The sequence below is a fragment of the Poromitra crassiceps genome (genome assembly GCF_964638095.1).
Source record: "Poromitra crassiceps genome assembly, chromosome: 7".
NCBI lineage: Eukaryota > Metazoa > Chordata > Actinopteri > Beryciformes > Melamphaidae > Poromitra > Poromitra crassiceps.
In genome coordinates, this window is record NC_139628.1 from 30,444,017 (window position 1) to 30,516,105 (window position 72,089).

The window sequence follows — 72,089 nt, forward strand, 5'->3', positions numbered from 1 at the left end:
TCTCTGTCTCTGGGCTTGGCCCTGCCCCCTCCTCTAGTCGCGGTCTCTGTCTCTGGGCTTGACCCCACCCACTCCTCTAGTCCTCTCCTCTAGTTGTGGTCTCTGTCTCTGGGCTTGACCCCACCCACTCATCTAGTCCCCTCCTCTAGTCGTGGTCTCTGGGCTTGGCCCCGCCCCCTCATCTAGTCACGGTCTCTGTCGCTGGGCTTGGCCCCGCCCCCTCCTCTAATCATGGTCTGTCTCTGGGCTTGGCCCTGCCCCCTCCTCTAGTCGTGGTCTCTCTCTGGGCTTTGCCCTGCCCCTCCTCTAGTTGTGGTCTCTGTCTCTGGACTTGACCCCGCCCACTCCTCTAGTCCTCCCCTCTAGTCGTGGTCTCTGTCTCTGGGCTTGACCCCGCCCACTCCTCTAGTCCTCTCCTCTAGTCATGGTCTCTGTCTCTGGGCTTGACCCCGCCCACTCCTCTAGTCGTGGTCTCTGTCTCTGGGCTTGACCCCGCCCCCTCCTGTAGTTGTGTTCTCTCTCTGGGCTTGGCCCCGCCCCCTCCTCTAGTCGTGGTCTCTGTCTCTGGGCTTGAGGGCGGGGCACCCCGAGCAGCCGCTCAGTCTCTTCTCCTTCACGTTGTAGTCCAATTGCGGCAGCACCAGGATGCCCGAGTCTGCCACCTCGCTCCTCGCCGCTCGCTCCTCCTCCACCGCCATGATGTTCTGCACCAGGCACGTGATGGCCGCGTCGATGTTGGTGTTGTCCTGCAGAGAGAGAGAGAGGGAGAGGGAGAAGAGAGAGGGGGAGAAAGAGAGGGAGGGAGGGAGAGAGGGGGAGAAAGAGAGGGAGGGAGAGGGAGAAGAAGAGAGAGTGGGAGGGAGAGGGAGAAAGAGTGAGACACAAACAACGCAACAAAGTCCATCACTAAGAGCATTCCTCGCGTTCTTGTAGCAAACTGCAGTTCTGAATTTTGTGATGCAACACGAGCGCATTTTGCAGTGTCACGCATTGGAGGAAGAGTTGATGATATCCAACAACTGCTAAATGAACAACTGCCAATGATGAAGCAGCCGTTTCTGCAGTGAACACATACCAACAACCGTCACAGTGTCCAACTTGTAAGTAGTAAGCTAGCGCTCTGATCTGATCCCAGTCTGTAAGCAGCTCAGTGGGATCTGATCCCAGTCTGTAAGCAGCTCAGTGGGATCTGATCCCAGTCTGTAAGTAGCTCAGTGGGATCTGATCCTAGTCTTCACCCTAGGAATCGAGCGTGAGATTCCTAGTCAAATGAATTACAGCCATAGCTGTAAAACCCATAAAAACAGATTTGCTCAGCATGGTCACACTGTGGCACTGATGTCAGATGTCCTTGTGATAAGTAGTAATAATTTATGTTGATGCAGAATGAATAAGGTTGGGTTACTATTTAAAAATAAATGTCAAAACAAAACAAAAACAAAGTATTTGAATACTGATTTAGACATGGATTTATACAATGGCTACAAAGCTTCAACGCTTCCAATCATTCTGTCAGCCCTATTGAGAAAGTATAAAAGCAGACGTTCCTCTTCTGCAGCCATTTCTCCCATACAGCTTGAGATTAGACAAATTCAGTCAGACAGACAGACAGACAGACAGACAGACAGACTTCTATTTATTTATTTATTTGAACCGTTGAGAACAAATTCTCATTTACAATGGTGACCTGGCCAAGGGGCCGCAGCAAGGGTAAAAAACAATACGTCAGGTCAGCACAAGGCAACACATATAAAATACATACAGTAAATAACGACAAGACAGAAGTAAAATCAGGAAGCAAACAACAACATTCAATCAACAAAGATGCAGAAGGAGGGGGGTTGCTGGGAATGAATGATGGGACTGTAGGGGGAGAGAGGGAGGGAGAGGCCTAACGGCAGGTGCAGCGGTCGACCACGAGCTGTTTCAGGGTGTGTTTGAATTTGAATATGAGAGCTGTGAGTTTGAGTGGGTTTTGAAGTGTGTTCCAGTCATTTGCTGCGGCAAAGCGGAAGGAGTTTACGGCCAATGACAGTACGGGCTTTTGGGATGGTGAGCATGATGAAGTTGCTGGATCTTAGACGGTTAATTGCTGTTGGAAATATGCAGGAGGGATGAGAGGTACTGTGGACACATGCAGAGAACGGACTTGTACACTAGTTGAAGCCAGTGTTGAAGCCGCCTGGTGTGAAGGGAGGGCCAGTCCACGAGTTCATACAGGTCACAGTGGTGAGTGCAAAATGGGGCACTTGAGACACAGACAGACAGACAGACAGAGAGACAGGGTTGTGGCACGAGGCGAAGCCGAGTGCTATAAACCCTGTACCAGTGGTAAATGTGCCCACAAACCCCGACCTCGAGTGGTAAATTTGTTTTCTACAACAGCTACCAAATAATATAAAAAATACACAATTGTAACATCCAATTCATTTATTTATAATCATTACTGGTTGGTTTCAGAATACATTTATCCTTCCGCCACAGAATATAGTTCCATACACAAGATCAATGATTGCACTAAACATTTAGTTGCCTTTGAGCCAAAAAACAACTAACCTATTCCTTAACGGGATTCACAGTTATTGATACATTGCCTGTAAAAGTAGAGTTATTTAAACAGTTATCTAAAGCAGCCCGTTTTGGTGGTGGTGTGTTGATATCTGGTGACGGCAGAGGGCGTTTGTTTGTTTGACAGTCCCCGGTTCGGGGTCCGGGCGCTAGTCCGACCTCCCGCTAGTCCGAACTCGTGACAACTCAAGCTCAGCCAGTTCTCTCTCCCCAATTTCACCATGTCGTTCTTTGTTCACTTCACCCTCCATCTTCATCTAACCACTGCTCAAAACTCAATCCACCCAGTAAATCAAACGTTACTACGAAATCGGACATTTCCTTGTTTAGAGATCGGCCATTTCCTTGTTGAAGATTTGCAGACTGACAGGCTAACAGTGGGCGGAGTCAGCACAGGGACCGGAGTCAGCATCAGGGAGCGGAGTGATACTGCGGTTGGAGCCGAACTGTAGATTGTTGGCATATTTACCACTGTTGCTAGCCAATCAGAATCCAGTATTCACTCATGCTGTTGTAGAATACATGTTAATACATGTTAATAGATGGGCGATGCATGCGGTACAGAAGAAATACGCACCTGTTCTATTTTTGTCAGATCCGACAAGATCAGACATGCGTGTGTGACAGACATGGGTCTGTTCAGGCAGCTGCACTGAGCCGTACCGCAGCTGGTGGACATAGGCCTTTAGCCTGGTTAAAACCACGCCGATCATGTGACGTCACATTCTGTTTTGCTCCACATATCAGTCTGGACTTCCAGCTGCCCACATTGACTTCAGTGGGCGGGAGTCGGCCTACTTGCGTTGACGGACAACTCCTTCAGCCAATCGGCGTAACAACGACAAAAACGTCTTTCCCGTCGAGAAACTGCGCTGGTGCATACTCTTGATCTTGTTATTAATTGTTGTCATTAAGTCTATTTCTGCAATAACTGCACTTATGGCTGTGTTTACTCTATTAACGTAAAGGTTACTGCTCGTTGCTTTGAGCCGTGATTGACTACCATGCAGTCCCTGATTGGCCCTGATTGACTATTGGCTCATTTCCACCACATTTTACTGCCCTGCACAGCTCGTCACCACTCGGCTCTAATCGTATCAGCCCGATGGACGTTTTGCTTCCACCGCGGATCATCTGCCCCCACCCACCCCCGCCCACAGCTGGTCATCATAGCGACCGCATATCTGTCCTTTGCTTATAGCCGAAGTAGGCTATAACATAACGTTACAATTAAATCCATCCACAGAACTTTTAAACTGTTTATGAAATAGTGGTGCCTCTAAATGACCTACAGTGTACATGGGCAAATGTGACAATCGGCCAAGAGAATGGATATCACTTTGTAGTTAGTCAAACTCACAGGCATGCGCTGCGCTGTGCGGGGACGGGAGAGGCGCAACAGAGTGAAGCCTCTACCCCGCGGCCTCTCACCAGGCAAGACCGCGGCTTCACCAAACACCCGCTGCGGCCTAGCGGAGCGCTGCAGCCTGCACTCAGCTACAGAGCTCCCTGAGCTCCCCCGATTTTATTTCACCAGAGGCGAAGGCAGCAACACAAAAGACTGATGGAAATATACATAACAGAAGAGAAGGTAAGACCACTAAACTGGTATGCAGCCGCCAGCATTGCATTGACAGTCAGTAGACAGAGTAAACACGATTCTGCCTGACCAATCAGTCGTCAACAATGTTTTCACGTCACCGTATGAACCCGGGTTCACAGAATAGAACCACGACGAGGCAGGTACTAAAAGTAGCACGACTCGACCCCAATACAAACCGGGCTGGGATAGTTTTTAGTGGTGGAATGAGACCAAAATCGAGTCGAGCGGAGCGGGACCGCGCTACTAGCTGCGGTGGAATTGGGCCATATGACGCAGTCCCTGATTGGCCCTGATTGACTATGACGCAGTCCCTGATTGGCCTGGTTACATTGTAATTTCAGGAAGTTGATGTGGGCGGCTGGAAGGGCTGGAAGTCCACACTGATCCGTGGAGCCAAACAGAATGTGAGGCCACATGATCAGGCTACATTTACCAGACTAGCGCTTCGTCAGATGGCCTCCAGAGGGCGTCTTTGACTGCGAGATGCAGTGTTTCCCGTGCAGAGGCACAAAATCAAGTTGGTCAGTCAGTGTATTAGAAATGGATCTAAATCGATCCACTGGAACAACATCACGTCATGTGGAGATGTACGGACAGCCGACCAGCAGCACTGAACTCAATCCACAATCTGCTCCAAACCCGCCTGTGTAGTAACAGGATTTGTCGACTGTACCATCTGCTGCCCTACGAACTTTAACAGTGTTATTACCGTGTGGTATTTGAGTAACGTTAGGGGAATTAGATTACTTAATAATAGAATAGAATAGAATTGAACACATGCACCGTGGTCTGGTCTGTACAGGATCTGCGCTTACTGTAAATACATGCAGAGGGTTTCTGGCGTCCCCCTTGTGGATAAGCGTGTTACAACAAAGCCCATCGATCGTAACAATGTACAATGTAAGTATAGCTGTAATGCACAAACGTGTTGAAGAAGGCCTGCCTTGTGTTCACTTTGTACCAGGCCTTAGATTCAAAGGAACACAGAATGAGAGGGTGTACTTTAGTCTGAGAAATAAAACAAATTGAATAAGTCGATAAATAGATAGATCCAGTTAACCTAATGCAACACATCTACAACAATAAGACCCTTGTCGACAACTCTAAAGGGGGCAGAAGTCTATTGAGCCTTGCTCCTACTAATTAAAGCTGAAATGGGCCGCTTGGCACGCGCTGGCTGGCCCAAATAGCAGCGGGGGGAAAGCTTGAGTTTTGGCCATCTTTCTCTCGCAGGATTAGGGGCTAGTTTTCTGTTCCGATTCGACGCTTCCTGACTGTGCCACAAAGACAATTTCCCGCCAGTGATCAGATCTATCTATATATAAATAATATCTAATTATATATAGGACCAACTCGCTCGGGAGATTTCTACGTTATCGTTGTTGTTCTTGTAGAAGAATGAAAATATGATTGCTTTACTGTTTACCAATGCACAACTGTACCTTGATTTGCAATAAAAAAAAAAGATATATATATTTTTTTATAATAATAGAAATAATATCATATATTTGGGCAAATAGGGCAAAGCTACGCTGTTTCAATTAGTGGTGATGGGACGCTCTTCAATGTTTTTGTGATTTTATTTGATAAAGAAGCAGATCATATTTTCATTCTCTGTGAGTGAGCAGTACAGATGTGCACACGCACACACAAGCCATTTCAATATCAAGACTGTCATTACATTGAAGGCCACCAGAGGTCGCCGCTATTTCCTGGTTACAGCTCCCGAGTCCGACTCTACTCTGACGTATGCACGCACTGCACAGATGCACTCAAGGCAAAATTATGCTCAACGTTACATACGGATATGCATATGGGCGGAGCTTTCTGTCTGTACTCTGTGAGTCTGCGTTCATTTTGTGCGTAATTCTGCAAGTTTTCTGAAAGCTTACGGATACGGATGAAACAGAGCGGTACCACACACACAGTCACACATTTGACTCTATACTGCCCACTAGTGGTGGGCTTGCTTAACATGATACCAACGTGAAAGACTCATGGAAGTATGTGGGCAGTGACGGTTAAAATGAACTTATTTATTTTCATGTGAAAATGGAGCATAATTGGGCCATTACGCGACCGCATTTTAACACACATTTTTTTTTAAATCGACCAATGTTGTCATTTTCCTTGTGAGGACAGCCTGGTTTGAGGGGCTGGTGAGAACAAGGGACACACACGCATGCACACGCACACGCACACACACACACACACAACAGCATCTTACCTTGGCGGAGGTCTCGTACCAGCCGACGAAGCCGTGATCTCTAGAGAAGCTCTCCAGTTTGGGCACTTTGGAGCACAAACCCTGGCTCTGCTGGTCACACTTGTTAGCCAATAGAACGGCAGGAACCGGCCTCCCGTTGCCCAGGGCGACCTACCGCAACCAGGAAGTAGACAAGTTGAGGAAAACACCAATTCTCTCACTGATTCGCTCATCCATTCTTTGATTCTTTGCTCGGAAATCTGATTTTTATCCCCATATAATAACAATAATGTTTTGGAAATGAATTATTTTCAATGAAAATTAATTATATATCACTCTTCTGTGTTTCTTCCATCTAGCCGTCTTTCAATCAGTTCACAAAGGTAGCCAGCAGGTCCATGTTTTATCTGCTTTCAAAGAGCTGGAGACCTTGGCGAAGTCTCTGCGTACTCCCACACACACTCTGAAGAAAAGTATCCACCTTAACTCACTTTAACACGTTCACTGCCAATGACGAGTTGACTCGTCAAACACAATCCAACCGTTCACTGCCAATGACGAGTTGACTCGTCAAAAAAAAAAAAAAAAAAATTTGACGGTGCTACGTGGATCAATGTCCCCCACGTCTCCTATAAAAATATTGGAAGTATTGAATGTGTATAATCTATTTTACCGACCAACTAAGTGGCGACAGTGCTCTCCCGACAGAGAGAAAGCCAACCAAAAACAGCCGCGGGAGCAAGCCATTCTCAAGGAAATGGCTTGGCGATTTTACAGTCATCAGTCACCAGACTCGCCGAGAGCGGCCGCGCCAGCAGCAGCACACAGAGAGCGGAGAGCGGTGCTGGCGTGGGGGATTGCAAATTTGCATAATAGATTATGGGTGAAACACACTTTGAAACACCCGCAGAAAGGCCAGAATCGCACGCATTCCGAAAACCCAGAAACGAACGAGCCTCATTCTCATACTGTAGGCGAAAACGCTTTCACGCTGCTGCACACCGGCGCACAACGGTGGGGGGTTCCAAAAATAGACTGGGTGGGCAGCATAAAGCCTAGAATCGCACAAAGCTTCATCAAAGCTCTCAACCGAAAATCCAAGAAACGATTGAGTCCCATCCACAGTCCACACTCGCCACACTCGCCGACGAGGGGCCGCCAGAGAGGGAGGCTGCTCACTGCTCAGACAGGCAGGAGAAACTGGCTTGTGACAAACGCCACCAGACACGCCCACGGAGGGAGGAGTTTAAAGGAGAGGGTGTTCAGAACTATATTGTTCAGATGTCTGATCTCTCACTGATGCCAAAAATAAATGGTTAAAGTGACTGTTCTGCCTGTTTGATTGAATTTCACAAAACTGCGATTATCTCAGCTTCCTGTCTCACACGCTGAAACCATGCTGTACTCAACGGCTAATATCTACATAACTACTAACTCTACAAACTAACTCTTTTAGACAGAGAAAGCACACATTCTATTAGTACTTTTGTGAACTTCGTGTTCACAAAGTCCAAGCAGAAAATTATCCTCGGCTCTTGTAAAATGAGCCAGAATCCTCAAAAAACGGCTTGGCAGAAGCTACCTACAGTAAAAAAAAAATGGCTGGCAGTGAATGTGTTAACAGTGTTAACAAACAGCTGCTGGTGTGCATTCCTGGGCTCATGCAACAACAGTTATCACTGCCGTTATCGCTCTCTCTCCACCTTCACTAAGATATCCAATATCAAGACCCTCACTGACCTGTAAAGCAAACAAGTGAAGGCACACTACTCCGGTGATTCTCAAATGGGGGTCCGGGGACCCCCAGGGGTCCCTGGCACTTTGCCAGGGGGTCCTGAAGTTTTCAGGAAAATCAAAAGTAAAACTTTTTTTTTGCAAAAGTTTCCTAGTTCAACGAAAAAACATGTTATGCTTTCAATCTAAAACGGTTCATGGATTACATTCTAATCTAACAAACCTATCAATTTAAAACTCAAGCACGTTAACCGTGGAAACAATTAAGCTTAGCCCAAAATCACACATCAGAATGAGGGGGAGGGGGGGGGGTGTCCCCGGTATATTTTCTATCTTGTAAGGGCTCCCTCCTTCGCTGAAAAACATTTGAGAACCTCTGCACTCCTCCATTCCCTCTCTGCCAGTTTACCTTGGAGTCCAGGTCTCCTTTCCACTTGAGGATGGCCTGAAACGTGGAGAGCCGGGTCATGTCAAAGACGACCAGCGCCCCCACCGCCTCTCTGTAGTACACACGCGTCATGTTGCCGTAGCGCTCCTGACCTATAGGAGCAAGGAAACCAAAGTTTAAATAAAAACACGACAGAGTTAAATATTCATCAGAATGTTCATGTTGGGGGGGGGGGGGGTTTGTTCCTGCTATTAGTTGTTGATTTGCAAAGACAATCTCACACGTCACGTGTCGAGACTGAAAGATACTTGTAGCACCGAAAATGTGGCTTGAACAAAAGGGAAGTGAGTAAACAACAGTTGAACCACTCCGATGTTCTGGAAAGGATCTGAAAAGGTCAGTCACACTATGGTCACTTTCTGAGCGAGCCGCGAAGCAGGAACTCCTCATAAGTTTCACCTGACAAGTTGATTACATAGCTAAAGGTTCACTTTATTAGACACCTTATGCCTGAACTTCACTTAGAGTAGAGACCAAAACAGACTTGTTGTTTTGCCATCTTGAAGATGGAGAGAGTCTCAGTGTTTGTGGTTTGCCAGAAGGTGAAAACAGTTGAGAAGGAAAGGCAATCCTTTTATCAATATGACTTTATACTTTTCCTTCCTAGAAAATAGAATATGTTTATTGGTGACTTCATCATGTACCAGCAGGCACAAATATAAATTCTAGACACTAAAACATCACAGATTTCTTGAACAACTCCGCCCCCTCCCATCGACTAAAATGGCTTTTCTCCCCCTAACTGATCTACTGATCTACCTATCTGGTTTACACATTTGAATGATCTATCCCTGCGTTATGCCCCGCCCCCAGCCTCCTGTTTCAACAGCAAATACATCACGGTTGAGTTCAGCCGCGACAACACGTAGCAAAACGAAACGGCAGTGCTTCGAACACCCTGTTGCTGACGCAAGCGTCGCACCTATCTGTTGGTTCCACTGTGTGTACACTGTCTCTTTAAACGGCGGGGTTTATATATACATGTCACTGCTGATCGGGTAACACCTCTGACACACCCACTAAACAAGAGACAACATACCCCAAAAGCCTGTTGCGCACCATTGCAACCCGTTTCGAGGAAACATGACGGAAAACGGAAAACACACCGTTTAACAGATTGAACACACCCCACATTAACGAAGCAAGCATGCTCTCAAAATGCTGTTTCATTGTGGCTTTAAATTCAGGACATTTTAAGAATGTGACATTACTAAATATATAAAATATATAAATATACTAAATATATGATTGCTGGCATGAAAATAAAACACGTGATAGATTGTCATTGAAGTGATTTGCTATCTAAAGACCCTTTGCAACATTGAAAAACAAAAGCGAAAGCAACATTTCAGGTTTGAACACTTAATTATCCTGGGAAAGTTGACTAAGCACACTTCCTCTTTTTCAGCGACACGCTGCGTCACACTCGTACAGTACAACAACACAGAGACATGTCTCATCCCAAATCTAATTCAATCCCTCAAATGAGATTTTGCAAAATGCATCAAATTTAATAATGTCTTAAGTTGTTTTTCATACTGCTGACTTTCATTCTGACTCGAGTTAGAAATTATCTTCTGCAGTGACTCAAACTGTGGAAAAATCCCTTCACCCTGAATGGGCCCTTTTCACAGCAGCCATTTTGAGTGTCAAAGCATGTTAAACACAGGAGTGACCAGTGACATGAATGAACTGGAACACATGAATGGAATGGAACCATCATCAATGTTATTGATTACCCCCTGTGTTTGCCCTGCTTTCAGACATCAAAATGGCTGATGTGAAAAGGGCCGATTGCGTCAACTGCCACACTGCTTCTTGGAGGGGTGGAGCCTCAGATCCCCCTCCCACTCTGACCTTCCCAATTCTTACAAAAATGTATTCAGCCAAACATATATCTTTGCAAAAAGAATTTCCATAGAGGTGAGGTGTCGGTATTGCCTGCGGATTAAGAATGTATTGATGAATTCCATTCTACAACACCAATGGTTGATGCTAGAATGGATCAGTCGGAGGGACATAACCCCGCCTCTGAGCTGCCTCTGAGCCTAAGTCCAACCAATCACCACCCATCGTGTCCCTCCAGCTGATCCATTCTAGCATCAACCCTTCCCAATCCCAGAAGCTGGCTAGCCTCCTATGAATTCCTCGTCCCACCAGTTGTTTGCTGTGTGAATGATATCAAAATCCGCTTGAACAATTGTGGAGAAATAAAACAATGGAAGTGTAAACCTTGACAGTGCTCTGTCCAGTCGACAGTCCATTACGTTGGCTCAAGCCTGAACTAGGCCCCAGACTCTGTACCATTCTTCCCTCTCACAAACATATGACATAAACTGCAACCAAGTGTTGGGGAAACACGATACTGACATTCTGACTGAATATGCTTCTATGAAAATCAACTGTGTGTGTGTGCGTGCGTGTGTGTGTGTGTGCGTGCGTGCGTGTGCGTGTGTCTGAGCGTGCGCGTGAATGAATATATAAATAAGGTTCTATCCTGGAAACTAACTTCCCTCACATGATACTAATATACCAGTGAATCAGCAAGAGAACATCTAGTACATGCACACACACACACGCACGTGTGCACACACACACACACACACACACACACACACACACACACACACACGCACGCATGCACAGATTGCACACACACACACACACACACACACACACACACACACGCACACGCACACACACATACACAAACACTGTAGTGTACATGATCCTATAATTGCAAGATACAAACTCAGGCACACCCGCTTATATTCTAACCTGATACATACACATTCTGCACACACACACACACACACACACACACACACACACACACACACACACAAACACACAAGCAGTCTCAGCATTGTCTTCTGACATCAGAGCAGAGAGAGAGAGCGAGAGGGAGGGAGAGAGAGGGAGACGGAGCGAGAGACAGAGAGAGAGAGAGACTTGACACTTTCTGCTAATGCAACACATCAGATAGAGTTTGACGTTTTGACTGAAAACGATCACTTGACCTTACGTGTCGTGAACTGTTGCATATAGGGGGCAACTGATGGACGCAAACAAGGACTTAGATACACACACACACACACACACATCTGAGATACAATGAGCACTTAGTGAGTGTGTGAGTCAGGGGCGTGGCGTGGGTATAGACAGTGTGGTTGCACTGGGGCACTGTGGGGTAGAGGGGCCCGTGGAGAGAGCAGGCTCTCCATCAGCCCAGAAATACGCCTGTGTTCAAATAAGAACACACATTAGATCTGAAGTGGTGCCGTTTGCAATATTTGCCCTCAAAAGCCAAAGCCATCTCTGTCAGGGGTTTCTTTTTCTATTTGGTCAAATAGTCAGTAGGAATCGATAAGAAAGTGATTATGCTTATTCAACATAAAATCAACATTCATCAACATTAAACACGTTAAAGTCGGCGCCGGTCATGTCAGAACCACAGTGTAAGCGACAGCTCCTCCGCTCTCAGGTGCTGATGCTTGTTTTCAAGTTGAAATACTTTGACTGTCTGTTACCAGGTGTGCGCGCGGCGCGCGTGTGCATGACACAGACCTATTGAGCCAGTTTAAAAGCCTGTATGAAGTGTCTCGGACGGTGCATGCAGCGCCATCACTGGCCACCGGTCTAAAGTCTGACTTGTTCATGTAAATGACGAGCGGCTCTTATCAGCATGTGGCTCAACACCCATAGCTCAGCATGAGGAGACAGAAGATAAACTGCTCTGTGTGTGTGTGTGTGTGTGTGTGTGTGTGTGTGTGTGTGTGTGTGTGTGTGTGTGTGTGTGTGTGTGTGTGTGTGTGTGTGTGTGTGTGTGTGAGAGAGAGAGAGGGAGAGAGAGAGAAGGGTGAAGTGTTTCCCAAGGTGCACCTCAAATGATGTTCCATGAGGGAGACTCACAGTATACAGGTATAGCAAGGGATTATGAGCAAAATACATGGGTGTTTGTTTAATGTGGGATGTAGTGTCAGTCTGTTTGCTGCTGCATCTAATAGACTGTCAGTGATTCCCAAACTTTTCCATATCAAAGATGCCTAATTTACATAGCATAGGACCCCCCATTGATTGTGTCTCTTGGATGCAAATGATAAGATGATAAGATTAATCTTATCAATACTATAAAAAACATTTAAAATGCTAATTTTATTATTAGCCATGATTTCATCCAGAATCCAATGATCTGTAGAGAGATAACAGAAACTATGACCAAAACACTATAATTCTTCTAGACTACCGGTTGGAAATATAATGAAATAATCCAGGGACCACTGGTGGTCCAGCGGACCCCACATTGAGAACCACTGTATAGACTGTCTGTAAAACTATAGACTAATATTCTATACATCTGAAACTCTCGACACTCGCTAACATTTTATTTGGATAACCTACAGAGTAGCTTAGTAGCTAGTTGATATTAAATAAAAAATAGTTTGGCTTTTGTTTGTAGATAATTGTTTTAACAGCTGACTGTAGTTGTGATTCAACAAACAGTTTCTTCCCATTCCACACACCTGCGCACAGTAGCCTATAGGTAGGATATATGTTCATGAATTGTCACATAGGCTATAGCCTAGTACTCTATTATAGAGATCTCTATAGATCAGTGCAGCAAAAATATGACAGGGGACCTTGGGACTATTCAAATAAAGTGTTCCCATTTTAGTCAATAAACTATCGTAGGCTATTCACCACTCCAGCATCATCCCCATAAGCAGTCACACGCAGACAAAATGAGTTTTTACGCACCGGCGATGTCCCACAGCTGCAGCCGCAGCACCGTCTTGTGGTCCCAGTTGAGCACTTTGAGGGCGAAGTCCACTCCGATGGTGGCCCGGTAATGCTGCGAGAAGATCTGGTGCACGTAGCGCTTTATGATGGACGTCTTGCCGACCCCCAGGTCCCCGATCACCAGCACTTTGAGCAGTCGCTCCTGCTGCATCATGGCGAGGGTGTGAGTGTGGGACTGTGTGTTGTTGTTGCCAAATCAGACCGCTACGGGGGCTCCAATTACACCATCGGTTCCGCATGTGAAGAACACAAAGTCATTCAGCTTCTCGTTGCAAAATCTGGAGGGTTTGACCAGTCGCAGGCAGCAGTTCTGTGTGGTCTGCAGGGGGGGACAGAGAGCGATAATCCCCTTTGCTTTTGTTTTTAAATAAACAAACGAGATGCACTGCCCTAAGGACAAACAACAAGTCATGAGGGCGAATCAATTTGAGAAGGAAACTACCATGCAAATGTCACCGCGACATATCATGCAGCAGTAGCCTATTAGGCTAATAATAGCCTAAATTCACTGTTGAGTAGCCTACCACAGACACGAGCACAGACACACTATGCTTAAGGCATCCGAGATCAAACTACTATGAAGTTAGGCCTATAATAACCTCACTATTAGCTAAATACCACAGTGGCAGTCTATAAGCGCGCAGTAGGCTATAGGAATATTAGCCTACTGACTCTGTCAAATTACCGTCTCATGTCCATATGGTAATTCCCCGCGTGTCCAAAAGTTTGCGTCGCAGAGAAAAAAGGAGAACTTGTTGAATTGCTGTCGTGGCCATGTAAAAAAGAAGAAAAGAGCTGTCATCTGTTTAGCCTGCGGTTTGTGTGCACATCACCTCCCGTCCCGCTGCCATGTCCCCGAACAACAAACCAAACTGAACTGACTGTGACAGACACGCCTGTCAACTGTTGCTGCTGCTGGAAGACCACACCCCCATGCTCTCTCTCTCTCTCTCTTAACCTCGCGTCACCAGGCTCTTACTCTCTCTCTCTCTCTCTCTCTCTCTCTCTCTCTCTCTCTCTCTCTCTCTCTCTCTCTCTCTCTCTCTCTCTCTCTCTCTCTCTCTCTGTCTGTCTGTCTGTCTGTCTGTCTGTCTGTCTGTCTGTCTGTCTGTCTGTCTGTCTGTCTGTCTGTCTGTCTGCCTGTCTGTCTGCCTGTCTCTCTGTCTGCCTGCCTGCCTGTCTCTGTCTGTCTTTTGCCTACCCTTCTATTGTCTGTCTTTTTCAACTGAATTCTATTGGCATGAATCACTCTCTCTCACACATAACAGACACACACAGACACACACAGACACACACACACACACACACACACGCACACACGCGCACGCACACGCACACGCACGCACACTCGCGTCATGATACGGGGGAAAAAACTACATCTACCAGCGCGTCTTACATTTCCGTGGTTGCGCACTGGGCGTTTATGCGCAGTGTGTGCAGCATCCCTCATGTTGCTCTAACTGCGCAGCAGGATAAACGGTCTACCGTCTATTACGTCTCTAAATAAACGACCCCCCCCCATCCCCCAAAATAGGGTTATAGGGGCTAAATTATACATATTTTATACTCTGTCTCCTGTAATTTTATTACAACATTCATTGGGTTTAGTACAGTCCATGGGTTTAGTTCTACTGAAAGATAAATGTCCTATCATGTCCCAAACATTCCTGTAGGAGCGTAAATTGTGTCTTTTAGGCCACTTAATCGTGGATTTAGTGAGCATATTTTATTTCACTGTGTGTTTTATATCCTACTGCTTCACAATAATAATTATTATAGAGGTATTTTGCTGTTTGTATAATAGACCTAGCCTGGAGGGGAGGCTGGCCAGCGAGACTACTACTAGACTAGTGCTTTGGTGCGCATTTCCACTGTCCATTACGGTAATGGTACTGATGCGGGATGAGTCAGGCTATATGATGCTGGCTGCTATCTGCTGCCATTTCATCATCAGCTAAACCTACAAACACAGCAAACACAGGCTAGCACGGGGTTCCCCTCTGTCTGCCAGCATCCTGTCAGAGTAAACATCGACGATTTGGCGTTCGACGGAGAGACGCACAGACTGCGCCCGTGCTAAAAGCGAGAGATCGGCTGGTTTTTTTTGCACCTGCCCCGGGTGCGTTTTTCTACCCAACTCGGGGGCCTGACATAACGAGGAAATCAGCCGAGACCAGGCCTACACAGGGTGGGGAGAAAAGACACACACGTCGCTCTCTCTCGTCGTTTGGGCGATTTTCCTGCGTCCCGAGGATCCATCCAGACAGCCTGCTCGGTGCCATGGAGCCTGCAGCATCTTGGTCCTGAACGGCGCAAACAAACACAGTAAGATGAGCAGCCATTCTGGCCTAACGTTAAATTAGACTAGCCTACTACTCTCCTGTTAATCGACTATTTTAATCCTGTAGTTCTGTTATTTGTAGCCTAAAAATGGGAAAGGATGTGTGTTTGGTTAGGGCAGGACACGGGCCTGTCTTCCTGGCATGATGCTCGCAGGCCTGCTGTGATTAAAAAAAAACACATCTATTATAAGACTTGTTTTTAAGCGTAGGCCTACACACTCCGCCTTCAGATCATGCTGGAGTCCATCTTACTAGTAACTCTTAAGGAAATATAGCTTACAATACAAATATCACAGGAAAACTCGCTGCAATCACTACACACACACACACACACACACACACACACACACACACACACACACACACACACACACACACACACACACACACTGAATACCATACCACATCCTACACATAAGCTCCTAGTAGCCTTTTAGCATAGTGAAACCATACCTTAGGAGATAAATAATACTATGATCATTAGGCTATACACTATAAGCTCATATAGTGATACCACAGGAGATTAAAAAAAACAAAATATCAACTCACTATTGAGTCCCATAGACACACTGCAACTCCCTATAGGAATTAGGAATTCCCTATAGGAATAGTGATCCATCTCTCTTTTTTTAGACTGGCAATCTCCAAAGATCGTATATTTGACATGCTGTATAGGCTGTGGACCTAAATTGCCCGTCCGGTATGAGAGGCCTTAAGGCAGCTATTCACTGGGGATCCGGACACGAATGTTTGCATATCGACCCAGCTACGCAGTCCGGCCACAGACAGAGGGTGCTGCCTGGGAGGCTGGCTCTCTGCCCGCCCTGCTGGCTTTGGTGTGAAGGCTGGAGTGGAAAGAGATGTTTTTAGACAGGGGTGGACTTAGTTATTTGGGGGCCCTGGGCAAAGGCAAGCATGGGGTCCCCTGAATCAGCTCTACCCCTCTCGCACTTTTTAATCCATCCTTTCTGTCTATATATTTTGGGTACTTTGCTTTTTCATTTCTTTCGACTTCTCTCTCAGAAACTAATGGAGAGTGAGCTTAAAGTCAAGTTGTATAGCCTGACAGATTAGTTATGGTGGTCAGCATTCAAAACTGAAATAATTTATTGTAAAAAAAAGAGGGGTGTTCTTCAAGAGTAAATTTATAAATGTATAATTTACAAGTAAATAGTTATATTCTTGTTTTTGTGGGGCCCTCCCTTTGCTGAATGATAAGAGCGCCTCCTGTGTTTAGATCAGTGCAGAGCCTCTCAAACTGCCCCTGTTTAGATCAGTGCAGACTAGAGCCTCTCAAACTGCCCCTGTGTTTAGATCAGTACAGAGGCTCTCAAACTGCCTCTGTGTTTAGATCAGTACAGAGCCTCTCAAACTGCCTCTGTGTTTAGATCAGTACAGAGGCTCTCAAACTGCCTCTGTGTTTAGATCAGTACAGAGCCTCTCAAACTGCCTCTGTGTTTAGATCAGTACAGAGCCTCTCAAACTGCCTCTGTGTTTAGATCAGTACAGAGGCTCTCAAACTGCCTCTGTGTTTAGATCAGTACAGAGCCTCTCAAACTGCCTCTCTGTTTAGATCAGTACAGAGCCTCTCAAACTGCCCCTGTGTTTAGATCAGTGCAGAGCCTCTCAAACTGCCTCTGTGTTTAGATCAGTACAGAGCCTCTCAAACTGCCTCTGTTTAGATCAGTACAGAGGCTCTCAAACTGCCCCTGTGTTTAGATCAGTGCAGAGGCTCTCAAACTGCCCCTGTGTTTAGATCAGTGTGGAGCCTCTCAAACTGCCTCTGTGTTTAGATCAGTACAGAGCCTCTCAAACTGCCCCTGTGTTTAGATCAGTACAGAGCCTCTCAAACTGCCTCTGTGTTTAGATCAGTACAGAGCCTCTCAAACTGCCCCTGTGTTTAGATCAGTGCAGAGCCTCTCAAACTGCCCCTGTGTTTAGATCAGTGCAGAGCCTCTCAAACTGCCTCTCTGTTTAGATCAGTACAGAGCCTCTCAAACTGCCCCTGTGTTTAGATCAGTACAGAGGCTCTCAAACTGCCTCTGTGTTTAGATCAGTACAGAGCCTCTCAAACTGCCTCTGTGTTTAGATCAGTTCAGAGGCTCTCAAACTGCCCCTGTGTTTAGATCAGTACAGAGCCTCTCAAACTGCCTCTATGTTTAGATCAGTACAGAGGCTCTCAAACTGCCTCTGTGTTTAGATCAGTGCAGAGCCTCTCAAACTGCCCCTGTGTTTAGATCAGTGCAGAGCCTCTCAAACTGCCCCTGTGTTTAGATCAGTACAGATCCTCTCAAACTGCCCCTGTGTTTAGATCAGTACAGAGGCTCTCAAACTGCCTCTGTGTTTAGATCAGTGCAGAGCCTCTCAAACTGCCCCTGTGTTTAGATCAGTGCAGAGCCTCTCAAACTGCCCCTGTGTTTAGATCAGTGCAGAGCCTCTCAAACTGGGGTCCGAGGACCAGCCAGGGGTCGTAGAGGAGGTTCTGAACCAAACCAGAGGAGAAATAGTGTAATTTCCCTGTCGTTTCATTCATTTGAAGATGGTACAGTGAGAGGTTTTATATATGGAGATACATATAGTTTGATCCTATATCACTACAGAGACAGTAGGCTACTAAATCATGACTAACAAGTAACAACATAAATCTACTCAGCTAAAGGTCCCTATGACCAAATCTATCAGATGATGCATCTGTTCTGGGAAGCCTTGAAGTAAAAAAAAAAAAAAAAAGAAAGAAAAAAAGATTTATAATAGCAATAGCAAAAGCAAAAGCGGAGAAAGCAGAAGTGGAGATCCAGTAATGCAATGCTACATCATCAATAGACCATGTGACTTGGAAGGACATAAGCCTTGTTCCAAAGGGGACATCATGGCCATCATTCAAAAACAGGCTTATGGAAACATCAATTGACGCGATCAAGTAAGCTGATTTTCTTAATCACGTGCTTTTAATTGAATCATGCTGTGACTATAATGAAGCCACTATAGCCTGGTGGAGTGTATAAGGGAGGGGCGCCATGATTACATTACAGTAATTTAATCAAAGGGACAGTTACCTAGGATGCAAATATGTGTTTTTATAAGCTGTTATTCTCCCTTTTCACTGGGTTAGTTAATTAGCAATGAATGAGTCAGCAGGGTACTTTCTGCCTATTCAATTTGCATTTTACCACAGTAGCTCCTTGCTAAGCCCTATGAATATTAAACGCATAGGAATAATACAGTGATCGGCTACCATGCAAAATACCCCAAAACTATTGTTAGATAACTAAAGTTGCACATTGAATAGCAGCAGGCTACCACCATAGGCACGCTATACATTAGGAATGGCAGGCTATAGAAATAGCCCATATGATAACATGTAAAATAAAAAAATAAAAAATAATACCTTAAACTAGAATAAAGTCACTATACACTCATTAGTAAATGAGTACTGTGAGAGTAAAATTATTGATTGATTGCTTATTAATTGGTATCATGGAACAGAGTCGATAATGATCAACAACCAATTAATAAGCAATCAATCAATAATTTTACTCTCACAGTACTAGACACCTTATTGTCTATATGAATATTATGGGCTACCTTAGGAGATTACAAAACCATATACTATAAACTACCATAAAAAGGCTATAGGACTGAGGAGTGATACCATAGGAGAGGGGGGGGGACACATAAACGAGCATAAGGTCACTAGAAATCCACCATCTATAGTATGTATATACTATAGGAATATTATAGGGAGATAGATAGATATAATATATGTTTTAAGCAATATAGTGATATTATAGGAATATTTGCAATAGGACTGTTCTCATCTTGTTGCTCTCTCTCTCTCTTTATCTCTTTCTGTCTCTCCCTCTATCTCTCCCTCTCTCTCTCTCTCTCTGTCACACACACACACTCCTCTCCTCTCCACCCCCTGCAGACAGCGAGGCAGGCAGGCAGTCAGACAGACAGGCATGGAGGCGATATGGCTCTATCAGTTCCGGCTGATCGTCATCGGCGACTCGACGGTGGGCAAGTCGTGCCTGATCCGCCGCTTCACGGAGGGCCGCTTCGCCCAGGTGTCAGACCCCACCGTGGGCGTGGACTTCTTCTCCCGCCTGGTGGAGATCGAGCCCGGCAAGAGGATCAAGCTGCAGATCTGGGACACCGCGGGACAGGAGCGCTTCAGGTGAGGGCGTGTGCGTGCGTGCGCGTGCGTGTGAGAGAGAGAGAGAGAGAGAGAGAGTGAGGGTTGAATTAGACAGAACAGAACATTATTGTCCAGTGAGTTAGAATATAATATAATAAAATAGAATTAAATAGAATAGAATAGAATAGAATAGAATACAACATTGTTATCCCAGTGAGTTAGAATGGAAAATAAAACAATAGAATAGAACTTTATTGTCTATTCTATTCTATTCTATTCTATTCTATCTCACTATTGAGTCCCAGAAATATTTTATAGCAATCTCATGGTTGTTGATGTTTTAAAATCTCCTATTGTTTCATATCTTGTAATATTTCCTATAGGGACTGTGCACATGTAGCCTGTGTGTGGGCAGCACTGGCAGCAACCCATGTTAACGGCTTGCCCGGGGGTGGAACGGGATTCGATCCACCGACCTCCCGCTTCCAAAGCGCGCGCGCACTAAACCACTATGCCAAGAGAGCTAAGCTCCCTTGGCGGAGCTGGTTAACGGGCCTTTATTCACCTTATTCACCACGCCCACTTTTTCCTCTCTTCCGCGTTACACGCAATTGTATTTGTTCTTCCGGTTCAGCGCTAGTTGGCGGCCAATTTCAAAACAAAACCTCACTATAATAATGAATGAAGTTTGGCAACATTCAGAATTAAGCTACACTGCGGCCAACTTCGGTTACATGTTCATAGCGTTACTGCTGCGAGGAGCCGATGGCTGTACCCGGTCGGCATTTAACGTCAGTTACAAAAGCATGTCGACAGTGTTGTCTCACTGCCAGTAAGCCTACAGTAGGGTTTGACAGATAGCTAGTCCGACCGGTGTCGGCACAGCCAGCGCTCCCAGTCCTCGCTGCTCATTAAATATTTCCAAATAGGCGTTATTCTGATAACTGGTCACGTATATGTTACGTTCTCACCCGAAAAATTTAAAAACTTTAAAACGGTTTGGGTTCTTTTGCTTGAAAACAGCTTTTTGGCAAGTCTAAAAATGACTACGGTAGGCGTAATCTACTTCTACTTCTAATCTACTTCTTTGTCTAAAACCGGAAAGTCGATTACAAAATGACGTCATGCAGAAGCGTCCTTGTATGGGCAAAGAATAAGGTGAATACTGGGGAGTTGAACCAACCTACTCGGGACTCACGAGGCTCGAGCAGGAGCATGGCCGTTCACACTAGACGCGCTCTGTTTTGCTGCGCGCCGGTCACAACCTGTACTGACTTCCTGCCTGGCTGCTGCACACAATCGCTCGTGGCTCACGCAAAAAAAAAAAAGAAGAAAAAAATTAAAATAAAAGACCAGACAGCAAAACTGGTGCTGCGGCTGGTCTGAACGGTCTAATCTGTTAACAAGGACGCTGAAAGGAAACTAGGTTGCGCTTCCACGCGCTTCACGACTGTTCGCGGCGCTTCAGCGTCTGGTGTGTTTGCAGTGAGTTTACAGTGATCGTGTGGTAATTGATGGTATAGTATCACAATACTCTTTCCTATAGGGTCAGTAGGGTATGTGGAAGTCACAGTACTGGACACACAGTTTGATTGACAGGTCATCTCTGGGAAGCGCAGTGCAGAAACAGACATGTTTGGCACTTGGAGTGTGTATCAGCAGGGGACAAAATGTTTCTGGTGAATCTGTTTACCTAGAAAGAACACACCTAGCCCAGAGGTCTGGAAACCCGAAGTACTACTTAGGAATAACTTGTTTGCCTGTACAGAATAAATAGGCATTATTCAAAAGAGGATGGAGGTGATACAGGGAGAGAAGCAGACGAGGGTGGTGTTTCTAACAAGTGAATAACTGCAAATGTTATTTAAAAAACATATAAGAAAAAACAACCTGAAATTCACCAGTCCTGTTCTCAAAATAAACCGGTTTTGCTGGCGAAGGTTTTAATGTGAATGTGAAAGTAACTCAAAATGTGCTTTTACTTTCAGGCCACCAGTCATTTTGTAAGAGTAGGAGTTTATTTATAATGGTGGATATTTAATTTAAATCAGGAGAGACTAGAGACCAGTGAATGAATTAAATAATATTTATAATAGCAAATGAATGATGCATTACAGAAAATATGATGAGAATGAGGTATTGTTAATAGTCTTTGGTGCTTAGACATCACAAGGAGATATTGAGATAGGGCTGCATCAGCCATGAGCAGCAGCCAGATATATCCCCCTGTAGAGTCTAGATCAAGGATACTCAACTTGCTTTGCCCGGGGGCCACTTTTGTGAAATGATAGAAGGCCAGAGGCCAGTTAATAAACAAACAATATACATTTTTCTGTAGCGGATTGTAGGTTTTTGGGGTGTCAGCCGGAGTTTAGTCTGACAATGTTGTGCACACCGGATAGTTAGTTAGGTTAAGTACATACATAAGTGCCTGGGTAGCAAGCAGACGGCAGTATTTGACAATTTAGCAGTGAAATCATAGATTATTGAAAGATATTCCATATTCCAGACTGAAATGCTATAACAGAAGGGGAGTATTGGCCACAATGACATGGACATTTGGACACTTATTCAGCTCGTATCTTGCATGTTGCGTTCAGGTGCACTGTAAAAAAAAGAAAAAAAAAGGCCCCCGCCCCGCATGTGCCCCGCGGGCCGCAAGTTGAGTATCACTGGTCTACTGGTGGTGGTGATGGTGATGCCTCTCCTGAGACTGACGAGACTCTACAGACTGAAGAATCAGATGACTCTGATGGGTCTGCGAAGACTGGGTGGAGAGGGGGAGGGAGGTGGAGGGTGTGATACTGACAGCACAGGATTTGAGCAGGCTGAATGCGGTAAAAAGAAGCATATTTAAGAGGACAGTGGCCATGTGATTGGCTTACAATGGGGGTGAATAGCAATGTGATAGATAGGCTTACAATGGAGGTGTGTGGGGGTGCGAGGTGATGTGACGCTATCTATGCTATTGGTTGAATCCCGGAAGTTGACGGGCTTATTTTGAGCGTGTGAGCAGATTTGAAGGGGTGGAAAAATAAGAAGTGAACTGATTACAACTGATTACAACTGATTACAGTGCAGATTACAGTCTTCCTGATTGAACCGACCTATGTGTGTGTGTTCATTAAAGAAAAGATGTGCTGAAAACACAGGTGTTTTTCATATAAAGGAGCCCTCATCTATTACACATTACAGCCACAGACCTCCATTTGATGAGACATTTCTCTCGAACCCGAATCTGAGAATATTTTTCACTGTTAGATATGATTTTGTCCAGAACTCCATGACTATCTATCCACATTGTATTGTAGGTAGAGAGATAACAGTGAAACTATGATCAAAACAGTCATTCTATTCTCTAATTGTGTTATTCTAAATGGAATAAGGGTGAAGTTTAACAACTCAACAGTTTGCTGCGGAGCCCCTGGAACCTGGTTGCGACCAGGGTTGCGACCCAATATGTTAGATAACGGATAGACTGGGCGGGCTGCAGGTTCAATCCCACCCACAACTCTTCACTGACTATAAGTTCAGCTAAGGGCTATAAGTTCAGCTTAAGGGCTTAGAGTGCAAAAGTAACTGCAATATTTTTCCATATAAGAAACCAATTTTTAGTGGTACAATGCAAAAATGTATGGCTCACAGGCAAAAAACACATACAGTATTCACACATGTATGCATGGATGGACACCCTCACTCACTCACACACATTCTCACACACACACACACACACACACACACACACACACACACACACACACACACACACACACACACACACACACACGCATGTCGCACAGACAGCTTGACTCATCATCTTGACACAAGGAGACTGGTCTCACCTGTCTCCATAGCAACTGTGACACGCCCCCCCCACGAGACCGAACAGCGAATCAGAATTGCTTAAATAAAATCCACTGCTCAGGATAAACTTTGAAAAAATGGTACCTATTAAAATTAGATTGTGGTACTTTTAATTGTGGTGCTTTTTTTAAATGATTTTAGGTAACTTGAAAATGACAGCTCCTATACAGATTGGATCTTTTGTATTTTAGAGACGAACACTTCATTGCTGCCTGCCTCCCAGAGATTGAACCGATTGGTTTGAGGTTGCCATTTTGACTTTAACAGGCCATTTTGGAAAGGTATTTAACTCATTGAGTGCCAATGACGACTATAGTCGTCAATTCAAATAGTAACGTAGAGTGCCAATGACGACTAAAGTCGTCAATTGCGTTTTTTGACGGTGGGACGTGGATCAAAGCCTGATGCATCTCCTGTGAAAGTATGGGGGATGTTGAATGTGTAAAAGATATTTTACGGACCCATTAGGTGGCGACAGTGCTCTCCAGATTAGAGAAAGGTGAGGAAAAAAACAGAAGAAGCCGTGGGGACACGGAAACCGCATCGGTATGCATCGATATGCATGAAGCATAACGTTAGCTGTGCCTGCAGCAGCCAATCTGCTGCCACAATTGAGCCCCTCTGTCTCCGCTGCGATAGCTCCTCCACATGATTAGTTGTGGAGTTGTTATTATTCTCAGTTAGAAGCGCTGGGAGCGGGCGACAAAAACGGCGGAACGCTGTGAAAAAGCTGGGTTTTCAGTGCAGAGCAAACGCAGCAGAGAGCCACCAGAGACACACCCACGGAGGAGGGGTTTGCAGCCGAGGGGGGTGGGGCACGCAGGGCAGCATACAACACTGACCCAGACAGCAGGCTCGATGGACAGATTGGTTGGCAAACACAAGCTAGAATATCTGATGCCCACCAGCAGTAAATCAAGACCAGCAAGAAGGTGTAGGGTCTGCGCAGCAGGGGCCAGCGCTGCTGGTTGCAGCTAAAAAATATTATTTTGCCAAATAAAATTCCTTTGTTTTCGCTGTTTTATTGAAGGAAATTATTTTTGAGGTGTCACTACATCAGAAAATATTAGCTTCAGAGTCAGTGATGTGCTTGAAATGCTTCATTTCACAAAAGGCTGATTATCTCAGCTTCTAGTTTGAAATGTCTGTTTTTGCTAAAAACAACCTATCTTCTCCGGCTGATAACTAAAGAACGGAAAATGATATCAATAAACTCAATATTTTTTTTTTGCTGATGATACAATAGAGTCTCATCGTTCTTTGGGCGTGTTCGGTGTTTACATAGTAATATCACACAATATTCTGTGGGCCTCGAGAAATCACTGAAAACGCTCTGAAAGGGCTGGCACTGGGAGCATCCGTTTTCCAAAAGTGGCTGGCACTCAGAGAATAAAGTTTTCTGCCAAAAATATTTTTTTCTGGGAAAAAAAAGTAGAATCTTTTTTAGAACATGTATACTTCAAGAGTAGCTGTTCTCCCTTTCTATATTTTTATAGTTCAGGCATCATGGTTGTAAGGCGAGGTATAGTTTTTGCTTGCATTTTATAGAGACAGTCCGCATGTCAGGGAACGCCCATACAGGCTCTAAGAACGCCCACAATAGACACTGGCTCAGCCTTGCTGGGGGCGGGGTCAGGGTGGGGTACATTCCCCCGTTCTATCCATTCAGCAAAGTTAGAATTTAGCTGATAGCCCAGCCCAGGCAGACACGATCGGGGATTTAACCACCGCAGTAAACGCACATCTGAGCAGACGTCTTGTGTTCTGCTCTAGAACCCCCAAACATGTAGTTTAGAGCCGCAGCACCGTCTTTTGGTGAGTCAGTCCATGAGATATATCGGCGGTTTTACCCCACTCGCGCGCCAGCCGTTTAACATTTTGTGGGCGTTCCCAGACATGCGGACTGTCTCTATACATAATGAAACACTGGCTGATTTTTTTTTGCTGATGTCCTGTTCTTGCAAAGAGATTCAGGATGTGTGTAAAACCTAGCGGCAACGTGGAAGTGCCAAAACTGCAGTTCCTCAAATGGCCACTTGAGGCTGGCTGCAAAAGAGAGTCAATCCTCATAACCTTACAGCAGAAATAAACATGTTTATAGGCTGGTACCAAAAAAAACAGTTCTATAGCTAATTTACCCCGTTCAACTGTACAGGGGAGTATATTTTTATTAGGGCTGTCAATCGATTAAAATATTTAATCGCGATTAATCGCATGATTGTCCATAGTTAATCATGATTAATCGCAAATTAATCACACAATTTCTTATCTGTTCTAAATCTACCTTAAACCGAGGTACCTTAAACATGGGAGCTTTGTGCAAAGATCCACTGTTGTATTAATATGGGTAGTAGCTATTATCATTAGTATGGGTAAGTATTTGGCCATTGGTATATTGTTATTATTGCTACTAGTTACTGGGAATACACATCTCTCAGGATGCTCTGTGTGAAATTAACCTGCTATCCATGAGCAGCTGTGTGCCAGCTCTCTCTCCCCCTCTCGCTTTCTCTCTCGGTCTCTCTCTGACTCTGGTCTGGTCGCCCTCCCGTCTTTTTCACTGTCTGCCTCTCTCTCTAGTCTCTCCCTCTCTCCGCCCCCCGCTCTCCGTCTGTCTGTGTGTGTGTGTGTGTGTGTGTGTGTGTGTGTCTGTGTGTCTGTGTCATGTGTGTGTGTGTCTCTCTCTCTCCCTGCAACGGTCTGATTGCGCTGACGCGCTCTCCCTCACCCAAAATGCGGGACATCTTCTCAATTTTAAGCTGAACTTGCCATTATAACAATTTTCTTCCTCCTTTTCTGCTCACGGAGGTTTCTTTCTGCTTGCTATCAACGTTACTGCTTCCTGATTTCCAAAACTCCGGCGCGGACCAAGGCTCAAACATCACAGAACGTGCATGCGTTAATCGCGCGTTAAAAAAATTTGTGCCGTTAATAGGAATTTGAGTTAACGCGCGATTAACGCGTTAACGCTGACAGCCCTAATTTTTCTATAACACCAATTTAAATAAAAAAATAAGATTTTCATGTAAATAAATGTTAGTGCCACCCCTGGCCACTCCCTAGAAACGCCCCTGAAAGAATGTCTCTTAAGTCACTATCGGCCGGCACGGTAGCTCAGTGGTTAACACTGTTGCCTCACAGCAAGAAGGTCCCGGGTTCGAACCCCGGTCCGTCCCAGGTCCTTTCTGTGTGGAGTTTGCATGTTCTCCCCGTGTCCGTGTGGGTTTTCTCCGGGTGCTCCGGTTTCCTCCCACCATCAAGAAAGACATGTATGTTAGGGTTAATACTCCTGTCGGTGCCCCTGACCAAGGTACTGGCAAAATAACTGGAGTTGGTCCCCGGGCGCTGCACAGTGGCTGCCCACTGCTCCTAGTTCTAGGAAGGTTCCTAGTAGAGGATGGGTCAAATGCAGAGGCTGAATTTCCCCAAGGGGATAAATAAAGGATAACTTAAACTTAAACTTAAACTTAAACTTAAACTATCTATCGCAGACTGAGTTAACACAATGGTGATTGAGCCTATGGCTCATTGATGGAAGCCTTTGCATTTTCAGTATTGCAGCATTTATGAACTTGGTGTCTGTGGTGACACAGGGTGGGCGGAGCTAACACAATAGACTCACTCTGTAGGATACTGTAGGTTCACAGGGTGGGCGGAGCTAACACAATACACTCACTCTGTAGGTTACTGTAGGTTCACAGGGTGGGCGGAGCTAACACAACAGACTCACTCTGTAGGTTACTGTAGGTTCACAGGGTGGGCGGAGCTAACACAATAGACTCACTATTCTCGTTACTGGAGGTTCACAGGGTGGGCGGAGCTAACACAATAGACTCAGTCTGTAGGTTACTGTAGGTTCACAGGGTGGGCGGAGCTAACACAACAGACTCACTCTGTAGGTTACTGTAGGTTCACAGGGTGGGCGGAGCTAACACAATAGACTCACTATTCTCGTTATTGTAGGTTCACAGGGTGGGCGGAGCTAACTCAATAGACTCACTATTCTCGTTACTGGAGGTTCACAGGGTGGGGGGAGCTAACACAATAGACTCACTCTGTAGGTTACTGTAGGTTCACAGGGTGGGCGGAGCTAACACAATAGACTCAGTCTGTAGGTTACTGTAGGTTCACAGGGTGGGCGGAGCTAACACAATAGACTCACTCTGTAGGTTACTGTAGGTTCACAGGGTGGGTGGAGCTAACTCAATAGACTCACTATTCTCGTTACTGTAGGTTCACAGGGTGGGCGGAGCTAACTCAATAGACTCACTCTTCTCGTTACTGTAGGTTCCCGACAACTCTTGTGTGAAGTAGGATAACATGCTGCTTTTTCCCCGGTCTCTGTGAGCATTGCGGGTGGTTACTACGGCCCGAAACAAACTGACTAATGTCACATTATGCAACGCTGTTTGGATCTCACCTGCAATTACCGCTCATCGCCATAGGTGTCGACAAAGAGAACGAAACGGAAACCTTCGAGATGATTACTTTTAAAGTGATCTATAATTGGCGTGGCCGCTTTGAGTGACAGGTAGCTAGCGGCTATGTGGCTAGCCACTAAGCTGTCAGTTAGGCGTCACCTCCTCCCCCGTTCCACACTCTTGTCCAAATATGGTCACTTCTGGCTCCAAAAAACCAAGATGGCGACAGTCAAAATGGCTCAAACTCAAGACTTCAAAACAGGAGTCCACAAACCATGGGTTACGTCACGGGTGGCTACGTCCATTATTTTTAACAGTCTATGGTAAAAACCTCCACACAGACCTCATCTTCCTCCCCTCCTCCTCCTACCGATGCCACAGATCTCAGTGTCGTTTCATCTGTGTGGTCATCCTTCCTTCCATAAATATGTGTGTTTGTGTGTGTGTGTGTGTGTGTGTGTGTGTGTGTGTGTGTGTGTGTGTGTGTGTGTGTGTGTGTGTGGAATCAAGTGAGTCACTCGCTGGCGCTGAGTTTTTGCCACCTATACTTCTCCCTAAAGCCCCCCCCCCCACACATGATCCGTGGGTACAGCAGCTCTGCTGTGCCATTGTTTCCTGGCAGCGCTACCCTTAGCGTCGCGTACCGCTCGAATTTGCCAGCGTGCACTGGGGTCAAAGTTCAAATCGTTTCAACTTTGACCTTAGAAGAGAAGATGGCTTCTCATGTGTGAAGGCAGCTTTACTGTCTCCTCCCCCCTCTTCCACTTTCACGTTTCTGTCACCAACTCAGCCTGTGATTTTCCCTCTCGTTATATTTATGTTTCTGAAATGCTGCAAAAGTGCTGTAAAAATCAAGTCAATTAAAGAACTGTCTACCAAAGCTGTATTTAAAAAAAAATAAGTCAGACTTTTCCTTTGGAACAAATTGTGAAGCGGTCAGTGATAAGGACATTTTGCTAGTGCCATTTATATCCTATGATCTTTGGACTCTGTTGTTTTGAGTGGTTCATATTCTCTGTGAAGTTATCTTGTCGGTAATACTATTATAGCCTAGGTAAACCCAGCCACCACGTGACCTGCTCTCTCAGTTCCCAGTCACTGAGTAGTGACTGAGAACAGGTCTGAGAGCAGGTCACGTGGGGGATGGGTTTACCCAGGCTAATACTATTAGGATAGTCCGCCTACAGAGTCTACAGAGTATTTGTAACATTTCAGCTTATTAGTTGACATTCAATAATTCAACTGTAACAGATGTTCAACAGACGCTCTATAGAGTATTATGTGACCATTCATGAGCATCCCTGCATATGGCTCTAGGTGCAGGTGTGTGGAACGTTAAGCGTCAACTAATGTCAACTAATGAGCTGTTGAAATGTTACAAATGTACTCTCTCTAGGCGGACTATCCAAATAAAATGTTCATACCATTTTGATCTACGCATTTTAAGCAACAATTGCCTATCTAGGGTTAAACATCCATGAATCATCATCAACATTTTTGCTATTTAAATCACTGAAACAAAATAAATAATCGTGGTCGCAGTATCTGCTCTTTCTCTCTGCTTCTCTCTCTCTGCTTCTCTCTCTCTGCTTCTCTCTCTGCTTCTCTCTCTCTGCTTCTCTCTCTGCTTCTCTCTCTCTGCTTCTCTCTCTCTGCTTCTCTCTCTGCTTCTCTCTCTCTGCTTCTCTCTCTCTGCTTCTCAGTCTCTGCTTCTCTCTCTGCTTCTCTCTCTCTGCTTCTCTCTCTCTGCTTCTCTCTCTGCTTCTCTCTCTCTGCTTCTCTCTCTCTGCTTCTCTCTCTCCGTCTCATTTGTTCATGACGTCTCAGCTCCTGACACCTTCTTCTCTTCCGCCTGCTCCCCTCTTTCACACCTCGTCTGTCATCTCTCTATCACCTTCTTCACTTCCGCCTTCCACTTTTTCCCTGACGGCATCACTCCTCCTTGCCCCATGCATCACTAAGCAACCTTCTCTTTCTAAATCTGCACTCTCTCACTTTCTGCCTGTTTCTCTCTCATTAGACGCCTTGAACTCGGCGTGTGGGCTTTTCAGCCCAATTGGCAGAACAGACCATCGGCATTTTACGTTTTTGAATCCTGGGATACGTACAATCAACATAAACTAAATGTTGGCATTTGACATTCCTGCAAACCATAGATAGTAGAATCTCAACGTAAATTTGAAACAAAACGGCGGTTAATTTGAAAAACTCACCACCTTTCCCATGTTAAACGCAACCAAAACATGTTTAGGCAAGTAAAACAACATGGTTAAGATTAGGGTTATGGTTCGGGTTAGGCTTAAATAACAGAAACGTTAAATGTGACTTTGTACATGCTGGGTTGCGAACACGGCTCTCCGGTGTGAAAGGCAAGTGTTTAAGCCCTCCATCCACCCTGACCACAACGCCCTTAATGGCCGCCGCACTATTTCAATAGCAGACTCTATAGACCTTATTCGATTGACGTCACTCACGTAAGGGGCACGCCCACCGCCGCCATGTTGTCGACATAGCGCTGCAGCTCTTAAGTGACAGCCTATGTGAGAGCAGCGTTTATAGGAAGCTAGCCGCCGTTAGCGTTACCTGTATCGTTCCAATTGTGTTCGGATGGTGACCTGCGTTAGGCATGGCTGTAGTAATGACAGCAATAAAGTCCCCGTGGTTTGTTTCTATCTCTACCGTCCACAGACGTGAAGGGAGCGAGACTGAGGATACGTCAGCAGCACAGGAGATGTGTGGATAGTTGGGAGAGACAGGTGAAACTTTCTGACACCTCCTCACAGCAAAGTCTGTTCACCTCGTTTTTCCTTTTGTTTATTTATTACAGGCATTAACGGCAGCATACAAACAACAACTCTGGGGTTTTTATTGCTGTCATCACCATCGCTATTTTGTAATGGAAAAGAAACGGTACGGACGGTATGTCAACAATATGACGCTGTCCGGGGTTAGCGAATAACGTTCATTACACGTATCTAGAAATGTTGATATGCAACGTATTTTTGATTCAGACACGTTAAACACGATTTCAGACGGCAGCCCGTCTTTATTGTCACACGAACACACTACAACACATGCATGCGGCCACAACACACACTCATGCTGACGGTGGCCGGTGAAATATGTCCTCTGCATTTGACCCATCCAGGCTTGTCCTTTCCTCCAGGGGACAGGCCAGGAGCAGTGGTCGCTATTTCTTTCCAGCGCCCGGGGACCTTCATTGGACCATCATTGGACCAACGTCAGATGTTGTCGTCACTGGTCGGATGACGATCTTCTGCATGTTTTTAGTGGGGGGTTATGTACGGAGGAACCCCCTGGGGGGTACGGGGAGAACATGCAAACTCCACACAGAAAGGCCCTTTCGACGAGATAGCCCACCTGGGAAGTAGGCACTGAAGATATGGGGGGGGTCACAACTCCAGCGCCCACAGCGTCCCAGGTGGGAATCGAACCCAGGACCTTCTAGCTGTGAGGCGACAGCACTTACCACTGCACCACCATACCCCCCGTTAATATTCTATGTTTAGGTGGATTGCAGAAACTTCTAATGCCAATGTTTTATTCTGGCGACTAGACTGGACTTTTGCTTTGCTGGCTTTTAGCAAAAATTCCTGTCCTGTATATGTATTTTTACTTGAGAAATGAAGGGGTTCTGACTCTGACCACCATCTTTCCCTGCGTTTCACGTCCTCTCCAGGTCCATCACCAGGGCTTACTACCGTAACTCTGTGGGCGGGCTTCTCCTGTTCGACATCACCAATCGCCGCTCCTTCCAGAACGTCCACGATTGGCTGGAGGAGGCTCGCAGCCACGTCCAGCCCCACAGCATCGTCTTCCTATTGGTCGGCCACAAGTGTGACCTGGAAGCACAGCGTCAGGTGGGAACCGTCATGTCAAAGTGAATGTGAATAAGTGTTTTCGATAAATTGTGTTAAAGGTCATGTCGGGGGTAAATGTGTTTGCTATTTTAAATGCTACGTTATTGACACTTGATATATTAGACGAGTCTGTAGTATTTAAAATAGTCCTCTGTCCACATTTAGATCTGAAGAAGTAAGTCCTGATCATGTGATTCATGCTGACACAGCAGTTGGTGGACAGAAAGCAAGATGACACTGCAAAATGCTCTGCTTAAGAGTGTGTCTACACACTCATTCCACAATAATGAATCAGGAATTTGTTTAAACGTATAGGCCCAATATCAGAAGAAACACTTTTGCATCTTAGCCACCTGACTCTGATCTAAACCAGCAACACTATACTCAGTATGATTGATGTTGTTGTTAGATGATGATCACTGTCAAATCGGAGTGAGCATTGTCTCTATAATTTCGAGATGCTAGAGAACAAGCTGACATTATCTCCTCTGAGCACAAGAACAAGCTGACATTATCTCCTCTGAGCACAAGAACAAGCTGACATTATCTCCTCTGAGCACAAGAACAAGCTGACATTATCTCCTCTGAGCACAAGAACAAGCTGACATTATCTCCTCTGAGCACAAGAACAAGCTGACATTATCTCCTCTGAGCACAAGAACAAGCTGACATTATCTCCTCTGAGCACAAGAACAAGCTGACATTATCTCCTCTGAGCACAACAACAAGCTGACATTATCTCCTCTGAGATGCTAGAGAACAAGCTGACATTATCTCCTCTGAGATGCTAGAGAACAAGCTGACATTATCTCCTCTGAGATGCTAGTGAACAAGCTGACATTATCTCCTCTGAGATGCTAGTGAACAAGCTGACATTATCTCCTCTGAGATGCTAGAGAACAAGCTGACATTATCTCCTCTGAGATGCTAGTGAACAAGCTGACATTATCTCCTCTGAGATGCTAGTGAACAAGCTGACATTATCTCCTCTGAGATGCTAGAGAACAAGCTGACATTATCTCCTCTGAGCACAAGAACAAGCTGACATTATCTCCTCTGAGCACAAAATTGCTCCAGTCAATCATTGGGGAAATGATGAGCTCCCTGTCAACATCAGCACAGAAATGTGTCACGTTTTTCCAATTCCTTTTTTTTCTGATCTCCCCCCCCCCCCCCATTTTTCTCCCCAATAGACCCTTTTCACGGGGGCCATTTTGTGTCGAAAAGGCAGAATAAATACAGGTGCGAGCAAAACACTAATGAGGGTTTCCACATTCCAATCATGGAAGTTGAAAATTGTTTCTCTTGCACCTGTGTTTACCCTGCCTTTTCGACACAAAATGGCCCCCGTGAGAAGGGTCTATTGTACTTTGGCCAATTCCCCCTGCTGCCTGGTCGCTGCCCCACCCCCTCTGCCGATTTGGGGAGAGCCATAGACTAGCACCATGCTTCCTCCGATACATGTGCAGTTGCCATCCGCTTCTTTTCACCCGACAGTGGCGAGCTTCAGTGCAGCCAGTGCAGCGACCAGGACACATACCCTTAATCCGGCTTCCCACCTGCAGGGCACAGCCATTCGTGCCTGTATGGACGCCCGACCAAGCCCGGAGGTAACGCGGGGGTGTGCGAACCTGCGACCCTCGCGTTGGTAGGCAGGCAATCTACCGCTACACTACCCGGGGGACGCCCAAGGGAACCTCTTTCTCCTTTGCTTCAAGTTTCATCTCATGTCGTTTGATCTCGCAGGTAACCCGGCAGGAGGCAGAGAAGCTGGCCGGGGCGTACGGGATGCGCTACGTGGAGACGTCGGCCCGCGACGCCATCAACGTGGAGCACGCCTTCACCGAGCTGACCAGAGACATCTTCGCCCTGGTGCGCTCCGGAGACATCACCATCCAGGAGGGCTGGGAGGGCGTCAAGAGCGGCTTCGTCCCCAACGTGGTCCACTCCTCGGAGGAGGTGACCAAGAGCGACCGCCGCTGTCTCTGTTGATCTGGGGAAGAGCTCCAACGATGGGATTGGTGACGAAAGGGGGGCGGGGGGGGATATCCGGGAAGGTTCCAGAGGGGACTGCTGGCTGGCTGCTCCTCTGACTGAAAGTACTGCTAACCCCTCTGTTGTTCCCTGTTCTGACTGGATACGGAGGGATTCCGAGAGGAAAAGACGAAGGCTGATGAAGACGACGAAGGTCTGAAGCGCGGGGGGGGCGGGGTAGCGCAGGGGCTTGTGCCCTTTTCTATTCGTATACATCGTATTTCACGGAGAGGAAGGGACACAAACGGTTGTCGTCGACCCGTGCATACTCGTTCCCTTCATTTTTTATTTGTATTTATTTTTTGCCGCTCGCCTTTCCGATCTCTACCTGAAGAGTCTGTGCTGAGGAGCGCCGCATTAGAAAAAGGGTCCGTTTAGGTTCCTCGCCGAGTCAGGGCGATGTTCTTCACTTGATACATCCTCCTCTCTCTCTCTCCCTCTCTCTCTCTCTCCCTCTCTTTCTCTCTCTCCTAGTTCCAGTAAGCCTCGGCATCTTCCCTTTCTCTCCCTTCTTCTCTTAACCCTTAACCCCCTTCTCGATCTCCTCCTCTCCAATATGCAATTCCATGATCACCATCCAAACGTACCTTCTCCGTGTGTGTGTCTAGCGTTGTTTTTTTTAGCACATACCGTTCAAAAAGTTCCATCTTCCTGCTGTTTATGAGTGTCCCTTCTGCCCGACCTCCCCTCTCGCTCTATATTATCACAGCTCTTTGGCGTCCTGGAAAGCCTGAAATTGCAATGCAGGAGAGCAGGAAGTACAGTAAATCCTCTTCCCAGAAGTGCTATTTTGTTGCCAGAGACAAACGTCGTTCCTCTTACAAAACATCTTGGGTGAAGCTTAGAGGACTGTGATGACATGGTTCTGTCCACTATCATTCGGCTTACACAGAGCCCTGTAACAACACGAGCGTCACTGATCTACTCCCTGCAGGACTCCTTAAGCAGAAAGACACCGACTCGAGGAAACGTGTACAGCTCAACTGACCCGAGTGAAGCGGACTCGTGGGGACATTGAACGCGCCAGAAGCTTTACGACTGTCCGCCTTTACCTGGGGGACTTGTTAAGGTGGACTCGTGAGGATGCTGGACCCGCCTATGGCCTACAGCTGGATGGTTCCCTGTCCACCTTAACTGTGGATTCACACTTGGGAACTTTACAGAGAATTGTTTTCAAAAGGCGTAAAAAAGGACAGAGAGGGACCGGGCTACACAGAGGAAACCATGGCAGCAGCATACAGGAAACCGGCGGAATAGACTCCATCCCTCCCAAAAGAAAAATATCACTACATTACCCACAATGCACGTATACAGATAGAATTGTACCAAATTGTACCACACTGTAATCAGGCAAAGGAAGTCCAACTGGCAAGATGTACAATGCATTCAATAAATGCAACCCAACATAGACACAAGTACAGGGGTTAGATTTTGTTATGATTTCCATACCTCTGTGTGTATGTGTGTGTGTGTGTGTGCGTGTGTGCGTGCGTGCGTGCGTGCGTGCGTGCGTGCGTGCGTGCGTGCGTGCGTGCGTGTATGTGTGTAGTGTAACATAGAGTAGGGATTTTCAACTAAGTGGTTTGTGACCCCCTGGTGGTCCATGAAGGCATTGCAGGTGGTCCCTGACCATGCATTCAACAATGTAGTATCATTGTGGGAATCGCTTTTTTTCTACATTTTTCCATGTACCATTAAATTAATTATTGTTTGTGAATAATCAAATTCATGCAAATATATAACATTGAGAAAAGACAAGGTGACTTTGGGGATTAAAATAGTGCCTATCCTTGGGAGCCTGTGCTTTTGCTAATGTTGGAATCCATCCCTAACTGTACGTTCACACCAATGCGAAAGGAACATCTCGTTATTCGCTCGAACCGGCGATGAGGGGAAAATCGCGTTATTCGCGTCTCTTGCCCCACTCGTGCGTTTTGTATGTAATCTGGACCAGAAGCGGCCAAATCTCAACTCGTTGGAGTGGGCGGACTCAAAGGTCTGGACCCAGGCAAGAAAAACATCCTACCACCCTCATCCACGACTTGTAGATTCCCATCCAAACCACATTCTCTTAGATCATCGCTGAACCAAATATATTCATTGGTTTTATTGTGCTTGTGTTAGCCATGTCCACCTTTACATATTTGGCTGTATCTGCTGTCAGACTGCAAAATGGAGTGAAATTATTATTATTTTTTATTTATTTATTTATTTATTATTATTTTAGGACCCTTCGTCTCACAGGGGCCATGGTGCAAAGACAATGGTCTTTTCACTCTTTGGCTCATCCCTTTTGAGCTGTACAGACGATATTACTGTCCCACCGGGTAAAACGGGACACTCTCTCTTCCTCTGCTCTACCACTTATCTATCAACAAACTGAAATGTACTAAAAAAAATAATAATAAATGTGACTGGAAAAAAATAAACATACTCAATGATATTCTTCTTCGGTCGACATTGTTGGGGTTTTGGAGGTTGTCTTTGCTTTGGGCCCCCCCTATCTTTGAGCATTCCATTAACAAACTAATTCAGTTATCTTTAAACAAGAGAGGCGCTTTGGAATATTTGGAGTTTGAAGGAGGAGGACCGCACACAGACCTAGCTCTTTCTCAATGTCTTCTCTAATTCAACCGCATATATAGTGTTGACTGAAAGTCCAACGTTTCGACCTGAGTCTTCATCAGGGGCCAGCAAGAAGAATGGCTGGCAAAATACATTAAGAAATTCTCAAACAATTCAGAGCATCCTATTGGATCATCACATCAATTACAAGTCATGTGTCACCTGCACAATTAGCAAGGCTTGCATTAGGCTACATGTTATGGCACCCTCTACTGGTTACATTAAATAATATATTATGATATATTGAATATAGATATTATGAATCATATATTATTCTTTCTGAAAATGTACGACAAAACAAAAAATAGAGGTGTGGTTAATATGAGGGTTGTCCTTTGGCTTAATGGGTAAGATGCTTACCACATTACACACATTTTCATGAATCATTAGGGTTAGACATTAGATTTAGGCTAGTACAACAAATACACAAAAACAACTTAAATATTATTTTCACTGCAATAAGTAAAAGGACTCCCAAATTGTCTAGCGGTATTCCACAAAACACCCAGACTTGAACACAAGTCCCTCCTTGGCTTGTGTCCAAGCTAGCAATCTAGTGTCTCGCCCTAGACACTGAGCCAACGGGAAACCCCAAGTTTCCATTGGCCTGTAGATCTTTATATTTCACAATGTAGAGCTCTCCACTTTACACACAGCATGGTCGCACCCACCACCGCCATATAAGGGCATTCCAATCCAAGGGGTAAAAAAAACTCACCCCTTCAAAGTGCCCTAACTAAAGAAAATGTCCCATGTTGACAACACTGTAGTAGGGCCCTTTGAAGTAAGAGTTTTACACCCTTTCTCTGGATTACTATGCTGAATTGAAGAGTGGCACGTCGTAATCTAGTTTATGTACCTCTGTGTATAATCAAGAAATGTTAATAGGCCACTGTGTAGATGTTTTCCATAGCAATATAACAGCACGCACGTAACGGCACGCACGTATTAGTCCAGTAAAAATGTCACTTGACCTCACACTCATTGCAACAAAACCAAACTCAACTGATTTTGTATCCTCAATATGTCCTCAATGAAGGAAAAAAAGTGTTAAGGAAATGTATGAAGGGAAATTTTTGAAAATTACCCATATGATGCTACCAAAAACGTTTATTTATTTATTTTTTAACTTTTTTTTATTATTATTTTTTTCCTCCTTGAAGCAAAAAACACATACAGGATATAAGTGATGAGATTTTTGGCACATAAAAAAAAAAAAAAAGGCTTCCATAGGCTTCCATCATATTTAGGTCATTTTCAAAACTTTCCCTTCATACATTTCCTTAACACTTTTTTTCCTTCATTGAGGACATATTGAGGATACAAAATCAGTTGAGTTTGGTGTGGTTGCAATTAGTGTGAGGTTGACCCACATATTTGCGTAAAATGCCTGGACTATATGGGGCATTGGTGCTGCAGATCATAAGCAGAGGTAGACAGCAGCGTACTCACCAAGCTTTCCATCATGTTTCCCTCCTGGATGTTTTCTCTTCACCTCACATTTATTCAGAGCACTGAGTTAAGTTGAGGGTTTGACCGGCGTCTGGTGCTGTTTTAATCACGTGGTCGCGCGTCCTCTTCACCAACTATAGTATTTGCACAACAGTTAGTGGACGGAAACGTGCATCATTTCTCATTTTATTTTGCCGACTTTCTGAACATTCTGTTACATTTCAATACATTTGGATGGAAACCCAACTAGTGTGAGGACCCTCCCCACTCTCCTGGCTTCTGCATGTTGCAGGAGCCTGGTGGTTGGGGTCGTTAGGCTGATGGGGGGGCACCTGGGCCAATTGGTGAACTCCTTGGGCTTTATAAAAGCTGGCTGAGCATCAGTGGTGCTCTCTCTCCTCACCTGTGCACACCTTTGACCTGACTGTGAGGCCATTAACACCTGGCGTTAACATGCGATTCCGGTCTGATCACCCGAGGATGGCCTCTCGCTCGTGTCGATACGCAATAGAAGCAACAATTTCCTCCCAAGGCTATTGATGCTCCTTCTGGTTTTTCTTCCATGCCTCCTGTCTTGATAGCAACAGCAACAAGGTCTGGGTATGAACCAAAGTTTCTTTCTCCATTATGTACCTCATGTTCTCTCCGTTGTCTTCTCTCCGTTGTCTTCCTATGTGACTCTGCTTAGTTCATCTTCCAAACATTCAGTCTTGCCCTGAAGGATCTGAATTGGTTCACTCATGCCCCATAACGGTGAAAAACAACAACGGGGGAATGGAATGAGAAATCGCAAACCAGAAACAAGTGTGTAACGGAACAAAAGGTGTGCATAGGTGAGGAGCAACACTAATGGGGCGCAGCCGGCTTAATGAGTACACCTGGCCCAGGTGCGCTCCATCAGCCTGGATTATGACTCCACCTGGGCTGTAGCTTGACTGAGTCCAGACTAGCAGATGTTGCTGCTCCACTCCCCAATGCTCCACTCCAGCAGATTCTTGGATTCCTCTCTGACTCCCAAGCTGAACCTGAACCTTGGAGATAGCCAGCTGTGAACACACTTCTCTCACCTGGACAGAGAGCACTCATCACATTCTCTCCCGTCAGTGCAGCCACTTTCTGCTAACCTCCATAAGTGCAGTCACTCCTAGCATATTTCCAGAGGGACAGTTTGGATCATCACAGTGGGATTTCTGAGAAGTCTGCAGCCAGATACAAGAATCCTGGACATGTGAGTCGTCATCTTCTACGTATCCTTCCATTTTCAGTTGGGTGTGTGGAAATGTGTGTTTACATGGAAACGTATGTTGCTAATCTTTTAAAAGATATCCACACAGCATTGAGGGTTGTGTGTTTGTTGCAGGAAAGCGGAAGCCAGTCTCTAGAGGGCAACAGTGGAGTAAGACTAAACATGACCTGCTTTGACAAGCAATGGAAGACTATGAAACACAGGTAAAAACACCTTTTTTTTTTTTACTTGGACTATCATGCCAGTAATAAATAAAATGAGCTAAAATCCCACTACAAAAATGTTACGCATTTATTTTTCAATGTGTCTTGTCAGGAATTTAAGAATGAAGGGCAACTAAAGCATGACCAGAGGTTGCATCTATGAGAAGAAAGGAGTCCACCCCTAGCCAGATTAAGAGGTAAATGGGTGAGATGCTGCATTTATAACGGTGACCTCTAGGGGAAGAAGCATTATTCTCATACTGCCTTGTTGGTGGTTCATCGTATCCAATGATGACCGTCTTCTATTTGCAGGACCTGCGCAAACATGGTTGAACCTGAATCTTCAGTTGTCTCTCCTGGATCATCTGCTGGATTTCAGCCTCTGTCTTAGGCCTACGACTTTCTGAACTGAGCAGCCATCTCAGAGTATGAAAGTATTGGCCCGCAGCCTAGGTCTTCTGTCAAACCTTTACACATGGACGCTGGCATGGGGCATTCACAGCCCAGTGCTGCGTGGTGATACAGCTTATGCAGAAGTTGTGTCCATATGGCGACTGGATCAGTGAACACATCCAGACAGACGGGACCTCAAAACCGCTCTTCAGATACATAGGTTATCTCATCCATGTGATGACTCGTATGTAATGCGTAATGCATGTTGCCCGTTTCCTTCAGTTATACCTGTTTATCCATGTGCTTGTACATACCTGTATGACCCGTGCTTGTACATACCTGTATGACCCGTATTAAAACAAACTTGGAAAAGTAGTCCTGTGTGAGGATCTTGCTTAAATAATTGAGCTGTTGGGGATGCAATTATAAAGTTCTGGTTGGAATAAAATGAAAGGTAGGCTTTGGATACATTAGTGGTTTAAGGCTAAGCATTTCGTGAGGGTTGGTGACTGAACAAAAGGACATACCTTAGTACTTGTCTATCTAAATATGTGAGGAAGGTAACTGGCTCATATAGGCTATAGACCACCACAGGGATCCATGTTGCTTAGGCCTACTGTAGTGACAATAAGTACAATGCTCTACATTTTAGGTGCATGAATTACAGCACCATTATCCATGAACCTTATCAATGCACATGTCTCCATTTCTGCACCCAGTGACTAACTTTACAAAGGAAATTAACTTAATAATTTGTTACCTAATGGGAGTCAATATGAGTTAGGTTTATTAGGCCTATAACTTTCTGCGACGGCAATGAATGAGCGGTGACTGAAGGAAGCCTACTTTATCCTGTTGAGAACACTGAGCATCTGTCTTATTGACACATGACAGCTTGTAACCTTAATAAAATGGTCGCTCTTATAAAGTTAGGGCGCTTTGGGGTGAGTTTTACACCCTTTGGATTGGAATGCCCTTCATATGGTGGCAGTGGGTGTGACCATGGCCGCTGAGTCTTACATTTTGAGATAGCCTTAAATAGGATCCATGGCCCCAGAGGAGACAGTCTTCTAAATTGGCTCAGTGTAGGGTGCTACATGTGGGATGCCAGACTCTCTCCCTGCAGGATGTCGCTGACACAGAGGACATGTGTTCGAATCCAGGTGTTGGAATCCTAACTGCTATGTGGGAGTCCTTTTGCTTATTGTAGTGTATTTATATAGCCTAGTAGGCTGCACAATCTTAGTGTGCATATAACAAGTCTAATCATTGATCACTTACCTCAGAAGTTATGTTTTCGGGTCTGTTTGTTAGCAGGATTACGGAAAAAGTACTGGGCTGATTTTCATGACACCTTGTGGAACTGCATAGGCCAAGATGAACCCACTAAGGGAGGGGATCCCATCTCACCCACCAAACGTGCATCACAGCAAACTGGACTAAAAGGTCTGAGTGTCAGTGTGTGTGTGTTACCTGCTATGGCACGGCCATGGGAACAAAAGTTTGTGAAAGAGCAATGTTTGTGTTCAGCAAGATCATCTTCACAAATGAGGATCACTTTGATCATTTTCAAAGCGTATAATGCATTTATTGTAAGGCCATTTTCTGAAAAAACTTTGAAAGTCATACTGGTCACCTGGCGTAATCCAAGTCTCCAAAAGCCCTGAGAGATGCAAAGTTGACTTGAAAAGACATCATTTACACTCAGTTTTTAGCTGAAATCAGATGACCTTGGAGAGCCTGGTAATCCATGGCAATCTCCTTATGTTTATTTGCGTTTGTCTAAGTCAGTGTTAATGTAATTTCATCGGAATTCTGTTGATAGGGAATAGTTTGGACTCAAGTTTATTTCCTGTCTGTTATTGTATTAGCAAACACTGCAACAGGAAGTTAGGGCCAATTTAGAATTGTTATGTTATCAAGTTGAAATGTCTATTGCTGTATGTTTCCTGTACGCGGTAATCGACTGCTATAGTTATTCTGCTGAAGTCTGTCATGATGGTACATTTCCACAGGACAACACTTTGGACATAGTGTTTATTTCAGTCTTAAAAGTTTATAACAACTTCTGGATAACATGACATGAAAACAAAAAAATAAAATAAACAAAAAAATAAAAATAAAAACATTACAAAAAAAGTAATACACGTTCGCACCCAAGGTTGACAAAATGAGAATTCATAAAAGCAGTTTTGGGGGGGAAATAAAATAAAAAATAAAATCACAACCCCCCCCCCCCCCCCCAACAGGTCTTGTAGACTTACAGTACATCGGGAATCTGTACACCTGATCGGAGTGTGTTGCACCTGATTTAAACGCAGCATAGACACTGAAACCTGCTTTGGCTTCAACAGCGTCGAGTGTGAACACTTCGATCTGGTGTCAGACGCGAATTCATGTCGGCAAAAAGTGGATTTGAAACCAGGATCTGGGGGTGCAGACTGAAATAGAGCTTGTGGCAAAACGGGGCACCCCCCCCGCCCCCCTCCAAAAAGAACCACGACCAAAGCCCAGCACCTATAACATGTTTTATTTAAAAAAATATCGGGAACACAATTAATTCAAATCCTTTCTCGCATGAATATCTGTAACATTCCCCAATCAATAGCCTACCTAAAAGCAGATTCCCAGTTCGACATTGATTATTATTACTACAAATTGAATACAAAAGGTTTAAGCGATTGGCATTGTTAATATCATACAAGACTGTTGTGTCTCGGGGGAAAATGGCTCTGTCTGTGCTCAGTAGTTAGCTTCATTTTCGCTGAAATGCATGACCTTTTTTATTCTGGTTGAAAATAGTGAACAATCTCCCCGCAGCCGAATAAAGTTTATATACCTTTTTTCCTCTTTTTTCAAATATATATTTATTATATATAAAATACTGTTTCATTCATAAAAGCCTTACTTTGTACAATATCTGAGTGGATGTGTGTCAGTGAGCGATGAGGTGAATGATATGAGTGTGCAACCCGTTCTCAATGCCAACCCGTCAAAAAGGGACGTTCGGTCAGGAACCCTTGCCGTCACGTGCCGAAGAGAAAGATGGCCCCCTCCTGTCAGAAATCAACGGTGCGGGCGAGGGCTACTCACAAGCAGTGTTGGGGGTAACTCATTACAAAAGTAACATATATTACATGTAATATATTACTTTTAGCAGTAACTCAGTAATATAACTTATTACTTATGGGATTTCAGTAATATTATACCAGTTACTTTGCCAAGTAACTCAATTCAAATTTTTTTTTAAATCAAAGCACATACAATAATTTCCTAATCAAACTGTGTTTTTATACAAATAACCACTACAGATGACAATAACACAGGAAAAGAATAACATTTAGAATTTTGGATTGTTTACACTGAGTTCAAGGCGGTTGAAAATAATTTTCGGGATGGTTCCGGGGCAGCGATGTCATTTTGCTGCTGCTGTTGTTTTGGTAAAAGTAATGCAAAAGTAGTGTAATAAGTAACGAGTTACTCTACACAGACGGTAATATTGTAAAGTAACGCATTACTTTCAAATGAAAGTAACTAGTAATATGTAGTATATTACATTTTGAAAGTAACTTGCCCAACACTGGTCACGAGTCATCAGACGATGTAAGCACGATGTAAGCACTCCCGACTTGCAGTTTTCTCGTCACGAGAGAGCTGGTTCGCCCCGGGTAGGCTCCGCCCCAGACCGGAGAAAAATGACAGGAGAGGGGAACCCCCTCCGTTATAAAGTGACAGAAAGGGGCCCTGACCAAACGTACGTTTTTGACGGGTTTGGAGTGAGAGTGTGTTGCCAGTGTGTGTTTGTGTGTGTGTGTGTGTGTGTGTGTGTGTGCGCACGCGTGAGTGTGTGAGTGAGTGAGTAGACTCAGCTCTCAGTCTTAATCCGTTTCACTACTGTTTGGTGGTTAGGTGGCGCTGTTGGCGCCGCTCACCAAACGTCTGGAAACCCGAGACTAGTGAGTGAGTGAGCAAGCGAGCTAAAAAGAACCTGGAAGATTTTCTCATAACAAATAGCTGGTACCGATTCATGACCTAATACACTAAAAAAAAAAGTGTTTTACACAATATACACATTATATTACTTACAAAAAAATGGAGAAAGAAGACGTCGGCCTATCGTTAGAAGGCTGGGCTACAGCAGGGTTAGTACCACCAAATGAAACGGAACAACAGAAAAATGACGGAGAGAGAGAGCGAGAGCGAGAGAGAGAGAGAGAGAGAGAGAGAGAGAGAGAGAGAGAAGTAGAGTTTGTGAACAAAAGGCAGTCAGTCTCACTAAGGAAAGCTCATCGTCAGTGCATCTTATTATCTTGGATGTTTCCGAAGTCAAAGTGCCGATTTGGTAACCGTGGAGACCATCCGCTCCTCAAAAAAAATAAAATTAAAATAAAAAAATATGGAGCACTTCTCTCATGTGCTACAAACGTGCTACATACATTTCTAATATGTAGCACATGTTTTTGCACCTATGTCAAAAGTGATTTTCTTTAAGAGAGAGAAAGGAGAGGGAAACAATTCTTCTCCTGGGAGAGAAGAGAGAATGGAAAAAGAAGCACTTTAATGCACCGCCATGGCACCATTTTTGTTGATATTTTTCTGTTTTCATTTTGAGGTACTTCTCTTAAGAAAAATGAAGACTAAATATAAGATTTATTTATGTCATTTTTCTTTTCTTTTTGCTGTGTTGCACAGTAGCACCATTGTTTTAGTTGTTGTAGTTTTTTTTTTTTGTATTTTCCGGAAGACAATGCACCATTGGAATTCCACCTCGTCGCCACGACGACGGCCTATCCGTCACTGTGACGACAACAACGTCACCGCCACCCTCCTCGTCGCCTAATTATCCAATCATCTCGTGTTGTCGGTTGGGGTGTCCCCGGCAACGGCAGTTGGGCTGGTTGCCGTGCGCTGTTACGTCCTCTTCATGCAGACCACGCAACGGCTGACGCGCGTCCGTAGGTTTCCCGCCTTCAGAGTCTCCGACTGGGGCTTCCTGTGAGGGCCGACAGGAGATACAGTATATGAGGTACAGAAGATACGTATTTGAAAAAAGAAATTAAAAGAAAACAGTTCTGAGATAAATATATGAAAAAAAGAGAAAGATTCTGAGATACAGTATATACCCGTATATGAAAAAAAGAGAGAGGGGGGGTGCATTTACACTTTAGGAATTTTGAAAGGGGAAGGCCACACATTTTAAGAACATGTTTATAAAAAAAATATATATTTATCTGTAATTGAATGTATTTCCGGTTTTGACTGTATTTAACCGTCATGTCCGCCTACTGTGGCACAACACTGAAGAAGGCCTACTCGCCGAAACTTGTTTGTTGCTGTGCTGCTGCCCCAGACTAAGGTATTAAAACCTCTAAAATGACGTTTTTTTGTGTGCTGGCTTTTCTGTTGTGACTTGATATTACATGTGCCCTGCACCGAAGTTGCATCATTTTTTGGAGTGTGCTCGCTTTTCACTTTTTCCCTCACACATTTTAAGAATTCATTATTTCTGTGCCCCACGACAGACAGTGGTCTACGGTGGCCGGGCAGAAGCTGTAGGACCAGTGTTTCTCAAACCTTTTCAGACCAAGGACCACTTAAACCAATGGAAAAAACTCGGGGACCACCTAACTCCCAAAACATCCCCAAAAACAATAGGCCTACTACTTCAACTGTAAATTACAAATTACAGGCTAATTAAATGACAAATAGCAGTACAATTAATCCCATTTTTGGCTTCCCACAATTATGAAAACAAGATAACTGATATAAAAATATATATGTAATTTATTTTAGTTAGTCCATTTACCCTTTTTTTTTTTTACATTTATTTCTCCTGTTCAGTTCAAATATATTCAAAGTTCAAAGAAAGTTTTTTCAAGTTCAATAAATGCACAATGTTGCCAAAGTCAAATAGGCTATCTTTTGCCATCTTCAAGTTGCATTCAGTGATGTTTTTGTGTTCAAATAAGTGTTAAATGGCTCTGTATTCTGACAGCAATTACTGAAATAGAGTGTTTGGTCAGTAACTTGGAACTCCCAACCCCCCGCTGTATGCCTACTCTTGTCTCTCTCCTGTAGCCCTGCAGGCAGAGTGGACGTATCTCCGCAACCGTAAGTCGTAGAGAGTCAGGGGTGATGGCATTGGATTCGGGGTGAAAAAATACATATAGTCCTTTATAGGCAACGTGATCTGACCTTGAGTTTCCCAGAGAATGTAAACATTTCTCTGATTGGATAGTGGGAAGTAAAAAAAAAAAGGAAAAAAATACTACTTGCGGACCACTAGGGGGCGCCCGCGGACCACTGTTTGAGAAACACTGCTGTAGGAGATGTGTACCTGAACATCTCGTTGGGGTCGACGGTGGCCAGCCAGAAGCTGTAGGAGTTGCCGTAGTAGTTGCAGGTCCCTCGGCCGTGGCACTCGATGAAGGGAGCGCTGCGGAACTCCTCCAGACAGGAGCCGGGCGACGCCAGGGCCTGGCCGGAGCCCTCCGCCCCCGCACTGGTGTGCTGTGGAGGAGGGGAAGAAGAAGGGCGCTTACCGTATGTTTACACTCAGTTCTTGGTCTCTAAGTACTTCACTCAAATAGAGACGTATTTCTGTCCGTTTTTGTTGCTAAAACATGGCGGAAACAATGAAGAAAAAATGCATCACGGAACCAATCCAGAGTCATTAGGGTGGCCCTTTTTTGCAGAAGGGGCGGTGACATGCACAAGTCGTGTGCTTGCAAATGGATAAAATGGGATCAAATAACATAATGTTGCTTTGGACTTCCTCCATTTTCAATGTTTTACAAAGTTTTCTCCGCAAAGCGGCGTAGGTTCGTTAGCGGCCGTTCTTGCCGCCATTCTAGCAACTTTCTTACATTTAGAAGTCCCCAGACGATTGGTAGCAGGAGCTCTCCAATCGTCTGGCATCACGGGACTAAGTTATGTTTAGTCTGCTGTCTAAATAAGAGGTAATTTACACCTGGCGTTAACATGTGGTTTCTGTCATCAGATTGCAATCAGATTGTGTTTTATCACTTGAAAGTACAGGTGTGAACACCCCCAAAACGTATTGAAGAAGGATTGCAATCTGATCAGCCAAACCACCTCCGGAGGTGGTCAGGGATGCATTGTGTACACATTGAACACAAGTGTAAATGCAATGTGATCTCTCAATCTGGATACAGCAACTTTATGTGGATTGAGAGGACAACCATTTCTGTTATCAGATTGCAATCTGATGGCTGAAAACACATGTTAACGCCAGGTCTAAATGACCTCATAGATTTACAGTGTTAGCTGATATGATCTAAACACCAAATCAGTTCAGAAATGAAATAAACCTTTCAGATGCACAGTATAGGGCAGGCGACAGTAGTAGATGTGTGTGTGTGTGTGTGTGTGTGTGTGTGTGTGTGTGTGTGTGTGTGTGCGAACACGTGTGTGAGAGCGTGAGTGAGTGAGTGAGTGAGTGTGTGTGTGTGTGTGTGTGTGTGTGTGTACGAACACGTGTGTGAGAGCGTGAGTGAGTGTGTGTGTGTGTGTGTGTGTGTGCTTGCTGCTTGTGTGCCGTGCATGTGTGTGGTGTGCGTGCAATCAATGTTGTACCATCATGAAGGAGTATCCTATCCACAGAGCTTCCCAGTGATTCGGGCAGTTGGGGATCTGGATGGTCTGACTGTGGATCGCAATCACCATGGCTGGAGCTTCACACACTGAACACCTAGACACACAGAGAGAGAGAGAGAGAGAGAGAGAGAGAGAGAGAGAGACAGAGAGACAGAGAGAGAGAGAGAGAGAGAGAGAGAGAGAGACAGACAGACAGACAGAGAGAGATTTAAATATTGGATTTGACGTCAGATGCCAATTTCAGTAGGCATTCTTTTTACCATTAGATTGTCAGGCTTTACAACTTTACACAGGTTTGTGTTGGGGGGGTGGAGTTACTCTGTAAGACATCCCTCTCTCCCTCCACTCCTCCCTCTGACATCCCTCTCTCCCTCCACTCCTCCCTCTGACATCCCTCTCTCCCTCCACTCCTCCCTCTGACATCCCTCTCTCTCTCCTCTCCTCCCTCTGACATCCCTCTCTCCCTCCTATTCTCCCTCTGACATCCCTCTCTCCCTCCTATTCTCCCTCTGACATCCCTCTCTCTTTCCTCTCCTCCCTCTGACATCCCTCTCTCCCTCCTCTCCTCCCTCTGACATCCCTCTCTCCCTCTGACATCCCTCTCTCCCTCCACTCCTCCCTCTGACATCTCTCTCACCCTCCCCTCCTCCCTCTCTCCCTCCCCTCCTCCCTCTGACATCCCTCTCTCCCTCCACTCCTCCCTCTGACATCCCTCTCTCTCTCCTCTCCTCCCTCTGACATCCCTCTCTCCCTCCACTCCTCCATCTCTCCCTCCCCTCCTCCCTCTGGCATCCCTCTCTCCCTCCCCTCCTCCCTCTTTCTCCCTCCCCTCCTCCCTCTGGCATCCCTCTCTCCCTCCCCTTCTCCCTCTGGCATCCCTCTCTCCCTCCCCTCCTCCCTCTTTCTCCCTCCCCTCCTCCCTCTGGCATCCCTCTCTCCCTCCCCTCCTCCCTCTCTCCCTCCCCTCCTCCATCTCTCCCTCCACTCCTCCCTCTGGCATCTCTCTCCCTCCACTCCTCCCTCTGACATCCCACTCTCCCTCCACTCCTCCCTCTGACATCCCTCTCTCCCTCCCCTCCTCCCTCTTTCTCCCTCCCCTCCTCCCTCTGGCATCCCTCTCTTCCTCCCCTCCTCCCTCTCTCCCTCCCCTCCTCCATCTCTCCCTCCACTCCTCCCTCTGGCATCTCTCTCCCTCCACTCCTCCCTCTGACATCCATCTCTCCCTCCACTCCTCCCTCTGCCATCTCTCTCCCTCCACTCCTCCCTCTGACATCCCTCTCTCCCTCCACTCCTCCCTCTGACATCCCTCTCTCCCTCCACTCCTCCCTCTGACATCCCTCTCTCCCTCCACTCCTCCCTCTGACATCCCTCTCTCCCTCCACTCCTCCCTCTGACATCCCTCTCTCCCTCCACTCCTCCCTCTGACATCCCTATCTCCCTCCACTCCTCCCTCCCTCCCTCCCCTCCTCCCTCTGGCATCCCTCTCTCCCTCCACTCCTCGCTCTGACATCCCTCTCTCCCTCCCCTCCTCCCTCTCTCCCTCCCCTCCTCCCTCTTTCTCCCGCCCCTCCTCCCTCAGAACCCACCTGCTGATGAAAGGCTTGATGCCCTCTCCGGTGACGGGGGACATGGCCATGGGCATGGGCTCGGGGGTGGACAGCCAGTAGGAGTAGTCGTTGCGGGAGGCGAAGTTGCAGACGTTGTTGATGTTGCAGAACATGAAGGGCATGGTGCTGAAGCGGCGCAGACAGCTGCCGGCCGTGCCTGGGAGAGGAGGGGGGAGGAGTCCAGTTAAGTTTGTGGTCAAGTGATTTACAGAGCAGCGAAAGACGTGAATTCAAATCAAATCAACGGATATCCAAGATTAGGGAAACAGATTTCAGAGGTAGTCAGAATTTCATGTTTTAAAGGGGGTCTATTATGCTCATTTCCAATCTATAGTTTATTCTGGGAATCACAAAAAACAACTATATGTATTTATCTTGTACTGTCCCATTATGCAGCTCCTCAGTTCAGCATCTGTCTGACTGTTTTAGCTCCTGTCTTTTTAAGACCTCCCTGCCGATGAGCCCACTATGTTCTGATTGGCCAGCTTTTCGGTATCAGAGTCGTGTTAAGTGACTGCCGGTGAAAAACCAACACTTCCTGCTATACTGCTTCATATTAAAAGCCTTTAAATGACTAAATAACTGGAGACTTTTATTGAGAAGAATTTACAGAAAATAAAATGTGTTCCACACCAAATTAGCTTGAATTAGCTTAGCTTTGTTAAAAACGGGTCAAAGCAAGAAGATTTGGAGATACTGTATTTGTGCAGCGAATCAGAAATGATGCAGGGAGGAATATTCAGAAACAGCCACAGCGCACACTGTAACGGAGCGGACAGGTGAACGTGCACGCTGTGCTGGAGCAATGACCCTATAAGGTAATGCCTCCCTATCTGACGCCACCTAGAGCTGAAAGTAGAACAAAACATTGCTAATCTAGCGTTCAGAGCAGTCTGAATCCTGTGATCTTTGCTCACGGAGATAACGTTCACATACGTTTACCTCATTACTTGAAACTTCCACCATGTTTCATATGAACATCCAACATCGTAACATTAAATATATGACACAAAATAAGTACAAGCATAATAGGCCCCCTTGAAATGTCATAGTTTGATGTCATGCTGTCTGTGTTTAAATGTTAGTATTAACGTTGCCTCTTGGCCAGGTCTAGGTTTCCGCTAGTCGGCTATAGAGACACTGCGTAACGCGTCATCATTCAGAAGCCACGCCCAAGACGGGGGAAAACAGAACCCCCCCCCTCCAATCCTGGCGTTCTCCTATGTCACGTGCATGGTTGCGTGTTGCACAAAAAGATCGTATACACGGAAGATGAACACTTCAACTTACTTCCTTGACAGCTAGATCCACATTTTTCTTCTCGCCAATTCTCAATGGCTTCCTTGTTTTGCTCAGGAGTACAAAAAAACTTTAACTGCCGATTTTTTACATTTGTTGTCTGCGCAGCCCACCACACAACAGCTTTTAGCTATGTTTAATTCAAGGAAAATGACGCTGGTGTGTGGAAATGAACGGAGCTTTTCCCCCGTGATGGGCGTGGCCTATTTCATGCAGTGTCTCTATAGTGCATGCAATGTTGGACGTCACATGCCAATTTGCATATCAATAACTACAGTCCACGCTCGCATGGTGATTGGCCTGAAGGTCCAAACTCCGCCCAGCCATCCCCAATTACTTTTCACCAAGGGCCACATTTTGCTGAGGGCCGAGGCCATCTCATGAAGTGGCACCTCTGAATGACACACAATAACACAGCAGGGTTGTGGCGGTTGCTTGCCATCCAATACTGCAGATATTGTGACAGTAAGAGAGTAGCCGGCTGGAAAAGTTGTAATGTCCGGCCATTTAGCTGGCGCCTATGGGAAACCCTGTACGACCATGTGAAACAGTGTGAGTTCCTGGGTCAAATAAACAACCGAGTGAAGGCTGCGTACCGAGGTCCTGTCCGTGCGCGCGCTCGTTGCCCTGCACGTACAGCAGGGAGTAGCCGTCGTAGATCAGGCTGGTTCCGTCAGGGCAGAAGGGGATGTCCTGGCCCTGGCTGTGCCGCGTGATGAGGAAGCCGTGGGACGTGGAGGCGGAGCCGGGAGAACCGGGGGGACCCTGCAGACCGTCTGAGCCCGGGGGACCGGGGTATCCACGCTGACCTGGGATCAGCACACAGACACAGTCAAATTAACCACGCTGACCTGAGATCAGCACACGCACACAGTCATATTAACCACGCTGACCTGGGATCAGCACACGCACACAGTCATATTAACCACGCTGACCTGGGATCAGCACACAGACACAGTCATATTAACCACGCTGACCTGGGATCAGCACACACACACAGTCATATTAACCACGCTGACCTGAGATCAGCACACAGACACAGTCATATTAACCACGCTGACCTGGGATCATCACACGCACACAGTCATATTAACCACGCTGACCTGAGATCAGCACACGCACACAGTCATATTAACCATGCTGACCTGGGATCAGCACACAGACACAGTCATATTAACCATGCTGACCTGGGATCAGCACACAGACACAGTCATATTAACCACGCTGACCTGGGATCAGCACACAGACACAGTCATATTAACCACGCTGACCTGAGATCAGCACACGCACACAGTCATATTAACCATGCTGACCTGGGATCAGAGTAGGATAGGCCAGATTAGGCTGTAGATTAGCTAGATACTATGTCCCAGTTAGCTCTGGTTAATGCTTAGAGTAGTCAGTTGTCTGATCTTCCCCCCCCCCCCCGCCTCCTCTCTTTCCATGCTCTTCCCTCCCCCGCCGCCTCTTCCCACGTTCCCCCTGCTCTCCCCCCCCTGCACCCTCCCACCTCTCCTTCTCTGTTCTCTCCTCCTCTCTGTCCTCTCCCCTCTCTCACATTCCCCCTGCACTCCTTCCCCTGCACCCTCCCACCTCTCCTTCTCTGCTCTCTCCTCCTCTCTGTCCTCTCTGGGGGGGGGGGGGGGGGGGAGGGGGCGGAGAGGTCTGTTCCCTCCCCCGCCTCCTCCTCCCGCGTTCCCCCTGCTCTCCCTCCCCTGCACCCTCCCACCTCTCCTTCTCTGTTCTCTCCTCCTCTCCCCCTGCACTCCTTCCCCTGCACCCTCCCACCTCTCCTTCTCTGTTCTCTCCTCCTCTCTGTCCCCCCAGCTAGCCCCCCTCTCCTCCCTCCCCCTGCTCTCTTCTCCCCCACACCTCCCCTCCCTTCCCCTCTCCTGCTCTCTCCTCTTGCTCCTTCCCCACCTCCTATACCCTCCAACATCTCCCATTCCCTCCCCACCCCATCACTCTCTCACATTCCCCCTGCTATTCTCCCTTCTCCTGCGCTCTCCTCTGCTCTCCCCTCATTCCTATATTTTCTATATTATCAATTGTTCAAATGTTATCTTTATTCTGTATATTCTTGTTACTGTTGTGTCAGCTAGAATTAGTTAGACATACTTTCTGTGAAGCCCTCTGAGACATGCTTGTGAATTAGGGCTATATAAATAAACTTGACTTGACTTGACTTGATCAGCACACGCACACAGTCATGTCAGGATGGGAAGATGAGAGAGAGAGAGAGAGAGAGAGAGAGAGAGAGAGAGCGAGAGAGAGAGAGAGAGAGAGAGAGAGAGAGAGAGAGAGAGAGCTTCACCCAGAAATGAGGTAATAGTGAATTGAATGGTGTCAGTTTGTGGTTCTGGTCCCCGCTCCACTCACCAGGCTGTCCGGCCGGTCCAGAATCTCCTTTCCTGCCGGGGCCACCACTGAAGCCGGGGGGCCCCTCCATACCAGAATCTCCGGGGCCGCCAGGCCCACCTGAGGGCAGGCAGAGACAAGAGTTTAGAGACGTCACCTTCATTCTAATACAATGCAAAGTCACTGATAGAGCAGTAATGACTCTCTATAGGTGGGACAGGGTTGATGTTTTCACCCTGTTTAATCTATTAGCCGTCTGTTAGCAGGATAACTCCAAAGGTTATGAACTGATTGGTATGAAACGTGGCACAACGGGGCAAAGAATCACCGAGTAACTTTCTGCAACTATTGATGAAGCGGAGGGTGGGGGACAGTGGGCGTGGCCAATCAGCAGACAGAAGTAGAGGCAAACCCTCCATTGTTGTCCCCATCAAACAACATGGAGGCACTGAAGAGCTCATTTCCAGTTGAGAGACACATCCGGCCTGCAAATCTTTTCCAAAACTCGCCACAGAGGTAGAAGGGCGGCACCTAATAGAAACCTGACAGAACTACAGTACAGCTGCTCGGTTATGTCGTCTTGTGATCAAATGTTTAACAGTGGCAAGAATTTGAACAGGCAGATCTCATCTCATGTCCCATTTCAGGTCAAGAACTTAGCTTTTGATGAAAACCTGCATACATGGAACTAGAGGTCTTCATGGGTATTCATGGTATTACAAATGAGGGATAAACAGACCCGTGACCCGTGGTGATAGAATCAGACCCGACCCGGACCATAACTGACCATAATAAATATGGACCCGGACCCGTACGTGTCTCGGGTCGGGTCCCGGGTCCTAGTAGACCCGTAAAGACCTCTACATGGAACCTGCATACATTGACAACTGTGATCCTAGTGTGAGAGTGGTGGGTTTTCTAGATGCACAGAACACATGCGGGGAAAAACATGCTAACAGGATCCACACTTTGTTGGATGATTATTTTGGACTCAGGCTAATTGAAACTCTCTTCGGGTCTCAATGGAGCAGAAACTGTGCCGTGACCTGCTGTACTCCAGGACCCTTCCCAGAGTTCGACAGCACCCACCTGGAAGTCCCTCCCGGCCTGGGGAACCTGGGGGTCCCCTGAGACCGGGCAGGCCCTGAGAACCGGGGCGCCCTGGCTCTCCTTTCACCACGGTTGTGCCTGCTGCTGGACCGGGTATTCCTGGAAGGCCTGGAGGTCAGAGAGCACAGAGGGAATATATTACATGTGATTAGAAACTTATTTTTATTTGGTACATGTATATTGTGTTAGTGTTTTCCCTGAAATTTAACACGTAGATGTTTATATTGATCTCAATTGAGAAATTCGATAGTTTGTACTGATTGCAATTAAGAAATTCAATGTTTATTGATTTCAATGAATAATCTCAATAGTTTGCATTGATTTTAATGAAGAATTTCAATCGTTTGCATTGATTTCAATGGAGAATTTCAATGGTTTGTATTGTTTTCAATGAAGAATTTCAAAAGTTTGCATTGATTTCAAATGAGAATTTCAATGGTTTGTATTGATTTCAATAGAGAATTTCAATAGCTTGTATTGATTTCAATGAAGAACTTCAATAGTTTGTATTAATTTCAATGGAGAAATTCAATGGTTTGTACTAACTGCAATTAAGAAATGCAATGGTTTGTATTGATTTCAATGAATAATCTCAATAGTTTGCATTGATTTTAATGAAGAATCTCAATAGTTTGTATTGATTTCAATGGAGAATTTCAGGAGTGTGTGTTTGTGATATACATGTAGTATTCTTTGGATCTCATGATGATACATAGCTCAAGAATTAAACATAAATAATTTACTTAACAAGCACAAATAGTTGATGCAATGAGTAAAACAGGATATCAAGACTAACCCAAAGGTAGGCTGATACTGACTTGAGAATTTAAATTGACTCTAACAGCTTTCGCTTTAACGTTATTCCTCAAATGTAAATGTAAACTGTATTCACTCACCCGAAGGGCCCATATCTCCGGGGTCACCAGGACCTCCAGAGGAACCGGGACGTCCTGAGTCTCCCTTGGCTCCTGACAAGACAAAAAGCAGACACAATCAACTTTGTGCCCTGTTTGTTTCCAAGCTTGATCAATCACAAGACCTTTTTGCACGTGAAATATAATTGGGAAACGTCATGGCTCTGGACTAACCGGGGAATCCGGGAACGCCGGGCAGACCGATGTCTCCCTTCAGACCAGAAGCGCCAGGAAGACCGGAGGGACCCTGGTCACATGACACGGGACAGGTCAGAGGTCAGGAGAGTTAGATCACACCCGACAATCACATGCCGACAGCGGTGTGGCACATCCAATGACACACACACACACACACACACACACACACACACACACACACACACACACACACACACACGATATCTTTGAATTTAACTTGCTTGTCCCAAGAAATTTAAGGTGCTTTAAAGTAGGGATGCACGATAATTATCGGACGGATAAATTATCGGCCGATCTGGCCATTTTGCCTTATTATTTCTTTTTCCGATAATGGCCTTTTTCCCATAAATTAGCAGCCGATAATAATCATGCTTTATTTTTTGCCTCGGAAGCTGACCTTTTGTTGTCGCACACTCGTGACATCACAGCTGCAACGCAAACATGGCTGCTGCCAGTGTGTTGCTGTTTTTCAGTTTCAGAATGATCAGAAAGCTACTGTAATTTGTCCCACACAGGTTCCGAGAGGAGGGGAAACCTCTAAGCTGGCATTACGTTAAACCAAAGCTGGCGATGATGCAGCGGATATGTTTGTTGTTTTTGTTAGCGAGTTTTGTTAGCATTAGCATTAGACAGGCGACTACAGCTAGCTGGCCACTGCGCGAGACACCCTGAGCTGCCTGCTAGCCAAGTCATTCTGTGGGAACCAACTCATGGAAGGATGAACCCAGGATGACCAATTAAGACCATGGTCAACACCCTAAAAGAGGACTGCGGAGCTGTAACAACTGGGGAGCTACGCTCCCTGATGGAAGCACGAGACGTGTGGAAGATCCGACATCGTGCCCGACGGCGGCCATCCCGGCCTGAGTCGATGCAGTGAGTGAGTTAGCATTAGCTCGTAGCGCGGCCTACCCTGCAGGCTTGTCCACTTGGCAGACAAACTGTGACATTTACAGTATGTGGCTTGTGATCAAACAGCCCCGCAAAAGCACTTAATACACAGAGCTGGGGTAAACTTATAGAAACTAATGGAACCCCTTTACCCGAAATGAAACATCCAGGGATTGTGTATTTAACTCCAAAAAACCACTCGCTAACGTTAAGCTAACTGCGCTAGTTAGCGTTGGACAGAGCCATCTAACAGAGCCAATAATGAAAACAAAGGCGCAGTCGCGCACATTAGGCTACATAAAAGCATCAGTCAATCAACATCACATAGTGTCTTTTCTTTAATCTGGTGGCAGCATTTTTCAGTAAAAAGTGAAATGACACAGCTGGTTTATAGTGCCTGCCCCATTCATTGGGCCCAGGCTACAATTCACTGAGAACTGGAACCAATGCAAAATTTGAACAGATCAGTAACATGACAATAAGAGACTAAATTACTATGCCTTTTGTCATTGTGTTTTATCTGCAGACTAAGCAGCTTGGCTTTCCGTTCTATAAAAGCCTTTATTTTTGTATTGACTATAATTGAGTGATACACTTTATTAAAACAATCATATTATATCCGGTTTTCTTTGTTTTGCATTCACAGTGATGTTAGTTAGATTTGGTTAGGTCAGAGCTATGCTCACTACATCCATACATCTACCCTAACCCTTTTTTAACCCCAGGTGTGCATAAAATACAGGTAAAAAATATATATATATATATATATATATATATATATTTTTTTTTTTATTATAATAATTATCGGTTATCGGTATCGGTTATCGGCAGGAGAAGCAGATATTTATCGGTTATCGTATCGGTTGAAAAAAATCCATATTGTGCATCCCTACTTTAAAGTCTTCTTGAACTGAAGTCTTGTTGAATTCATCTGGGATAATTGAGACACTTTTGGGGTTTCATCAGTCCAACAAATCCTTTATGCTAATTTAGCGTGTTAATGGATTATGTTTGGTGTAGCAGTGCTGAATTCAGGTGACTATTGTTTATACTATTGTTTCTATTGATTGTTTCCTTTCTGTTTATATTGTTTCCTTTCTGTTGTATTACAGAACCACACACCTCTGTGCTCCACACACACTCCAGTGAGTGCGTTTACATGCACACAATAAACTGTTTATTAGCGGATTTCTGGAGTTACCTGATTATTCAAGTGGTCATGTAAACAGCATACACGGATAAGCTTTATCCGTTTATAGTCATAAACGGGTTAAGAGAAAACCGATAAACACACCTAGGTTTCTGGCCAATAATCGGTCTTCTCTCTGCATGTATACAGCATAACCAGCTTTCTTTCAGGTTTATACATCTGCGCATGTACACACGTTGCGGGAGAGAGAGGCAGCTGGAGACGCGCGCTGCTCACTCACTCACTCACTGGCCCCTTTCTGCTTCTTCTCCCCGGCCATGGCGCACCACAGCCGGCTTGATGAGATGAAGGTGAGCAGCACAGAGATCCTGCAACAGGCGTTTCCTGACCTGCTGCCTCCCCGTTGCTGCACTGCTATGTTGTAATGTGGATACAGGAGATGACAAATATTTGTCTCGAATTGCGAATAGAACGACGCATTAATAAAACGCATTGGACTCAGTGTGCAAGCCGTGATCTGTGTGTGACGATTTCTTTCAGATGACGGATTAAAAAGATTTATACGAACAAAACGTAGCCTACTCACTCAGCTGTTCAAAACACAAGTTATCCACCACTAAAGACCTTAATTCTCTCGGTTTTCTGACAGCTATTTAAATTCAGTTGGGTCAAGATCTGTATCGTTCATGTTATTTGACGTGCTTCAGTCACCTGCCTGTCTCTGTGCTCTATGCTTGGTAAAGTTGGAAATATATGACAGATTCACACTCCCTAGTTAGACAACGAGATACAAACTAATTTTCACCTAAACCATCCTCCGAGCTGGACAAAGAAGTAATGAAAATGTGATTTTGCATTTTGCAACTTCTTTTGTTGTTTTATTGCGGAATTACCGCTGCCTTCTGGAGAGAAATCCGACTAATTGACTGAATCATGTAAACCCAGGTTTTTCCTATTGTCGGATTATTAAAGTGCATGTAAACGCAGAAATCAGATTATTGCCATAAACTGATTATTCTCAGTTATCCGTTTATTGTTTGCATGTAAACGCACTCATTGTAACCACACTCCAGTCCTTACCTGACCCTCCTGTTACCCACATTGAACCCACAATATTAGACTTATGATCCTACCATGCACTCTTTTTAACCTGAAATATTTTTCAATTACCAAACTAATTTAAAGCAGCTACAAGCAAGATTTTCTATTGTTATTAAACAGTCTAAATTTAATGATGCCTCACATCTTACCTCTAATAGTAGACGAGACCAACGCAGAGTAGTCTCGCTTGAACGCCGAGTGAATTGGCCAGTGTTGTCTTGATCATTAGTCTGTCTGCGGCCGGGGCAGATCAGGAAGTGAAATCAAACGGTTTGCGGCAGCCACTTCGGCCATAACCACAAAATAACCAAATTACTTCCAAACAAACTGTTAGAATATAACGAGAGATGCTCGCGAGAGTAGCAAGCCCCTGGATGTAGCGAGCATGGCGTTCTCCTTGTTTATGGTCTGTTGCTAGGCAGAGCGAAACGGTTGAAGGCAGGCAGCTGCCGTAAACCGTTTCGTTTCACTTCCTGGTCTATCCAGCCCGCTGGAAGACAGACACAGACTCTATAATCATCAAGAGAGCAATCTCCGATTCACACGGCTGTAAGATGTGATGCATCAATATTACATTTAGACTGTTTAATAACAATAGAAAATCTTGCTCGTAGCTGCTTTAATTTAACTTTCTTGGCATAGGTTTTTGTCGAAGAGTTTGTTATTTCTCATTTTTAAGTTGATCTGGGACAAATCAGCCTTTTTGTGGTGCTTGATCACTTCAACATAGTGATTTAATCAATACCAAACACATGCAAGGTAAAGAATCATTGTCATTGGTGTTCTTATACTTGAAAGGGGCAAGTTTGCCGTTTTTGTGCTCGATCCAGTCAAGATACTTCTCAGTTTCGCTCTTACCGGGAATCCAGGACCGCCAAACTCTCCCTTCTGTCCGGGGAAGCCATTCTGGCCGGGAGCGCCGGGAATGCCCTTGTCTCCCTTGTGGCCACCGCTGCCGGGGGGCCCGCGGGGACCCTCTGGGCCAGCCGGACCTTCACACGCACACCGCAAAGGGCAAAAGTCAGGTATGGCAGAGAAATAATATAACCTCCATAGGGTTCTGCATACAACTTGTCATTCATTTTCAGTTTTTCCCATCTTCCTACCAGGGCTGAGGTCAATTTGATGCCATTTGAATCAGTTCAAAAGTGTATTTACTTTTTTATATATATTTTACTGTAAAAAAAAATCATAAATGAAGTCTATTATTAATTAAGAAGTTAGTTCAAATGGAGACTTACATTTATGGAGTGAATAGTATCTTCACTTTATGTTTTGAACTGAAAGAATGGAAAGTGTATTGACCCCTGCCCTGTGTGTCACAGACAGCAGGTATAAACCAATAGAACATCAGGCCATCCTCTGAATTGATATACGTTTACAAATCACCTGCACTAAAAAAAAACACGCAAAACCTCATGGATAAATATGTTAATTTAGTGTGCATTTAGATCTATGGCAGTAAGCTAGCAGAATCCATAAACATATTCACACTTGGAAATGGATTTTCAGGATCGGGAACCAGACTAAGAAGTGAAATGTTTCATTCCTTGAGACAGCCACTACTATATTAGTTAGTAATATATTACTATATTACTAACTAATATACTAACTATTATAATTGACCTTATTGTCATCTTGAGCCCAATATTTACAAAAAAAGATACATTTTAGAGGATGTAATAATGTAGATAATATATATAAAGTAACTTTTGCAGATTGGAGTTCTAGTTATACAAACATTTCTCAGAGGCAGAAATAATCTCATTGGTTGAGTTGTTTTTAAATAACTAAAACTCCAATCTGTGTAACTCCCCCCCCCCACCCCCGTAGAGGTGAGACACAGTAGGTGTATCATGTGAGTATATGTGGAGGTGTGTTTGATGTTTTGAGGTGTGGTGATTCTGCACGACCTGTCCTGTAGGGTGAAGAGAGGGTCAGAAGAGAAGCATTAGGTTGGATTAGCCTTCCCCATTAACCTGAACCTTGTTAACATCCCCACTCATTCTCACACTCTCATCACTTAAAGCAAAAATACTACAACAGAGGGTTTTCAAAGTGGGAGGCGGGCCTCCCCAGGGAAGCTCCAAACAGTTTCAGGGGAGGCTCAGTGAATGGAAGTAATTTTTTTTTGACATTAGTTATCAAAGGGAGATCACATAGAATAGCCTAAATGTGTGTGATTTGGTTAAAGAGACAGTTCAGAGATACAGTAATTTGGGGGGAATTGTATGGTTTTCCCCACTTTCCCAGAGTCAGAAACAAATAAATGCCTAAGTTCAGACAGACTGTATGTATTTGGTGTCGTCTGAACTATGTCAAACAGCAATATCAGGCTATCTTGGCTCAATTGTTGAGTGTCTATGGGATCAAATAACATAATCATGATCCAAAAGGCACCCAGGAATTGAGCGAGGGGGAGCGCCTTTTTTCCAAGCTTTGTCTGAGGGGAGTAGCCTGGTAAACCGCCCGTCACGTGAACTCACATTGCATTTGGTTCTCCGTGACGGTCTGGACCTGCACAGGCAGTTAAGATGATTGGTCGAGCCATGCCGGCTCGACCAATCAGCGGCGGCCGTAGGCGGGCTCTGGCTCGTCTGGGCAAGTAGTGGGTATATGGTCTTTGTAGTTCTTTTCACTCGTCAACATGGCTGCTGCCGCGGAAGTGACAGGCAGTGAATGAAATTGAATGTAACGTTCCCAATTCTATGTATTAAATTCTAAAAAACGACCCTCAACATTTGGGAAGGCTAAGCCACACAACTAGTTCGTTATAATCTAACTAAATGCTTCGAAGGTGACTTTACGACCGCGAGGACTCAATCAATGAATACCACGGAGATCATCCACAGGCACCTTCCGCGATCTGATTGGTTGAAGTTAACACCCACCAGCGGTGATAGACAGATGGGTCATCCAATCACCTGCCAAGTAGCTTGGACAAAGTGCCCGCCTCCGTCAGCGGGTCTGGTGACTTCAAACCCAGATCGACTGGTTTAGTGAAACCTATGTGGAGCTATACCGTCCATCTGGCAGCGTCAGGTTATGAGGGGAGGCCCACACTCTCAGACTTTGAAAACCCCTGTACTACATAACTACAACATTAAACATTATGTCCCATTACTGAAATCAAGAGACCGGGGTTGGGATCAATTCATTTCTTAATTCAGTCAATTCAGGAAGTGGATTGTCTCTGAAATTCTCGCAAATGTTTTAACCATAAACCAAACTATCTAGACAGTATTCAGGATGAAGAAGTCATTATGAATTTCAGTCTCAATGCACATTTTGAACGTTCAACACTGCACATTTAAACACGGTTTAAACGTCACCATCCGTTTTCTCCCAAAATACAGTAATTCCCCGCAAATCCCATCGAAGAGCATGTATCACAAGACAAGACAAACACATTAAAACCATCAAACCGCTGGAGTCTAACCTGCTGGACCTAGGCTTCCCACAATTCCCGGGTATAGCGGGGCCGCGGTTGACGGCACGGGGCAAAAAAGAAGAAAAGGGTTTAGACAGAAGCGAGAGTTGGCACAGCGACTAACATCTACTAAGACTTTGGTATTATAATATAGCAAGGAGGTATTATTCAAAATGTCTAATGGACAAATTAGTTAAGATAACTGTAACTTCAAACCTTCCATTCCACAGAGGAATTTGTTTATCGTTTATTTTAATTTGTAGATTAAAGCCATGTTTAAAATGTATCCACTCATAGGAATGTAAGGTGGATAAAAGCATCCAGCAAATGGCATTATGCCGATTTATTCGATATAAAATCAAAGCTATGATACCATTAATCTTGGAAACGATTAAATATTAAGCTCAAGTAAGTCAGTTATATTAACCCATTGATACCTGATGCAGCATTTGTGTGTATATCCCTCATTTGTGTGCGTATCCCTTTAAGACCGCGAACCGCACAAATGCTGCATCAGGTATCAATGGGTTAAAGCATCAAGTAATTGCTATGTTTGAATTATGCTCTAAAACAATTTGAATCCAAAAAGGACAACCTGTTACATTTCAGTAAATTCAACACAATTAGTGACAAATACTAAAACTAATGTTTCTGGTGAGTTAGTTACGGTGGGTTATTTGTGTTTTACACTAAACGCTTAACACATTGTGAATTGAAAATAATCTTTGACCTAGACGTGATATTACCAACATGCTGATTGTGCCAGTTAACTAACTGTCAGTCTCAGAAATTGCAAGTGTTATTTCTCATTAATATTAAGAATCTGAAGAAAGTGCTTACTTTTTAAGGGTGCACTACACTACCATCTGTGTGCAGGAAAAGTGAGAAAGTATAGTGGTTAGGATGAGAGAGGAAGTACAGGCAGAAAACATAGTGATTTCCCAGTTTTGTTCAGAGTGGAATCACACATAAAAAAAACCTTGAGCTGAGAGAAGTTAAAGGTTAAAGGTCAAGTCAGTGGGAAGTGGACTGGAAGGAACGTGCAGTAGAGGCCTGCGCGCCGTTCATCTGACCTGGGGGACCTGTGGAGGCCGGACACGCACGAGTCATCACGCCAAGGGGGCGGGGCCGCACCGCAGTGGGTGGGGCCAAGCCACAGGAAACACGGAGTAAAACGTCATACATGTCACACAATGTCATGAGTGTTTTTTCTAGCCTTGCACAGTGCCGGCGTGTGGTCAGTGTTCACAGATAACAAAATAAAGTCAAATAATGTAATAGAAATCCTATACCAATAAAAGTGATATACCGAAACCTGTGAGAAGAGTGCGCACAATTAACCTGCAAAATATTGTGTGCACTTCTCTCTCACAGGTTTTGGTATTGTGAAGGACTTTTATTTTGAAGGGCTCGGTAAACTGTACATACAGCAGCGTAGAATTAGCATCAGCATTAGCTTCAGCTCCTAAAAGCTGCATTTCTGGGAAAACTAAAGACTTTATTGTAACTTTGACAGTAAGGTCTACAGGATACTAAGACCTAGGAGGAAGGGTGCAAGTGCTAGGTAGGTCACTTTCTATTGATGCCTTTGGGGCGCTGTAATAGCACATATAAATCAATGCCAGCTAGTGTCCCTTTGGGGCTAGCGTATTGCTAAATACCAACCAAATAGGCCCTTTTCACATCGTCATGATAACAGTTTCATGTTGAAGTATTACCGTCGAAACATGTCAGGTAGGAACAAAAACCTGTGTCTGATATAGAAGAAAACCTAACGATCTAAGTAAAGTATAGACACTATGAACCTTTTTGGATTAGTTTCATGTTGAGAAACCGGTACATTACAACTTTCTTTTTGCGACTTATTGACTCACAAACAGACAACAAAAAGAAAAAGTGCTAATGGTACTAGCACTAGATGCAAGACTCCCAAGTGAACGAGGAGAAACTGAGGCTAAAACTCACCAAAGAGGAAACTTTAGGTGAAGAACTTGTCACCTGTCTCTAGTTTAGATCCAGGAGTCAATGAAAACACATCAGCAAGTCTTTGTACTTCACTAGTGTTACCATGACGATGTGAAAAGGGCCTAATCTATAGTCAGTTAATTGGCTAAGATGAAGTAACCACTTTCATCGGACTTGAGGTGTTCTGTCTCTGTAGTCCACTTGTTCCAGCACTGTGCTAGGTGTGTGTGTGTGTGTGTGTGTGTGTGTGTGTGTGTGTGTGTGTGTGTGTGTGTGTGTGTTGGGACAGACAGTGCCCATGCAGATGACTGATCGGTGGGACATGTAACAGACTCGGGACAGCAGAGCCAGAGACAGACAACACAGCCCTCTCAACTAGACAGTGGGGCCATTGTTGTTTGGTGACAGTAGGGTTTATTCATCAAAATGTGACAAATCAGTATGATAATATCCTGTTTTGTTCCTTTTGTTTGATGTTTTATTCATTATTTTATGCATCTTCTCACTCTCCTCCTGCTTTCAGGTGTTTCATTATTCATAGAGGAGCTTCTCGATCAGCTCTCAGATGTATCTCAATCGACCCAATGCACCAAAACTGATATGATCTGGTATTGATTCGTCGTGAACCACCTTTAAAACCCAGTTGAGACTTTTGGTTGGTTTGTCTCTGGCTCGACTGTTTCACACCAACGTTGCACTGAAAATGATCTGACAAGACCACAGAACACAGGACAGACACTTGTTTCACTGTGAAGACACACACTGCAGTGCTGTGGAGAGATGGAGAGATGTTACAGGGACCAGGAGAAGAGGGGAAAGGGGGTGAGGAGACACCAGGACGGGTGTGGGTGTGAAAGGGACAAAATAAAAATGGATGACGACACAAGACAACGAGAGTGAGAGGAACCCATGCTCTTTGGGGGCGTGGTCAGAACCCCCGGTGAGAGACAGTGATTGGTGCGCGAGGAGCACCCTGGAACTTCCTGGTGACTGAGGTGACATGATCAGTGTACTTGACAATGATTGGACGGCGTGTGACGGTGCTCAGTGACGTGGATCGCACGGCAGTGCCGATCGATCGGTGCAGCAACAACGTCCCATGCAAATCACTCAATGAGATGAAGCATTCACATGTAAAGTGCAGTTGGTACGCTGCTGTTTGCTGTCTGGTTTTTCTCTGGCTGTGTGTGTGTGTGTGTGTGTGTGTGTGTGTGTGTGTGTGCCTTTACAATTTTGACAGGATGAGAGATATTCAGAACTGATTGAACTCAATTCACACTCAATCATCAACACCATCTAGACTAGAACTAAAGTTTTTGTTCTGTAGCTTCAAAACCTTCTACTCCATTTTGAAAGTTATTCTAGGGTAATATAGTATCTGCAAATTCAAAGTGGCAAAAATAAATAAATTCTACAGCTTCTTGTTTGTTTTAAGCTACTTGGAGTACCACATGGGTGGAGTTGATAGCATTAGGAGGACCATTTAGATGATTTCAGGGAAGCTTTCAAAACAAACCTTAAAGAGTCACTAAGCCCCAAAGCAAAAGCTACTGAAGTGGCCTGCTATTGTCACCTTCTACAGAGTATAACAGCTGGTGACATCACCTGGCACCAAAGAGCAGCCTATAGCAGAAGGCCAGTTAAACAGTATGCTTTTTACCATTAAATGTCAGACTGTACACAGATTTGGGGTTGGAGTTTTCTCACATTAACTGGAATGTCTCAGACGATAAACCCCACCCATCTGTCAGTCTACGTAGAGTAAAACAAACCCTAAGAATTTATTTGATACTATGATTTGATCTACGTAGGTCTGACTGAATCCATCAGAAAACCAGGCAGCAACTTGAGGCAGGATACGGAGTGATGACAGTGCCTCTACAGTATATCAGAGACCCCTACCTCCTCTTCCAGGCGGTCCTGGGGCTCCTTGGCCTCCTTTGGGGCCCTGATGACCCACTCCGGAGGGTCCGGGGGGTCCGATGTTGCCTGACGGGCCGGGGAGGCCGGGGAAGCCAGCCTCTCCCTTGGAACCTGGGAAACCAGGCCCGCCAGGCGAGCCGTGAAGACCTGGGTCTCCCTTAGAACCTTGACCGGATATGAGAGGGACAAGTGAAGTTATGAGAAAACAAGCTTGAAAATGGCGTTCGAGAGGTCACAGTGACCTTGACCTTTGACCACCAAAATCTAATCAGATCATCCTTGAGTCTAAGTCGATGTTTGAGGCAAATTTGATTAAATTCCCGTCAAGGCGTTCCTCAGATATCGCGTTAACAAACATCGTACGGACGGGCGGACGGACAACCCGGATCCATAATGCCTCCGGCCTGGCTATCGCCGGCGGAGGCATAATAACAATTGAATCACTACAAACAAAACAAGACAGAACAGTTCTTCGTTCAAAGCTTTGTTCCAAAATGACATGTCTAGCATGAGAAACAAGTCACAAAAAGCTAGTATGAAATTAAGCATTTTTGAATGACTGGACCGGCAATTTTTTTTTCTCCAAAATGGATATAGACAGTTTTAACTTGACAACATAAACATCCTAATTTGCCCCTAGATTACTTCCTGTTGCAGTGTTTGTTAATACAATATAATACAATACAATAGCTGAAAGGAAAAGCAATTCTGTGAACCGTCTATATAGCGTTTTGAAAATTAACCTGTCATTCCTCATGACTACGACTGATGATATCTGTGTGTGTGTTTGTGTGCGTGCATGCACGTGCTTGCGTAGCGGTTGGTAACTGACCTGGCAAACCTGGGAGACCAGGGGTACCGGGACTGCTGAAACCAGGCAGACCTGGAGTAGAAATCATAGGAAATGCTTTGTTTAGAAAAAATAAACAGACTCACACAGCATACATTTCAGTATATAGCAGTAATCAATAAAGGATTGGTAAAAAAAAAAAAAAAAAGATAGTATCTGATAAAAATCCAGACCCTTGGTAGGAAGAAGATGGAACCAAGTTTAAATGATATGGTTTAAGATACAACAACATCCACCACATTGTTGTGTCGACTTCTGAATCTAATAACAAACATTCCCCCAGGCAGCATGACCACCAGCCACACTCACCTGGATCTCCTTTGATTCCGGCCGGTCCAGGGATCCCGTCACGTCCGGCCTGACCCTTGTCTCCTGGGAACCCTGGCCCTCCGGTGCGGCCGGACTCTCCTGGTCGACCGGGTGCTCCGTTGAGCCCTGGGCCTCCGGGACCGCCATCCAAACCTTTGGGTCCGGGAATACCAGGAGTACCTGACAAAGCAGATACACCGTCAGTCACCAAACTGTGGTCACACCGGTTCGGCTGTTTACTCCGGGTCTTCGCTGCAGCCGGACACGCCTACCTTGGAATCCCGGGAGGCCGGGGTCACCCTTGGCACCGGGTCCTCCTTGGAAACCTGGGGATCCGGGCAATCCAGGAGTTCCCTTCTGTCCTGGACCTCCTGAGAACCCTGGCTGGCCTGGGTCACCCTGGGGAAGAGAGAGGGAGGAGAGAGAGAGAAGGGGGGACGGAGTTGTAACTTGTCAATAAAACGTTCTCAGTAAAAGTCATCTCTCAAGACAGATTTTTGATTTGCATGGGAGATTTTTTTTTTTTTTTTTTTTGCAATCTGGCTTCCCAGATTGCAGTAAAAGTGAAAAGTGTGATAAAGTGGATTTGTTACTCTAATCTGTCTTCTCTAGTCCAAAACACTCTGTTAACCTGAACAAACTGTTAGCTAGCTAGCAACGCAACCAATCTTAACGTTAACATTCTTAAGCCAATACTAAAGCCAATACTTTAGTATTGGCTTAAAGCTTAAAGCTTAAAGCTTAAAGCTTAAAGCCAATACTAAAACTAGCTTCCACTAAATGACTTAAGTTAGTTGCAATTTTGGGAAAACTGGAGTGAAGTGAAACGTGGTGAAAGTGTGTTTGCACCTTGGCTCCGGGCAGTCCGGGTGCTCCATGCCCTGCAGAGCCTGGATCACCTTTGGCGCCGGGGAACCCGGGCGCTCCTGGTCCTCCCGGCCCTCCTGACCGACCCGGCGTACCCGGCGTTCCCTTCTGCCCCGATGGTCCTGTGACATCATCAACCACAAGGTTAGTGAGCCAATCCAGCCAAGGACACATGACAGTAAAATGATAGGGAAATACGGATATCTACTTATCAGGTATTGACCAATGAGCCAGTTATCATGGCTAAAAGGCATATATGATACAGTAACCAATGTATACAAGTTTACTTTCATTGTGTTGTTCATAAAAACCATCAGTTAGCATGGCTACAAGGCATCAAATAAAACCGTATTCCAGTTTGATTTGGAATATTTTCCCGAAAACACGAAGAATCACATTTAAATCAACTTTTTTGGGGGGGATGGGCAATTTGTTTTTCTTCAGATAGGACAGTAGGCAGACACAGAGAGAAGGAATGACATGCGGCGAAAGACCGCGGGTCGGATTCGAAACCGGGTCAGCCGTGCGAAGATCCGAGCCTTCGTGGTACATGTGCTACCAGGTGAGCCACAGTTACCAAGGTAACTGTGTCATCTTTAACTCATTGAGTGCCAGCCACTTTTGGAGAACGGACGCTCCCAGTGCCAGAGTTTCAGAGCGTTTTCAGTGATTTCTCGTGGCCCACAGAATATTGTGTGATATTACTATGTAAATACCGAACACGCCCAAAGAACGATGAGACTCTCTTCTATCATCAGCAAAAAAAAGTTTATTGATATCATTTTCCGTTCTTTAGTTATGAGCCGGAGAAGATAGGTTGATTTCACCAAAAAGAGACGTTTCAAACTTACAAGCTGAGATAATTAGCCTTTTGTGAAATTAAGCATTTCAAGCACATGACTGACTCTGAAGCTAATATTTTCTGATGTGAAACCTCAAAAATAATTTCCTTCAATAAAACAGTGAAAACAAAGGAATTTTGTTTGGCAAAATAATATTTTTTAGCTGCAACCAGCAGCGCTGGCCCCTGCGTGCGCTGCTGGTTGCAGCTTCTTGCTGGTCTTGATTTACTGCTGGTGGGCATCAGATATTCTAGCTTGTTTGCCAATCCTGTCCTGCTGTCTGGGTAGGTGTTTTATGCTGCCCTGCGTGCCCCCCCCCCCCTCAACTGCAAACCCCTCCTCCGTGGGTGTGTCTCTGGTGGCTCTGGTGGCTCTCTGCTGAGTTTGCTCTGCACTGAAAAGTGCGCTACATCCAGCTTTTTTACAGCGTTCCGCGTGTATTTGTCAGCGGCTCCCATCGCTTCCAGTTGAGAATAATAACAACTCCACAACTAATCATGCGGATGGGCTATCGCAGCGGACACGGAGGGGCTCAATTGTGGCAGCAGATTGGCTGCTGCAGGCACAGCTAACGTTATGCTTCATGCATATCGATGCATACCGATGCGATTTCCATTTCCCCATGACTTCTTCTCTCTTTTTTCCTCGCCTTTCTCTAATCTGGAGAGCACTGTCACCACCTAATGGGTCCGTAAAATAGCTTTTACACATTCAACATCCACCATACTTTCACAGGAGATGGATCTGGCTTTGATCCACGTCCCACCGTCAAAAAACGCAATTGACGACAATCGTCGTCATTGGCACTCTACGTTAGTATTTGAATTGGCGACGATTGTCGTCATTGGCACTCAATGAGTTAAGAGAACTGAACATTTAACATTTGAAGTTTTCAAAGCCATGTGTGTAATAATTGATGCTAGCAGGGTGACAATGCTGCTGGCTGACTAGGGGTTGTGGACGTACAAACCCACCTGGGAATCCCATTTCTCCCATTCCACCCTTCTGTCCTGAGCCTCCAGGACCGCCCGGGCCTCCTGAGTGTCCAGGATCTCCCTTAGGGCCTGGAAACGGAAAAACAGAAACCGCATGTTTGAGCTCTGTGCGTGTGTGTGTGTGTGTGTGTGTGTGTGTGTGTGTGTGTGTGTGTGTGTCTGTGTGTGTGTGTAAAGGCATACCCTGTGGTCCTGGTTGTCCAGGGCGTCCATCAGATCCTGGCAGTCCGTTGTCTCCTGGGAGCCCACCGACACCTTTCGCACCTGATTGACCTGGCCCACCTGTAGACACACACACACACACACACACACACACACACACACACACACACACACACACACACACACACACACACACACACACAGAGAGAGAGAGAAAATCATTAATTCTGACCATCTACCTTTATATTCAAACTTCTTGAAACTGCACTGCAATAATGGTATTAATATCTCGCTTCTCAGTATTAATACACAGTGTATATAAAGAAGGCACAAAACATAATCACAATGAAAAACAATATTGTTTCTTTAAATAATTTAGTAATTTTTACAAAAAATATTTGTAGTTTGGAAAGAGTTGTAGCTGGAAACAGGGAAAATAATAACACAGTGAATAATCATGTTTAAGACTTTAATACAACATTAAACCACTTGTTTGTGATGCAGCGATGGCGTTCAGAGGTACCTGGCATTCCTGCTTCTCCCTTGCCTCCCTTCACGGCATGTTGTTCTTGCGCGGTCCCCGGAGGGCCCTGGACGCCCGAGTCGCCTCTCTCTCCCTTGCCACCGGGGCCGCCAGGACCCCCATCTCTGCCTGGGAAACCTGAATCACCTGAAGGAGAGGAGAGAGAGAGGTGTTGTAAAATACTCTAAACACACACTTGTGACTGCATCACAGTATTACTCAGCGCTGTTCTCTCTATGTCTGTTCTCTCTTTGTTCAACTCTTTGTCTGCGTCCAGAGCGGAGAGAGACCGGAAACAGTCATTCCGCCATGACAGTCTGCCCGCATCTCTGAATAACGTTACTTTAGAGCCACAATATTGTTATAATATCAACAGCTAGCCAACAGATATAAAAGCTGGTGGGCTTTATGGAAAGAGCGCGACACGACCTGGTTAACAGTTATATCAAATTGGTCATTCAGTGTCGTTTTATGCCCACGTAGCTAACGTAGCTAACAGCTAACTAACGACAGAGGCTAACGCGAGCTAAAACTATATTTTTTGGCAGAGGAATGATTTGGCTTTTTGCGATCAATAAATGATTGAAATGTTTGTTGCTGTGTGTTTATTTTATGAAACCTCGCCAGCTATATGTAGTAACCGTTTGATTAAAGTAATAAACCCCAAGAGATTTTACAACGGCTGTTCTAAGTCAGTGTAAAACACGGCCTGTTGGGGTTTATTGCTTAAATATTGGGTACGTACTGGATATTGTCGAGAGTTTGACTCATGGATGGAAAATAATCTTTTTGACGCTTTCTTAACCCTGTGCTTTAATCCAGTGTTTAAACAAGTTACAAATGTATAAATAGCATTTACAGCAGGGGTGTCCCCTACCCAATAGGTAGATTGTGATCTAATGTACCTATAGACCCTTTTACAGTGGACGTCACAGGGTTAGTTGGTATCCAAAACTCTGCGGAACTCAAGCTGAAACGAGAGAGATCCCTGGAATACAGGAAAAAGACGTCTTGTGCCGTAGTATGCGTATAGACGCTGGACATTCCCACTAGGAATATGACGATGTGCGCCACTGCAACTTTGGCAATGTTTTGGATCCTAGACCCATCCTGACAGTGAGTACGGGTCAGGAAACCTCACCGCATTGAAAGAGTTTGCTTACTGTATTTGTGTAAGGTAACTGTCTGTTGCTGGCGAAGCTTTAAAATACGTGGAGGAGGCGTCGGGATCTTCCATATTTCTATGACAGCTGAACCGCTAGTTGTACATTTCTGCAACGAGTTCGGCTCCGCCCACAAAATACGTAATCGCTGTTTACAAACAGCGAAAGGGTCTATAAACCAAGCAATGTCAAGTATAGGGACCAGAGGAGGTTTTTCCAGTGAGGGATAGGAGGATGGTCCTCCTCTATTAGATTGGGGATTTTATATTAAAAAAAATATTATATATATATATATATATATATTTTTTTTCATTTTTCTTTTTTTTTTAAATAATAAAATATCAATCAAATGTGTTTTTTCTTATGTGCAGACGCTCATTTTTTCATTCATTATATTCTTATATGCTTAAAATGCTTCAACAACAGTGACCTGAACTGATGGAAAGGAGAGCTCCATGCAAAGAGTCACTCTGGCCCTGGTCCCAGCATGGAGTAGGCAGATAAAAAAACATTCGCCCTGTGGGCGTTTATTTATTTGGTAATTTATCTAATGAAAAATATGATTGGTTGAAAAACACTTGCAATTCACAGAAAACACGTGAGAGTGATGTGTTTTCCAACCAATAAGATTGAGCTGGAAGGGAACACGCCCTTAGCCAGATGAAACCAGGTGAAATCTAATTGGTTGTTGGTTCGATAGATTGCTGACATTGATTGACATTTGTATTGTCCACTGCCTGGTCTCTCAAGCTGAATCAAAGTAGGAAGTGAAATCCACTGCCTGTGATGACCTGACAGGAAGGATTTACGACTTTTACTGAGACAGTAGCAGCATATTATATTTACCCCTTATTTTT

General features: G+C 45.1%; 3 protein-coding genes across 3 annotated transcripts in view; 1 reads left to right on the forward strand and 2 right to left on the reverse strand.

Annotated features, from left to right (window-relative positions):
* Positions 1-281: 281 nt before the first annotated feature.
* On the reverse strand, positions 282-14,211 carry LOC310780298 (ras-related protein Rab-38). Its single transcript, XM_083640871.1, has 5 exons — positions 14,045-14,211; positions 13,318-13,678; positions 8,521-8,651; positions 6,399-6,548; positions 282-746 (listed from the first exon to the last, which is right to left on the reverse strand). Exons 2-5 carry the CDS (start codon positions 13,511-13,513, stop codon positions 546-548), a joined length of 678 nt encoding a protein of 225 aa, XP_083496997.1. The 5' UTR covers positions 13,514-13,678; positions 14,045-14,211; the 3' UTR covers positions 282-545.
* A 5,452-nt stretch (positions 14,212-19,663) lies between these two features.
* LOC310779936 (ras-related protein Rab-39B) lies at positions 19,664-33,997 on the forward strand (the record flags this gene model as incomplete). The annotated part of the gene is made up of 3 exons (XM_083640459.1): positions 19,664-19,878; positions 31,825-32,005; positions 33,752-33,997. 3 exons carry the CDS (start codon positions 19,664-19,666, stop codon positions 33,995-33,997), a joined length of 642 nt encoding a protein of 213 aa, XP_083496585.1.
* A 7,981-nt stretch (positions 33,998-41,978) lies between these two features.
* Positions 41,979-72,089, reverse strand: part of col4a5 (collagen, type IV, alpha 5 (Alport syndrome)) — a 95,392-nt gene continuing 65,281 nt past the window's right edge. The window contains exons 33-50 of the mRNA XM_083639676.1: positions 70,070-70,216; positions 69,568-69,666; positions 69,364-69,453; positions 67,530-67,669; positions 66,953-67,079; positions 66,681-66,860; positions 66,354-66,404; positions 65,501-65,686; positions 59,062-59,195; positions 55,038-55,110; positions 54,846-54,917; positions 53,929-54,057; positions 52,861-52,959; positions 51,078-51,290; positions 49,162-49,339; positions 47,555-47,669; positions 46,296-46,468; positions 41,979-44,951 (exon numbers count right to left, since the gene is read on the reverse strand). Coding sequence (XP_083495802.1) covers positions 44,870-44,951; positions 46,296-46,468; positions 47,555-47,669; positions 49,162-49,339; positions 51,078-51,290; positions 52,861-52,959; positions 53,929-54,057; positions 54,846-54,917; positions 55,038-55,110; positions 59,062-59,195; positions 65,501-65,686; positions 66,354-66,404; positions 66,681-66,860; positions 66,953-67,079; positions 67,530-67,669; positions 69,364-69,453; positions 69,568-69,666; positions 70,070-70,216 — 2,288 coding nt within the window. The 3' untranslated portion in view covers positions 41,979-44,869. The remainder of the gene's footprint in view (positions 44,952-46,295; positions 46,469-47,554; positions 47,670-49,161; positions 49,340-51,077; positions 51,291-52,860; positions 52,960-53,928; positions 54,058-54,845; positions 54,918-55,037; positions 55,111-59,061; positions 59,196-65,500; positions 65,687-66,353; positions 66,405-66,680; positions 66,861-66,952; positions 67,080-67,529; positions 67,670-69,363; positions 69,454-69,567; positions 69,667-70,069; positions 70,217-72,089) is intronic.

Bases quoted from the DNA above. Each gene is read 5' to 3' on its own strand.
- LOC310780298 (XM_083640871.1), bottom strand. From the start codon at position 13,513: ATGATGCAGCAGGAGCGACTGCTCAAAGTGCTGGTGATCGGGGACCTG. The intron at 8,652-13,317 runs GTGCGTAAAAAC...TTGCTCCTATAG, and splicing joins GCAGCTGTGGGACATCGCCG to GTCAGGAGCGCTACGGCAAC. The intron at 747-6,398 runs GTAAGATGCTGT...CTCTCTCTGCAG, and splicing joins GGTACGAGACCTCCGCCAAG to GACAACACCAACATCGACGC.